Source organism: Pieris brassicae, chromosome 4 (assembly GCF_905147105.1).
Source record: "Pieris brassicae chromosome 4, ilPieBrab1.1, whole genome shotgun sequence".
Classification (NCBI taxonomy): Eukaryota; Metazoa; Arthropoda; class Insecta; order Lepidoptera; family Pieridae; genus Pieris; species Pieris brassicae.
The window spans coordinates 18,400,936-18,460,618 of NC_059668.1; the positions used below are offsets into that span (position 1 = coordinate 18,400,936).

At 33.7% G+C, this 59,683-nt stretch overlaps 3 protein-coding genes across 6 annotated transcripts; 2 read left to right on the forward strand and 1 right to left on the reverse strand.

Moving 5' to 3' along the window:
• The first annotated feature begins 290 nt into the window (after positions 1-290).
• LOC123709136 (protein Wnt-1) lies at positions 291-14,176 on the forward strand. Its single transcript, XM_045660280.1, has 4 exons — positions 291-518; positions 4,364-4,626; positions 12,213-12,511; positions 13,236-14,176. Exons 1-4 carry the CDS (start codon positions 427-429, stop codon positions 13,761-13,763), a joined length of 1,182 nt encoding a protein of 393 aa, XP_045516236.1. The 5' UTR covers positions 291-426; the 3' UTR covers positions 13,764-14,176.
• Positions 14,177-17,146: 2,970 nt separating this feature from the next.
• LOC123708789 lies at positions 17,147-20,050 on the forward strand. Of its 2 annotated transcripts, none has more exons than XM_045659676.1 (6): positions 17,147-17,308; positions 17,710-17,910; positions 18,379-18,577; positions 18,788-18,926; positions 19,147-19,280; positions 19,347-20,050. In XM_045659676.1, exons 3-6 carry the CDS (start codon positions 18,443-18,445, stop codon positions 19,974-19,976), a joined length of 1,038 nt encoding a protein of 345 aa, XP_045515632.1. In that variant the 5' UTR covers positions 17,147-17,308; positions 17,710-17,910; positions 18,379-18,442; the 3' UTR covers positions 19,977-20,050. The 2 variants fall into 2 exon arrangements, with proteins under 2 accessions (XP_045515632.1, XP_045515631.1); XM_045659675.1 differs by having other exon boundaries at positions 18,393-18,577; positions 19,347-20,049.
• Positions 20,024-52,664, reverse strand: LOC123708790 (protein Wnt-6). 3 transcript variants are annotated; one of them, XM_045659677.1, is made up of 6 exons: positions 52,460-52,664; positions 35,055-35,275; positions 22,335-22,441; positions 21,883-22,089; positions 21,559-21,699; positions 20,024-20,388 (listed from the first exon to the last, which is right to left on the reverse strand). In XM_045659677.1, exons 1-6 carry the CDS (start codon positions 52,519-52,521, stop codon positions 20,068-20,070), a joined length of 1,059 nt encoding a protein of 352 aa, XP_045515633.1. In that variant the 5' UTR covers positions 52,522-52,664; the 3' UTR covers positions 20,024-20,067. The 3 variants fall into 3 exon arrangements, with proteins under 3 accessions (XP_045515633.1, XP_045515636.1, XP_045515637.1); XM_045659680.1 differs by lacking the exon at positions 52,460-52,664 and adding an exon at positions 38,009-38,138; XM_045659681.1 differs by lacking the exon at positions 20,024-20,388 and having other exon boundaries at positions 21,564-21,699; positions 21,887-22,089.
• Positions 52,665-59,683: the final 7,019 nt, after the last annotated feature.

A 59,683-nucleotide genomic window follows, 5' to 3' on the forward strand; every position in this document is an offset into this window, starting at 1 on the left:
AAAAGATTTTATATAAATACGTTGATTTTAAAGTAAATATTAAACTCCATATACCATAGCTATAGAGAACAAAAATATTAAAAATACATCTAACTTCATTAACTAATTTACACCACAACATACGACTAACAAATTAAAAACTATAAAGTAGGTACCGCTTCACTTTAATCATTAGCAAATATTTTAATCTAATTAAGGTACCGACAACAATATTAAAACTCATTAGTAAATTGAATCCATTATCCATACCGATGTAACAATACATTATCTAACCTTGCATAACTCAATGACCCGTCAAAAAAATGTCGGGCGGTAATCCAGGTAAGTCCTCCCACCATAGCTCCGCCTTGGCTCTGCCGGACAGTCAACTCGTCAGATAGTTATGTTTCGAGCCGCAGCGCGCATGTGACCGGTCCGCCCATTACGATGAAGTGTTTGTGCCTGTTAGTGCTTTTTCTGTGTTTGCGGTGCGAATGTGCCGTCAGCAAGCCGCGCAGAGGACGCGGCAGCATGTGGTGGTAAGTGACGTTTGGCTTGACGTTGACATATGTAACGTTGTCAAGTATTGTTTTTATTCGAAATTCAAATGTAGGTCAAGATTCTATGAAATTAGGACATTAGCATATATTCTATTAATTTGAACTGTTGTGGACTTCATATGTTAAGAATAAGCTATCGGTCATTTAATAGGCATTTTAAAACCGTTTAAACTGAATTTCTATAAAATTAAAATTCCAACATTATCAAAACCAAGTAAGATAAATGCGCAGTAAACTTTACGTAGTTAATAGATTAACCAGTTATACAGATGCTAAATGATTGATACTAATCAATAAATTACATCTTTGTAAGCGTTGAAACTTTAATTGATTTTAATTACACCGCGAAAGTTGTAATATATGCTATTATAAATTTAATTTGATAGTTTCATACAAAGTAGTCGGTAGGATAAAAACAACAAGCTGTGCACAGCATTCTGCAGTATTTTGTTAGATTTGGCAGTCTAATTAATGAAAATTATAGTTGACTATAAAACATAAAGTATAAAACGTTATATATATATAACATTGTAATTACTATTTTACGGCTGTTTCATAGGAATAAAATTAGAACTAAAAATTAAAAGTGAAATTTGAGTGATGCGTGTCTCCGTGACAGACAAGAGTAGACAATTATTTGAATACACTATCACTTGGCTCCTGTTATGTAACAGTTAATCCTTTCCATAGACTAAAGAATTTACTGGAAAAGACTTGCACAATACTTCATTGTAATATTTGTTTTGTATAATTTATAGTAGGTAAAAATATAATTTAAATAAAGTAAACTAAAATATTAAGAAAATCGTCAGTAGATTATTACAAAATAATAATTTCTTAAATATTTCTATAACACATGTATATATTTGTAAAGTAAGTATATCAGTATATATTAAAATTATTATTGAAGACTAAATATTCTTGACTTTTCAAGTTATAAACGCTTTTATTACAATAAAATATATATCATAGTCAAAAGGACAATATTTTTTAACTTATATAGAATTAAAAACATGAATAATGATTGTTAATTTATTTAAATGGTTTTGTACTACTTACACTACCACAACAGCGCTTTCTAAAGCACTTTCAGTCGCGTACCATCTCTTTTCTTACAAGTACTGTAAATTTATCAAACATTCATCGATCAACAATTGTTCTATGTAAAAAATTCCGAATTATAATAAATATAGGATTAATTTAATAACACTAGATTTCTCAGCCGGCGGATTTCAATGTATTTAAATGAAAACAATTGCTAAAACATTAGTTTGATGAAGCCGACGCAGCGCAGGCGTCGGTAAGTAGATAACGTCAACCGACGGTATTTCTTTGTAAGAATTAACTAATCTGCTAAAGTAGGGATTAATTACGCGGTAATTATAATTTCATTTATTGTAACATTATGTAACTATACTTATTAAAATATTCATAGTTTATGGATGACTTCATTACTAACGCTTGTTAGTTAAGCTGTAAGTATAAACTGGACATCTTTAGATTGATATTCATCTAAAAACTATTGTTCCAAGTTTCTCGTTTAATACGTAACAAATCCATATAGTTAATGAATAGTTTTTTACTGAGTTGTAAGTTCTATAACATTTTTAATTCTGTGTTAAACTTATCATTTATCACTATGTCACTATTAACAAACAGTGGCTCGTGTTCGTTGTGCAAACAAACAAACATAATTATTTTTATAGTATCTCAGAAATTCTTAAGTTAAGTGTAACAGTTTAAAACAGTTATTAATCAAATATATTCTTTGTGTAATTTTTTTTTACAGAGAGAAATTTTTCTTACAGTTATAAATATCTTGAATATAGAAATATAAAACATGGATTATAAAACATCACACGTACGTAATATTATATTACAATAAAAATTCGCGTCGTCATAATTATTTTAATAGCAGCCATTTAAAGAGGACCTCTTTTATAGGAAGCAGTTTTGATATTCATGAATTATAGGAGTCTGGTGACAGGTCATTATAAATTGGACGGCTCATATTTTGACGCCTAACATGGTAACAAATTACATAATGAAATCTTAATTTGTATTCAAACAGCGTGTCTCGATTTGCCAACAGCCATTTTAGAGGCAGTCTATACACTTATGATTTTTATACAAAATTAGCTTTTCGCATGACTTTGTCAGAGTTAAACAGCTCATCACTTAACCTTCGCTATAACCGCATTGAAATCCATTGAGTAGTTTATAAGATAAACCTATAGACGGTGAGAAGCGAGTTTTAGTTTTTATTTGAGTTTGAATGGTAAATTAAATGTGCTATAAACAAACTCATAAAATAAATTATATTAATATAATATAAATTTAAAAAAAAATCTATGATCTGACTATACCGCCAAAAGTTATACAATTACACTAATAATACTACCAGTAACAAAATTTCATTAACTTAGTAACCATACACTATTTATCTTATTTCTCATATTATAAATATATATGACATTCTACAATTTAGCAAAATGTAAGCAGTGTTACCAATTACAAGTACACCCACATTCATCAATTAATTTGTCTAATAAATAACCTCTTTAACGTGTATTTAAGTAGAAAGCTAAAAAACTAGTTAATCAAATTCGGTCAGTTCACCGTTCAAATTGAATCATATCGAAGTAATTAACAGCTAAAGCAGCGAAATTCAAGAGAAACTTTAATTATCCAAACGACCAGAACACAAGTAAATATTTGTTATTTTGACACATTCACACAGTCTTTATCTCTGTCCAAACATTGAGTTTGCTCGTGAAAGGTATTCACGATTTTTTCTTGAGGATCTCATCTGTTTTATTTGATTTCCTACCAAAGTGACAAGTGTAAAGGACTTTACGCACGGGCAGACAAATATACTTTGTTTTTAGTTATGTCAATAACCCAGAGCGTTCTCATAGTTTCGGTTTTGAGGTCAAACTTGTATTGGTTTAATTTTCAGTTTGTCAGTTGAGAATTTAAAGTCGATTTTGTTATAACTAGACAAGTAAAATATTCACTAACATTAACTTGTCTTACAACGGAGATGCTTCTAGATCCACCATTGAACATATTCTATAATCATCGAGTAAATTATTAGTTCAATAAGTACATTGTACACCGAACAGTCAAGCCATCGTTAACCAAACCGTCCGTCAATAAATTGTCAAACGAAATAGTCCAAAAACCCGTCCATATTTACGCAACACTCGACTACAAAGAAAAGTAAATAATGGAGCATAGTGATATCCGAGTTCACTTGTTTTTCTGAGATAAACCTTATGTAATATTTAATACATACAGACCTAGATATGTAACGGGTAATGTGTATAACGTGTATAGTTTAAGAGGTTGAGCGTGGGTGGCGGGTTCGATTCTGTTTGAAATGTTTCGCGTGTATACATATGAAGTGAGTCGGGGCAATGCAGAGTCAACACGTTGAGCTGATGTGCTCGAGATGTGGATGTGTTTGCCCCGGCCCTTGAAGATTAATGCGCGACGCAAATATTTGTCTAAACGTCTGCAGATTGACAGTTCGGTCGTCAATTGTTTGTTGTCTTCGAAAACGAGCATTTCATTCTGTGCACCCATTGCCTTAAGTGGCGTTTTGTTAGGTTTTTTTTAACAATCTCTCACGTGATAACGGGCGATCTACTGTTTAACTACCTGTTACTTTCACAGGTTATACGTGAAATTACAAAGGTTTCAAAAATAGTTTTTTATAAAACAGCGCTGGCTGTATATCATGTCTTCTACAAGATAGGTCTAACTATTAATATAACATATCGTTACACCTTAGAAGTTAATGAGGTTTTATTTTGTTCTAGGGGTATAGCGAAAGCAGGGGAACCAAATAATCTATCACCACTATCGCCTGGAGTTCTGTATATGGACCCAGCAGTACATGCGACGCTGAGGCGGAAGCAAAGAAGATTAGCAAGAGAAAATCCTGGGGTTCTAGCAGCAGTTGCTAAAGGAGCAAACATGGCGGTAACAGAATGCCAACACCAGTTTAAGTACAGAAGGTGGAACTGCTCCACCAGAAATTTCTTGAGAGGGAAGAACCTATTCGGCAAAATTGTAGATAGAGGTAAGGATTTATATTATTTTTAATACACTCATTTTGAAAATTGTGCCTTACGACGTAAATAGCTATAGATACACCGCTCGGTATATTGATGGAACGCAATCAACAAAACATAGGCAAGTTTTCCACGAGTAATCTCAGAATTATAAAATTTATTCATCATTCACAAGAGTCAAAATCAATATTTTAAAGTTTTTATAATTAATTAAGCCAAAGTCTAATTCATAAAACACTTTTTAAACGGATGGAAGCTATGTGTTATTATTATAAACTAATAATTATTTAAATTTAAAATTATGTAAATAATTATAAGTTTATAATAATAACACATAGCTTCAATCCGTTTAAAGAGTATTTTATTAATGTGTAAAAGCCATGTTAACAAAAGACAATACAAAGTCTAGTTCGTAAAGTTAAATCAATTTCTGAATAAAGTTAAAATTATGATAAAAGAAAAGGTTTTAACACATTATTTACTTGATATCACGTCGATATTAAATCATTTAAAATGTAATTATAAAATTCAACAATATTCTTCACGATTATAAAGTCTCCAAAACCCCTTTGCCTACCTACTGCAGTGCGGACTGCTTTAATAAACATAAAATTTTTGTTACATAAATTGTTTATTATGGACTTAATTAGTTATAAATTCTGATAAAGACTGACAAGTTAATGTTCGGACCTCGATTATCCTTTGCCAATATTAAATAAAAACTGAACAAAGAAACATAAATAGCGAATATAAGAACACGCGTAATACGTTTGTCTCAACAAAAGAAACAAAACACTCAAATAATGTAAGACGATAAATGTCTACAAAGCTTCAAGTGAAATCCTTAAAAAACATGACCAAATCTTTTAATGCAGAATTTGTTAAAAAAACCTTTACAAAAAGACTCTAATCCCGGTTACAACGAGTGGATACAAATTAAGTGATATCTTCACTTGGCAACCCTTTTTAAAAGATTTTATCGCCATTCACCGTGAGGGTAGCCCATCGGTGGCAGATATAAAAGACTCATCAAGATAAAACATCCTGTATCAATTACATGACCATGTGACATCCCAAATCCCGTTCGAAGCCCCTTTTCATTATACCCTCTAATTTATTTTGAGACTGCCAATTCCCTAGTCTGTATTTATATAACTGTACCTAACTATTCGTATAATTTAATAGTGTTTAGACGAGATTGAGATTTGATTTTTATCGATAGATTCAAATCAGCAAATATCCATTACCATAAAAATACCGGTTGTGCTACTAAATTCATTGGTCACTCACTAAATCACAGACTCCATAATTTACAAGTAAATGTATGTATGTCTTATTTTGTATATGAATAATGTTGTAATGAGCACGTAATAATAAAAAAGGCGAGATTAAATTCATAAAAGGTGCACTTACGAAAATTAAAATGTTATCAAGGTAAACTTGTTTTGTCAAAGTTGGAAAGTAAAAACTTTATTCGTATTGGAATAAGGTCTAAAGTGCTCGTCATGTTTAAAGTGAAACGCAAGAGTTATTTTGTAGCTTGAATCAGAACTGCCCTATCTCCGGTGTCCGATTTCGATGCTTTGTACGCGATACGCCTTATTATAAGCCTGCGAACTGCGAACATCTGGTCTGTACAAGCATTATTGGCTTATAGCAAAAAATCTGCGAGTATTGTAAATCCAATCTGATTCTTAGTTTTTTATCCGAATCTAATGTTATTTAAAACCAAAACAAACAAAAGTTGAATGAACGTAACGTTTTAGAAATGGATCGGAAATGCATTTAACAAAAAACCGTTTCTCAGATAGATTCGAGTTCAGGCCGCATTAAGGGGGTTATCTACAAAATTAAGAGCTTTCGCTCCCGTATCTCGGTCTAATTCGATCTCATTTTCAATTCGGGACGATATCGGGATTGGTCTAAGAAATCTGGGAGAGCTACGGTTATTGACCCTTTTACTTCTGTTAATTAAATACGCAAACGCTCTCTGTATGATATTGTTTCTATTAACTTGCACTTTGAAAACGGTCCAGCGGTCGAGACAGGTCATCTTTGGCTACGCTAAAAGCTTTCTGGAAACAGAGATAAAGTATATTGTTGCCGATACTAAACAGATGATGCCTTTTGGAACTAAATAAATTATTCATTTAATCCCGTATAGACAAATAAGACAGTGACCATCGAAAATATAATTAGTTACAAATAACTAGATTTATATGTTTACATAACATTAATATTATATTGATTGAAAAAAAAACTAGTCGAGTCGATAGCCGGAGGCCAGAATATACCTGTTAGTGCGTGAATGTTCAGGTAAATCAAAAAGAATAATTTTGGTCTCAAAGTGATTAGCTCCATCTTATTTATGTAAGTAGAATAATGTAAATTGCTGAGACAGAACCAATTAAGGCGATAAAATTCATTAATACGAGACCAGCAATTACTCACTGAGATAGTCTTTTTTTTATTAGCCCAAGCGACGGATACCAGAATTGAATACTTCTGTCAATCATAAATCGGAATCTAGAATTTTATCATATCGAACGTAGACTTTAATATTAAAACATACTTCAAATAAAAGATAGGAATATTTTTTCTAAATTAAAACAAGATAAAGCAGAGTACGGACCACCGCCGTCATGATAATTTAATTCTATAAAAAGAGCAAGAGCTGGAACAAAATTTATGTTATATGCGTGTGCATTTAGAGCATATTACTTTATTAAAAGCAGCCAGGGCGGGCGCCGAGTGATCACGTGGATCAGGTATTATGCGCAGCCGCAAATATCTCGCGATAAACTTTTAAATACATTGCAATTACATTCATTTAAGAAATATCCATAAAAACACAGCTGATAGCGGCGGGAGCACACAACGTTAGTCATAAAACAATCGTAAATATGCGTTTTTGAATCGCTACAACTCGATTTCTGAATAGGATCTCCCTGTTATAATTACAGTTGGGTCGGACAAAGGCCCCCCAGATAGAACACGAATTACTAATATACATGTCGACACGCCATTGATGAGTTGACGCGACATCTTCATCTCTTTGTGGCATAAACCTCAAGGATCGTATTAACACAAATGATGACAACGGTACAATAGTCGGGCTTTTATACGACGGGTCATTGTTGACCCGAGAATAGAAAAATATATAGGTCCGGGACCCCGTGGCGTGGCCTCCTGTGGAGTAGTTTAGCGATGCGACTATAATCGTACACGCTCTACGGAAGCCACGATTACACCTATCGCTGCTCCTAATAGCAGGTAACTCGGCCAATAAAACGACCTTTCCAAATATTTCCTGTTTTGAAGGTTTCATATGTATGCCTCGAGTCGAAGATTCCATCGCCGTGGGCGGATAAAACGTATAAAACCATCTTAACCGAAAATAAAACGGATATAAAATTCCCGACGAAATATTTAATGCTCAATTAGATAAGCGTTTTGGGTTTTGTGTTTTGTATTGTTTTCAATATTACGATCGGCTTAATGTCGGGCTCATGTATGCGCTCAATCCAAAGAAGTTTATTTAAAATTATTGCAATGCTTGTAAATCTTGATCTCTCATTATGAATAGTTTTAAATCAAATTATTTACGGTACTTTTTATATACTTTCAAAACAAACGTCTTTGTTCGTCGTGTGAATGGCCAGGAGTGGACTGGTAGCGAGTGGTAGCGTTTACTGCTTTGTGCCACTCACAATGAGTGATATATTACCGGCTTCGAGTTCTGAATTGTCGCCGAGATGCCTCCGGTGAGCTGTTGTCAAGAAATAATCACCCTTAGATAGCAGAACGAAAATGAATTATTGCTCTTTATTACCCCATTGAACCTATTCCTCAAATTGCAGCCAAAATTCACGCCATTTAAGTTGAAAACGATTTTGTGTACAAAAGAACAAGTATCGAAGATAATTTGAGCTCCTTAAAACACAAACCTCATAATATAGTAGCTTATAATGCAATAAAATAGTGGCATAATGTGGTCGTAAAAGAAAAAGACACAAATGAATGACTTCATTGCCCTTCTCTGATAGAATGATTTCTAAACCGGCAAAACATCGTATTATAAAACGCAGTGATTTATGGTTGTTTTGAGTAATTACGGCTCATCAAATTTGAATAATGCCACTCGCAATAAATAATAACGTACCAGAGGTGCGACGCGCGAACCGTCATAAGTCAATCCTTCAAATTAATCTTTTCAAGAAACACTTCATCGTGATGGCTTAATGCGACGGAATATATTTAATTAGTACATTAATTTCGAATTATTTAATGGTCTGTTTTGTTAGGCCAGGTGTTCATCAAGATGTCAACAGTGATTAAGTTTTATTTAGCGCTCTCGCTCAGGTGGATTTACGATTTTTTGACTTTTATAAATCCTGAACGACTCGCATTAACTGTCAATCCCGGGGACGCATTATCGTCCGATGTAAACCGCCATCAGGACCATTTATTATCCGCGCAGATAATCAACAGACAGCACTTTATTATCAGTTATAATAATAATTTACTTTTATAGATTCCCATTACTCGTCTGTTGTTGTTTGATCGTGCTCGATGTGGCTAGAATGTCTTAGTGAATGCGAGCTTGACATTTGAAGTGCCCGAATCGTTTATACAACTTGACTAATCTGTATTTGTATTAGCAGTTACGGTGTCGGATTATTGTTGTTTGGGCAGTTAATTAAGACTTTAGAATGAATTTACATTTATTTAATGCCGTGACAAATGTGTTCCCTCGAACAGAGCCTTAATACATCTGTCATAATTTTTCTACGTCGCGATTTATTTGCAATGCGACAATCCGCTTTATTCTCCTGAGATATCGATGGTATGCCAGCGATATAAATTGAATTATTTATAGTTTAATAAATAATTCGCGTGTAGACAAAGATTCGAGTTGTCAAACGAGGTAGTGAATCATTTAAGGTATAATTAGAATATTCCGGTTCCTGTTTTCCGTTATGTCTAAGTAAGAGTAGCGAATAAAAATCTCAGCGGGTGGACAGCTGTGGCAGATGTGTTGGAGACAAGTACCACGTGGTGGCCCACCTGGTGGAGGCGCCCCGTCGACGGACCTCCGACACTGACTCATACGAATATCCGTGTGTTTATCGCTTTTATATTCGACTATCGATTTGGCCTAGCATCTTGTCACTGTCAAATTCTATTTCTGATTTTATACAAAATTAAAAACAGAAGAATTAGTTCACTCTCCAACTGCAAAGCTTTGAATCATATTTTCGGGTTTTGGTTGTTTACGGCTTACTTTAATAACATTAATAAACTTTATTACATAGAAATTTCCTAGTTTCAATTTCTTTATAAATCTAAAGTTTTGAATTGCATTTATTTGAAGGAAATCCTCCTTCAAAGCATTGACGTTGAGTGATGGCGAAATTGACATTAAAATTCCAGCTCCAACATCCCAAGTAATTGCTGAATAAAAATTGATAAAATGCGTTTCTGTTTCGTTTTTAACAAGAACAAAAAGATACCTCCGTTGCGTCCAGGCCGTAATTTATATCCATGTACGATGACAACTCAATAAAAAAATGATTCCATTTGCTTATTAGGTCCTTAATAACGATGCCTCGTTCCACATAATAATAACGAGATACGTCTTTTATAGCAGTGATTTTATTTGCCACGAACGCCTGACCACTAAATAAATGGCTTGCATAAAATCGCGCTTAGCGATGTTGCTATAGTAAAATCGAGGTTGAGACCGTAAGGGTATCAGCCAGTTGGCAGGAAGCCCACCCAGAGAAGCTATCAATTTAGCATCAGAAATATTAATGTGGCATAGATATCGCTTGATTATCAAGTATTTTAATCGCTTCATCAACGAATGTTTATTATTATTGTATAATTATTAAGAATTCTACAACTTTGGTAAGAATAGTTTTAGCAGTCACACTATTATGGTAATGTGTATGTATAAATAAGTGTTTTTCACGTCTTCGCCTGTTAATTACAGATATGTAAAAAGCACAGTCGTACCTAGAGTCATTAAATTAAGATTGCTAATTAAGCCATTTAGTAAATATGTAAATAAGTTTACCATACTTCGAATGGGAAATGCGAATAAACATGAATTTTAACTATGCTTGCTTAAATCAGTTAAACTAATCGGGCATTACGTTCATAGCTAAATTTCACAAATTACTTATCTATTATTAGATATAATTACAAGGATTATTATAGATTTATTCTCTTTTCTAATTTAAAAGTAAAGTCACGGGCAATGATCAGTTCATTTGAGCTCCAAACACGATAAGAATCTTATTGATTAAAAGGAATGCAATTGGTTTTTAATAGACATCCTTCAACAATAAAAACGGTGAAATATTATTTCGACGCTTGCGCAGTTGGAGGTTTAATTCACTAACAGTTTACTGCCTTTTAAAATCATCTTAATGCAATCTTGATTGCGAATAAATTCAGGAATTCTTAAGTAAATATTTTAACGTACGCATTAATTTATAATTATAATTAAGTAAACTAAAATACAAGAATTTATGTGGTTTTTTGGCAGATCTTAATTTTTGTTTAAATGTTACTTTCATGAATTTATTTTAATTATTTTAATTCGTTAATCTTTACATAATCCAAATAATTTATGCAAACGTCACTATGTACATTAAAATCTTGCGTTAAAGCGATTCGATTAAAATGTTTTGTCTATAATCGATTAAGTAGTATCGATGTTCGAGATTCGATACGCGCCATTCGATTGTAATGATCAAATTTATAATCCGGCGGGTAGGTACGGCCTTTTATTTTCGATCGACGATACTCTTTCTTTAATTGTATTTTATGAGTATTTGATTCTAATGCTAAGCCATTAATTATTTATAGTTCGATTTGAGATATCGATTTATGAGATGAATGTATCGGATTGTATTATAATGTCATAATTATTTATTGATCGCGGCTTTAACAGTTTTTTTTATAAATTTGTACTGTCTTTACTAAAAGATATTCCAGCTAACAAACAAATTATTATCAATCAAAAAATGCCTTCTAGATTTCTATACACTGACGCGCAAATATCTAATTATTTGAGTGTCGACATTACATACAAACTTATAGCATGTTAAAATTACTATACTAAGAGTTAGTACTATACTAATGGTCTTAATGTAGAAAATTATTATTTTACGTAATGCCAATTAAGTGATTTTTGGGGTCTGATGCCCTACCCACTGCAATTTGATTACGCATCCAAATATTTTCATTTAATACCAAACATATTAATGTGATGAAGATTTTTTGTTCCTTCACCTCGAGCGATAATAAAATTTGATTAAAATATGGGACCCTCCGTTGTGGGATGAATTAATTATAAAAATACCAAACATGTCTATGTGAAATATTATAAAATGTTTATTCAAAAATAATATCACTACAAAAAGTCGCTACCTGCCTTCGCTGGATTTTAGCAATTTGTTATTTTGGCTACTTAAGAATTAAAAGTAAACATTTTTATATATTCACAATTCTATCTGTGACAGAAAATGCGTCTTACGTGTCGTCTAACACATTAAAAAAAATTATAATATAATTTTTTTTGCAGGGTGTCGAGAAACAGCCTTTATTTACGGGATCACCAGCGCGGGTGTAACACATGCAGTATCACGAGCATGCGCCGAAGGTTCCATAGAATCTTGCACGTGTGATTATTCACACGTTGACCGCGCCCCCCACCGCTCAAGAGCTGCTGCTGCCGCCAACGTTCGCGTCTGGAAATGGGGGGGATGCAGTGATAACATTGGCTATGGTTTCAAGTTCAGCAGGGAATTTGTTGACACTGGCGAGAGAGGCAAAACTTTAAGAGAGAAAATGAATCTACATAACAACGAGGCTGGGAGAATGGTGAGTAATCCCGTCATTTCGCACTTGATATAAACACTCGTAGACTTCTCAAGTGGTTGAGCTATCGTACAATCATTCGTCAGCCACTTGACAAACTTATGTCATCACGTAGGATGTAATTATGCGTCGGCCAGCCAGTCCATCGCGCGGCGAATGCGCAAGGCACCCATTCGTTGCGCTTGGGCTGCCCCCTCCCACATTACACTTACATTTGCATATCCACTATTCATTCCTGCCTAAGACATCAAGGGACAAGCGCCTCGAGCTACCCAAAGAATCATTAACATCTAATTCCCGTCACAATGGACGCGCTGGGTGTCCGCCTGATGAATATTTACCACATTCCTTCAAATATTTAACACTTATATGTATATGTTATATTTATCTACATGTGAAAGAAACAAAGAGCTCAGGCCATGTTCCGGAGCGTGCGCTATGAGATAGGAAAATATTTGCTGTCTCCATCCTCGCGTCATTTATCTACATTCTAAGAATGATGAATGTCCCTAGAATATGATTTATGATCTGTCCACACGTTGTGACGATCGGCCCACCTTCTTTCGATTTGTAACAATTTGCTCGATCGTATGATTCGATCGATGAAGTGAGCTTTTAGGATCATCGATCACCATTGCCGCTTATCGAACGGATTGATGATATTCGAATAGACCTTTTTTTGTTTGTAATGATGTATTTTGACATTAACATTATTGTTTTCCCACAGCACGTGCAAACGGAGATGCGGCAGGAATGCAAATGCCACGGAATGTCAGGCTCGTGCACGGTTAAGACCTGTTGGATGCGGCTGCCAAGTTTCCGTTCAGTCGGCGACTCATTGAAAGACCGCTTCGACGGGGCATCGCGAGTGATGGTATCTAACACGGACCTTGAAACAACCGTGCAACGAAACGACGCAGCCCCACACAGAGTTCCTCGCAGGGATCGATACAGATTCCAACTGCGACCGCACAATCCCGATCACAAATCACCGGGAGTCAAAGACCTCGTCTACTTGGAATCGTCGCCTGGTTTCTGCGAAAAGAATCCTCGCCTGGGTATACCCGGCACCCACGGGCGTACTTGCAACGACACTAGTATCGGAGTGGACGGCTGCGACCTCATGTGCTGCGGCCGCGGTTACCGGACTGACACCATGTTCGTAGTGGAACGGTGTAATTGTACATTCCATTGGTGTTGTGAAGTGAAATGCAAATTGTGTCGCACGGAAAAAGTGGTACACACATGTTTATAGGTACGTTAATCACGAGTCACGTGTAAATGAACACTTAGTGCCTCCAGCCAGTGACTCTAAAAAAACTTACGTACAGAGACTGATCGTTTGACTTATGTAAATAACTGTTTGTAACGGAATAATTTCAATTTATACGGTATGAAATTTAAATATCCGAGAAAATTTCTCAACAAATAATGTGATCTAGTATTTTTACACTGACGTTCAGAGACTAATGAGACCAGTTTAGTGCGATTTATATATTTAAATTTTGTCATCTATTTACAATGTTCGGACTGGACTTATTGGTGTCCTAACATGGTGAGCGCTTTACTTGAGTAACTGTTAATCGAATTGATAACTTTAAGACTACTTTAAATGGTATTTATTAATATCATTTTAAAGTTTTTAATTTATTCCTAATGTTATGTTATACTTTAGTACAACATGAATAATAATTTCGAACCATATTTTCGTTCAATTTATAATTTAGTGTCGAGTATATCGCGTTAACCGTTTTAAGACAGGAGCGAAATTATCTTGTAATTATAATTTTATATTAATTGTGGATTTACTTACGTGAGATTGCGACTTAAGTGCATTAACATAAAGTGGCTTCTTGGGTGTTCAGAGGTGAAGCCGCCCTTATCAGTGAATAAGTAGCACCATCGTAAAAGTGTCCCATAATACGAGATAAACGCTCCCGAGAATTTTAATTAAATATTAAAAGAATTAAATAATCAGTATTATAATATTGTGTGCGTGCAGCGTCCATACAAAGATAAAGTACGGAGCCGGACAGTTAAATCTTAAACAGTTAATTTATTAAAGCATGTATATGAACTTACACTTTCTGAAAGGTTTCCATTCTAAAAGTGCATGTCAGGTACGTATCAGCCTGTCAAAATGTGACACACCAAATGACGGCATTTTATTGGTCATTAGTGTTTAGATATTCCAAAAGTGACATTTGGCAGACTGTCATTCAGTTAACAAACTGTTGATTAGGAAAAGGCGCAAAGCTTTTAACACGACTATGGACTACCTTCGATAAAATATTCATAATTTATATGACTTAATAGGTAAACTGGTTTTTGATCTGTCAACAGTTTGTTGCTAATTTATAATCGTGAATGATACGATGTGATAATTATATTGTATTATTAGGTTAATAAATTTAGCTGAAATTCAATTTTTTAAGTATTTATTACATTTTAATAAGTGTTTCCATCAGATATGAATTATGTCAAAAGACTGAACTCATTTTAGCAGCATTCGTTCGTTATTTTTAATCTTAGTTTTAAACAGAATGTGATAACTATATTTTAAAATTAGAATTTCGAATCTACAAATCATTCTCGGCTTATGATTGGTCGATATTTGACAGACCAATGACAGCTAACAGGTTTTATTTTAGGTGCATGTAAATAATATTTTACCTTATTATTAAGTTATTTATGTGAATGTAGCATTTTAATTGTAATTATTAGTGTATTAAAATCAGCTGAACTTAACTGAATCTCAGGTCTTTATGATGAATTTAAAATTGATACGTGAACGAATTGACCCATTTAATTATGTTAATAACTATTTATGATTATAATTTTCATTAGTCGTTATTGAAAATACAAAATTGATCTAAGAAATGGTTTTTTAATTTAATTTCTGTTAAATATGATATGTTTCTTAAATAATAAGAAATATCAGTTGTATTTTTTATAAAACAGGGGGCAATGATGATGCCGCTGCCCATGGACACTCACATTGTTAGAAGGGCCGAGAAGTTGTTGTTGTTGTGGGCCGACATAGCGCTCGTTCTATACAGCCTAACTATCAGTTGGGCACGGGGTACACATATTCATATCTAGATCGATTATATTACGTGACTAGTATTGGCAAAGCGAGATTGACTGACATTATCTGAAGTTATTGGTTATTGTAAAATGCACCTAAGTGTTAGGCAATAGAAGCGCTAGAACAATTCAACCCAACACTTTATTTATACATTGCAAATAATAAACATATAATCTAATATCTTTCACTGGATTGGACCCAATTAAAATGTTACAGTTAAAATAAATATAGCTTCAATATTACTGACATGAAGATATTGTGGTCATGAAATGTGAAAGGCGCAAAACAAGTATATTTGCAATGATCTTTAAATCTGGTATTTAAATGTATCATAAGATATCGCTTTAGTAGCCCAACGGACCATTTAGGTTACCTTTAACTAATCTTTGATAAAAACAGTTCAGATTAGAAGATACAGACATTTATATGAAAAATAGCGATGCAGAGATGTGTCGGCTAAACATAGGGTAATAAATAATAAGCGCTATATAAAAATAAAGAAGGTAACAAAAATGTTAGTATGAAAGTATTATCTTCAAAAATTTTACAATCCATTATGCGATTTCGCTTCAAAACTACATTCATTATATTATATTACATTATATCAAAAATGATACATTCACCTGTCATAATTCATAACAACAATTTCATTTTATTGCAAACGCAAACATAGGGCATTTGATAGCATGCAATTTTCTGAAACGGCTTTATTTCAAATAGAGCATTTATCTGCGGCGCGATTATGAACTAGATTACAACAAATTAAAGTCGTTTTTTCAATGCGGGTGTTATGTCGAAAGTGAAAACTGTGTGTTGGTGGTCGGTTGTGCCTCAAGCGTATTCTCACGAGTATCGAGCTCAGGAAAATTTATGTTTATGAACTAAGAAATCTGTCATAAGTGATACGGATGGCTTCGCTGAATCTGAAAGAGCGTGAATAATTTTTCACGCAAAAGGACTTTAGGTTTAAAATATGTAACGCTTAAGTAGTTGTTAAAATAAATGATTTTCCTAATAGGTATCTTAAAGTGTCCTTTGTGAGGTATTTTTTGGTTATTATTTGGTTTGAAAACCGAATCAGTGGTTCCGTATAACCAGATACTAATTAAGTTGAGCTGGTATGTTTTTTTAGTTCACTTTAAAGCGTGACTGAATAGCAATTAGAAAAAAAAATCCTAAGCGAAATGTTCAATCACAAAATCACAAAAAATCATACAACGTAACCAAATCAAAACAGATAATAAAAACAACGTTTAAAAGGCCGACAACGCACCCGTGAGCCCTCTGGCATTGAGAGTGTCTATGGGCGCGCCTCCTGCCCGTTTTCCCCCGTTTAAAATTTTTTTTAAGGATACCAAGAATTGTAACTCGCTATCTTAAGAATTATAACTTATTTATTTTATCTTTGTCTATGGCATATATGAAGAAGTTCAAGGCTCCTAGGGCTCCGGTATAATCACACAACATTGTGTAACCTCACTTACAAGTGTAATAGGCAATATCTGGCAAAAACATAAGACTTTATTGCAACATCAATTTCGATTTTATTTCATTTTTGCATTAAAACTCAACTTCGATATGCGTTTATGTATTTATTTAATAATAAAATTGCAATAAAAGGTTTACAATACTTTGAGATGCGCGTGTTGTTAGAATGCGCTACACACTTTTAAGATTAGTACTGTTTGGATTGTACATCGGATTTTTAAAGGGTATGTAAAATTCGCACAGAATAAGCATACTGAGGGATTTTGCAACACTTATTTCCATTACATAATTTTAAAATATATTTTATAACGTATTGTTAAATGAACCTAAAACTAAAAACCTTAAAAAATATAATATAATAACTAAACTATATTACTAATAGGATTCCCATTAGATATACATTGAGAAACTGTACTTACACATTTGTATGTTACGAAGTTTTTTTATTAATATTCATAGTTTGGAAAAATATCATACCGTATTTGAAATACGAGCGATTAGCGATCTCGATGTTGTAAAATCTTAGTCTTTTTCATTGACGATTTTCTGTATTGTGTCTGATTATAATTTCGCTAGAAATCTAAACTAGCCCCTTTTCACACGCCATTATCAAGTCACTTTTTAGAAACGTCAGTAAATGGAGCTATAAAATTCCTAAGTAATTTAAGAAGAGAAAACGCTGTTACTGATCATAAACAAAGTGTAGAAGAAACTCCTCTTGATGACAAAGAGGAACCAGGCTTCAATTTGGACGAGCGGGAAATCAAAAAGTTTCATATTTGGCCGAAAGGGATAATACCATATTACATAGACGATTTTTCATTCGGTTTGGCCTGATTTTTAATTTATAAATATTATATTAAGATTATATGAAATAATGCTCCAAAAAAAGAAAAGGTAAAAGCATTAACAAACGTTTACGTGATGTAAATGTCTGAGAGCGGGTTTCGCTTAACTTAAGATGACACTCAGTTTGTCTAAAATATATAAATAATATATGTTTGGCGTGAGAAAGTTTCTCATCCAAAATAACTATGATTTTCTGTGGAGGCTACCTACTACTACTAGCCTACCTTAGACTACTTTGCCTACTTTAGAGAGGTTATATATGTTGTCGTGTGGATTCAGTTTCCGCACTTAGACAACTATTTGGCCCATTGTGCGTATACCTTTGTTATATAATATGTTTCTTGCTTAGTGTTGCTATTGCAGATATATGATCAAATAGTAATTCACATTCCGAAACAATGTGCGTATGTGTAGATTGTTCTAATTAGTTTAACCTATTTTAAAGATACCTTCTCACAGATAAAGTTTTAAGAGATACAATTCGGGCTTTCCTTGAGCATACCAGTCGTATGACTGGCCTTCAGTTCCTGGAGCTGCCAAGTCCACCTAAAGATGACAGCAGATGGGTCTTCTTCATAAACCGACAGGGCGTGCTTGAATGTATTAATCAATCTTTTCATAGCTTTACCAATGATGGAGTTCAGGTAATTATTGGAATGTAGGATTACTCTAATTGAAAGAAGGATAAAATAATTGAATCTGATTTTCATTCAATTTAATTCAATTCCTGTGTATGTTTTAAAAATAACAACGAGAGACACGTTTTCATATTGTCTTTTTTATTCCTTATAAATTAATATTAACGAGAAACATTTAAATGAAATAGGCCAGAAAATAGTATTAGATGTTTACAGAAAGTCCTTCTTGGTTACGACTGTATAATCAACTATGGAATGATGGAGGTATTATTGATGCTTGTTGGTGTTCCACCACAACACAATTCCCCTGATCGTGATGATTTTATTGAGACTAAAATGAATAATGTAATCCCTAGTAAGTACATACAAGTACATTTAACAAAACACGATCATAACCAAATGACATCAAGAAAACTAGTTGTCATTGGGTATGTGCATCTGTAAAGCATAATAATTATTAAACTTTTTATTTTTATTCGTTTTATTACACTGGGAGTAATCTTACATTGTATTCTAAACAAATGTAACGCCATTAAAAGATTAAAGGTCGCATTTTACATAAAAAATACTTTCAGACAAGAAATATTTATTTAAAAAATTTAAAGATGATGAATGGTTGTTTCATGACCTGGAGTATGACTTTAAAAGCGCTGGACATTACGATTCTCATAAATTCACTGTTAACGGTAGAGCAACTCTTATACCAAAGGTAAATTATATCTGACTTCTCAATTTTATGTCATTATTATTGACTAAGTTTATTTTATTTTCACAGGATGACAGCAAATCAAACTTAGAGATTGGATTTAAAAAAGATTTTAGTTCTATTGATATAAAAAAAATTAAAATGGTATACAACTTTATTTCTAAAAAGACAGCCAGAGCTCATCTCCCTCAATGTAGTAAAATGTTTAATCCGGGATCTAACTTCAGTAATTACCGCGAAAATAGACTAACTGAAGGTAAACCAAGGAATAAACCTAATAAATATTTAGGACTACCAAAAGAAGCTCCCGAGGGCGACGATGTTAATAGCCACGTTGATGAAGATAATAGTCAAACAAATAAAAATATAACAACATCAGAAACTGTTATGGATAATAATGACAATGATGAAGAAGAAGAAATAGAAGAACCTGAAAATAAAGAAACAGAAGAGGTTGGAAAGGATGCAGAAGAGGAAATAGAAGAACCTGAAAATAAAGAAACAGAAGACTTTGGAAAGGATGCAGAAGAGGAAATAGAAGAAAGTGTTGACGACGTTTTAAAGGAAGACAGTCAAAAAACTGAAGAGCGATTAGAAGCTAACGAAACTGTAGATAACACAGCATTAAAAGGAAAGAAAAATGAAAAACGTCAAACCTTCTTGGACTTATCCGATTTTGGTACTGAAGAGAACACTTAATGTCCCGAAAATGTTTTATTTGTAGAGATTGAAATAAAATAAACTTCTACAAATTAAAATTATTTATTTAATACATTAATTATCTATCACATTATAAGCATGTTTGTATGTCACGTTTTACGTAACACGTTTCACATATAACTTCGCAACACCATTTAAATTGACAGTTACAATTTTCAGTCTCTCTAATCGTGCTTTCAACATATCCTCGTCTGCAACAGAGCTGGTCACAACTGTCTGTACCCGCTGAACTTATATTACATTGTCGTCCATGGGTCCCAAGAGATCCAGTCTTCATGTTTGGCGAACAAAAATCTGGTGATTCTTCAGCATATATTAAATCTTTTTTACCAGGTTTCTTTATGTTTGAGCTCTCTGGCATGAAGCTTTCACCATCGTTGCTGCCTATCACCTGTTAAACAGATATGCGTTTTATTTTTATATTGTTATGATCATTTATACATACATATATGGTCATAATTTCCTAATTTCTTAATAATAATAATAATTTATGTGCAAGTATATGATACAAAAATGTTATTATGGTCCAATATAATATTAGCATATTCTGCCAGACATAATGACGTATTGGTCTTAAAACGTAGAATTTTAAATAGAAGTTATGATTACATTTGAGTCGTATCATTATGTCAATTTTTACATATTATTGCGTTTCAAATTAATATTTATTATAATGTTTCATAATTATTAATAGAATATTTTTTTTCTATTGTAGTGCACTAAGTCAATTTTTAAAAAGTTAGGGAGATCTTTGAATGGTTTTGGTAAAATTTTGTATATAAGCAAAGGTATACAGACTCCAGTAATTGCTCTAATACATTTTCCCGAGCCTTAAATACCCTATTTACTTCGATTAAACATCCCCAAATTCTATTACCATATCTAAGTATAGATGATACATCATGAATGATGAATTATGGTGAACAGTTTCCCTTAGTCCTACATAAGTACACATAAACGAAGCTGTGTATTTTGTTCTGTAATTTTTCAATATGTCGTTTCCAATTACAAAATGTATCCAGTGTTATATCCAAAACTACGCACTCGTTCATTATGTCTAGTATATTGTTATTATATTGTAAATCTATTTGCATTTTTTAAGTTATGTCTGAAAAAAATTATGATAGTTTTGGTAATCAAATAAATTTCAAACAATTGATGGCGTCGACGAGAAATTTAATAAAGATATTTTTTAAATCTTGTTCGTTTTTAATTTTTATAGTAGTTTAGTTTCAGTGTCGTTTCATCAGCAAAGAGTATGCTGTTCTGGTGTAAAGCATCTGGGAGGTAATTTACGTATATTAAAAAAACTAGTTGGGCCAAAATACGGCCTTGAGATGTTTCGTACTAATTTTTCTTAATGGTGTATCTAAAGGTTTTTGTTCCAGTTTACAAATCTTTGTTATTCCCACATATTGCATTCTATTTTAATGTAACCAAAAGATTATGCTTAACTCGGTTTTTACCCAGGTCTCTTATCCCGTAGCATATTTCATGACATATTTCCCTTTTCTATTGGTTTGTGTAAAGAACGATTGTAAAAAAAGCCTCAGAAATTTACCTTTGCAGCTCCTTCAAATTTATCCCTAAGTCGATCGCCAATTTCTCTGAAAGTGGGCATCCTCCACCAGCAGGTCCTTAGTGTACAGGAACCGGAAAGACCATGACACTTACATTCCACTCTCATGTTGGACTTGATTGCCTGGACATAGAAATAAAAGCAAATGGCTTTGGCTATAAGAGGAAATGTTTAGACTATTTTTTTCAATGTAAATAAAATTGTGAGTCGGATTTTAATGCTGACTTAAACCGGTGAAGACCCTTTAGAATTCTGGATAAGAAAAAAAATACACACACATTAAAAGTTAATTAAATGCTTACTAACCAACCTCCCAGCGTTGTGATTATGTAGTTTGATCAGAGTTTTTATGTCGCTTTTTTTCCTATATCGACTATCCATAAATTCTCTAGACTTCTGCAACCCAAAGCGTACATTGTCGCTGCAGCCTCCCCATTGCCACCTATCTGTCTGCGCGGGCGCAGGGGGAAGGGGTATAGCTGGTACGCGACCACGGCGGGGCTTTGGTACTTCCTACAAACACAAACAGAGTAGCAGACTTAAAATTATTTTATGTCCATGTATTATAATCAAAATTATGATAAAGTGTTTATGTAGCAGAAAACGGACAGAAAAAAGCCTAAATTAATTGAGGATTACGTTTTCTAAACCTCAGATCTACGGTTATACATGATAATTAATCAGCGTAAATCGTGTTACGGAGAAATATTCCAAGTGTACATACAACAACATAATTATTTCATTTGGTCTCTTCATACCTTTTCGCATGAACATTCGAGCAATGAGCCCGCTGTGCACGCCCGAGTAATGGCATATGTCACTCCCGCTGCGGTGATTGCATTTACGAACCCTGTCTCTCTCGTATCTGGAACAATAATTGTCAATTTCAAGTGTAATAAAGTGGTCATTAACAGTATAATTCTATTAAATTACAATTGTATTCAATCTTAGTAAGTTACGTCTTAATTTTTAACATGACATTACAAGATAATATTTCATACACCATTCCTAGAATAGTCGTTAATTTAACACAATAACTGTCACGCATATAAGCGACATTTGTGAATTAGATATGGAGTCAACTGAATGTTAACATAAAATAAATTACAACGTGAAGTTGTTGACCCAAAAATCAATATTCACACGCTCGTTGTGACTGCGTCGCTCGCAGATGAGTTTCACGAATTAAAGAGTTCGATCCATAAATATCGTAAGATTTACACGGTACATTAGTTCCGCTGGCAATCGACTATTTTATCTTCAATTTATTTTAAGATTTCCGTTCAAGTATAAAAGTATCAGAAGTTAAAAAGAAATGAGTTTGACAAGTGAGTAAGTATCATTCAATAAATCTCATATATCTACCGGATACGGCAGGACACCACTGGAGTATCGCAGGGTCACATGCAAGGAGCGGGTGTGTTCCACCTAATATATATATAAAAGGCTATCATATGAATTGATTGACAAAAATTGTTTAGGCATTTTATGTTTACAGCCTTATCTGGGATTTTAATACAAGCTCTCGTGATCTGCATTCCAAAATCCTAATAAACTAATGAGGTATTAATTAAAATATATTAATTGCATTTGTATTTTATCTATCAAACCTTATTTGGGTTTATATCTCTTTTATTCTCCTACTCCAATACTAACCGGTTGTCCGTCAAAACGTTAATTAACAGAAAAGTCCATTAAAAGAAATGCTAAATTAACCTTTAAATATTTAAGAGAGCTAATATAAAAACCAAAATCGTATCCACGACTGTATAATCACTGTGACTAACATTAAAAATCTTGTTTGCAATTCTCAATAGCAGTATACGTGGCCATAACAATTAATGGCGGGTCATCTGACTTCGAATGAATATTCAAGTTGCATGAATAATGTGTAAATTGTAATGTACTGAATATGTAGTTGTCATTAAAGTACGAACTTAAATCAACGAGAAAAAGTATCGACCAAAATAGTCGTCCATTACCGCGAGAATTGTGAATTTATAACTGTACGAATATAAGCATATTGATAATATAAGTGAAGCTGCAAAGCTTAGAATAGAAGTTGATTATGCCGCGATAATGAGCTTGTACACGCTTGTAGGATAAACATTACAAAAAAAAATTGTTCATTTAGTACAGGAAATTTCTTATGGTTCCACAAAAATACTTAATTTATTTCAGGTCTATGTAGGTAATTTATGTCAGGTATTTAGGATCTATCTTAATAGGCCGGAAACGCACTTGCAAGCGTGAGTGTTTATGGGCGGCGGTATCATTTATCATAAGATGAGCCTCCTGCCCGTTTGCCCCCTGTTTCAAAATTCTGACATTATTTACATCAACTTTTTCTTTTGTTTAAAAAAATGTCTTTTAATATTATTACTCACTAGTATAAAACTTATTAAACGTAACAATTGTGCAATGATATGAACAATAGAAAAAAAAATCTTCGATTCACTTCGAAAAGTATCTAGGGGTCCAATCGTTTCATTAAATCCAGATTAGATACGGGGTTAGCTGACAGCATCGCGCCTATCGATGCCATGCTAATTGGGCCTCTCGAGGACCAGGGTGCATTCCGCCCGGCTGCCACCCGTCCACAGATACAGAGAAATTTATTGCACAAACAATTTATATAATTGACGTGCGACAAAAAAGCGAGAGTGCACACCCACCTGACGCAGAATTCTACCTGTAATTACACCGCTTACGCTGCGATATTTCATGGTATTTTTATCTTTGATTTTTCGCTGAACCCCAAGGATACGGCCGTAGGAGTTATGAACGGAATGTCAATTTCCGAATATCTTGCTAGACGCGACGGAAAAACTGGTCTCGACTGACGACAACGGATTCCAGCTGGAGAATTTCATAGGATTGAAAAGATTTTGCCTAAAGCTGCATTTTCAATTAACAAGGATTATTTCATGTAGAAAAACAAATTTTAAAAAACAAAATCTTCCTTTCAATAATAATCATGTAACTAATTAGGATTTAAATAATTGCGTCTATAATTCATATAGAGATTTTGTATTGAATTATAAATTATATTAACGTATAATAGTTAAACAATTGAGGATATGATTTCACTATGACATTACTTTTAGAAGTATCTCTTAGCTTTTTAAAACACATTTAAGTAATCAGGTTTTTCAGGCGAATGCGATTCGTTGTCAATAGAACAGCAGGGAAACGACACTCAGCCGTCATTATAAATCTCCGGCGGTGAGCTCTGAGCGAAGCATTCCCTGCGATCCGTCCGCGTTATGCGCTGTAATTATCGCAAAACTCGACCTCGACTCACAAATATGTCGTTGGGAACGAGGGACATGACATTCTCATCACCAACCGTTCAGTTTTTCTAGCGTCTCCGCTCCCGAAGTATGCACTCCAATGGGGGACACTCCCACGACGCCCAGCCGTAATATTTGGGAGTACGACAAACCTTTTTGTTCGGCACACGAGCGTCCGGAATGTCGCTATTCGTGTCTTCTTGAATTATTCAGCGAATCTTTAAATCGATCAATAATCGATGGTTCGAAATTCGAATTGATTCACACTTGCTGGTACACGGCTTCCATAATATCAGCTGTTTTTGTAGCGTCAAAATACTTCAAGTCTTTCCAGCGGTGACATGTAGTTAATCAAGGCACGTGCGCCACAGTTTTTGTAGATATTGTAAAATTATACTTTAATTTAATCAATAAATATCTGTACTGTTTAGGGCGAGAACAGGATTCCAGACATTGTCGATACAAAGGCTTGACTGTAATTTTTGGCTTCCATCTTAATTTAAATCTTTATTTAGTACAACAACACTTTTATATATATAAAAAATGATGTTTTGAACGGCTTATTTGAAATTAACTTGATTTCTTATTACTTGACATTTCATTTTAATATATCAGCCGTTAAGTTAACAACCTAACCGATTAACTAAACGGCGCCATTAAACTAACGGCCTGAAAGATGTTCAGCCGTAGCGTTTGTTACAACATTTGATAAACTGGCTGGCTAACGCTTAGGCCATTCGTACGATACACTCATTATTTGGTCTGCCAAATAATGAGTGTATCGTACGAATGTAACGAAGTAAAAAAGATGAAACATTTGACATAAAATATATTTCTTTTAAAATTAAATTGCTTAAGACAAATTCACATATTCACTACACTCTTGCTTTGTATATGCCAGTTCACACGGAAAACATAGTTTTCCTTATTCTAGTTAGGTTGAGCATTAATTGCGCACATAAAACGAGAGATCCATTGATACACGTGGGGTTCGACCTTTCTCAACACTGAGAATAGCACGCAATGATAGTAGCACAAACATGAACGATAAAAAACCTCTTTGGTGTTCGTAAAATCGAGTAAAATCACAAGGCAACGACATGAATTCTTCTGTCATTTGTATACTAAAAGTATTGGATGAAATACAATTGTAAATAAACATATATCATCAACAATATCCGGAATATTGTATATGTAATTCCTTGAAATATGTAAAAAACATGGATCCGTTGATGCTGTTTCACTATTTTACCTTTGGGATTGTTGTTTATATGTCTGTCTTTGAAGATTCAGCATCAGCCCAATCTCTGAAATACTATAAAGACGACGATGAAGACTAATGTTTTGAGTTTATTGAAATGGTCAATTAAAATGTGGTAAATGTTTTTTGTGCCTTTTCTTTTACTGTAGGTGTATATACATTTATATATTGAGACTGGTCTAATTGTTTGACAAACTTTGTTAGGAAATTTCCTACCTTTATGAAGTACGGGAAATATGTAAAGTATTTTTATATTATTCATATATTCAGTTGTGTAACTGTTTGCAAACCTGAGAATTTTAAAGTTAAAGGAATCTCGACGTTTTTTTGAAATTGTATACTTTATGCCTTTTTACAAAGAAGGCCGCTACATAATTTTATAAAACTTTAAACTTTAACTTTACAATATTCTAGACACAGGATCGCGAATATAAATCGATCATTTACAAATGTATAATGTAATGCATAAAATCTTTGTGTATATAACCTTATCAATGTGACTCGTTTAAAATTTATTCAATCAAAACTCAACTTGTTTGCTGCTGAATACCAACAAATTTGTCGATTGCATGCAACAAAGCGATAATAATTAGTGGCTAATTAACATTAACGATCCCACAATTCAAGTGACAAAAACAAAGATTTAGGTCCCGCACCAGTTTCCTCTCAGATAAAATTTGATTTGTCCGCCAATTGACGACGAGGGCAACTTTGTGGCCGCCGACACATCCACCAGTATGAATCACATATAATTACACTTAATAACTCGTTACAACTTTCAGGGCTTTAATGATCGTATTTTAAAAGGGCCAATTACAACATTAATCAATTCCAATAGCGACATAAATTATATTGATATAAGCGGAGTGCGAATACCTCAGTGTACGTCAAATTGAGTAGATAAGACTCGGAGCGGCCAAGATGATCTTGCAGGCCATAAGTGAAATTGCTTGGATTTTGCAATTTTAATTTCGTTTAAGAGTGCGCTCCAAAGTATTGTACTGGGCGATTTTCATAACGTTTTTATTGCACTCCTAGCGAGGTTCTGACAACACATTACCGAAACAATTCTTAAATCAAATGTAAATAGCATAAAAACCAATTCAGTTTATAATTTGGATTAATAAATTTGTCTGCTTGTAGCAAAAAAAATATATTAAATAACAAACTATGTACTTTTAAATGGCAAATGACTTGAAAACCAATCTACACCATTTAAGTGTTTCGCTTGCTATTATTTCAAGTCAGTTCAGTCACTTGTGACTTTAAATGTTCATAAAACAGTAAAATACTTTCACAAGCTGCTTTGTAGCTTGATTTACAAAACAGACTATGTCACAAAACTAGTATATAGCAAGCAGAAGTAGTATTTAGACCACCAGTCCGTCTTTCTCGCTTCCTTTTCAATCCTTGTACCAAACATTTTCTGCTAGATAGTGATAACTGAAACCCGCTTTTGATAACGATCGCTCGTCTGTGGCGACTTTAAATTGAGCGTTCACACCCCCTCCAGGAATCTCAGATTTGATATAACATCAAGCGACACTTGTCTGCCCTTTGCTGTTAACTCTTGTATTTATTTATTGTAATTCCCTGAGATAAAGTATCTCTCCTGCATTCCAGGCAATTATTAACTTTTATGGAAGTTGTGATTATATTCTAGTTTCTATGTGAATAGTTTCATCAAAGATTTTGTTTATGCACGGGTACCGAATCGTAAGCGTTGTAGCGTAATTATTTATATATTGTACGAAATAATATATCAAAGGTATTTCTATTCTCGCTTATATGGAAATTCCTGCACGTAATAACAAGTTCATATGTTATGTAGAGTAAAACATGGGACTTGGTTTTTCCTAGACCTGCCAAGATGCAGGGTATCGGGTGTCGGGCAAAACCACTGTCATAAACATGTATGCTGAACTACCTACGCGATTGTGGCGCGGTGCCTTCATAAAGCGTTCGTTCGTACATTTTTACCAGCTAAATGATATATTATAGTTCTGAATGTACGTTTACATAGCTTCCTATGTGAATTATAATAAGGGTCAAACATAATACATAGGTAACTTACATCGCTATAAAAAAGTATAATATTATTGCGTTGTCATAGGGTAAAATAATATTGACAGTACCTTCTTTGTGTACACGGATAAGCGATTCTAAAAACGATAGTTAACCTAGTTTTATATGAAAGATTCATGTAAAACTAGGTTTATCCCGAGCTAAAACCTTAACTTAACAAGCGTTTATATGCTCTAAGGAAACAATACTTCGTTTATTTTCAACCCTAAAAATTGAATTAAGGTTACATTTTTATGACACACGGTTAAGCTTATTTATGCCACATAAATCGTCAAATATAACGACTTAAATAATCCAAGCGTAGCTCTATAAAAAGAGAACAGATGACTTCTTCAAAGAGGATCAGTTTAATACCAGGACAATACATCGAGTTGTCACAGCGACCGCATCGGAATGTTTGAACGAACACGAGCATTTTATCTCATCTGATTAATTCAAATATTTAGCGCAATAAATACAGGTCTGGGGTGAGCGGGGGGTAAGCGTTTCGACTGTCGTGTGACATGGTAGATGGGGGACTCCAGGCAATTGCGTCAGTGTCAGCTTGTCAGCGCGCAGCCATTGTGGCCTCTTCTGCCCGATATACGAGCGTTGAGCGGTCACATCGTGCACCTGATTTATCGACGTCCTATACAGGCACTGCAACGGGCCCGCTGTCGCCGAATAAAGCGAATTCTCACGCTACCGAACGCACGCGAACGCTCCCGTCGCGTCTACCTGTATTTAAATTGAACGATCGTTTCTCATTCCTTTCCCCCAGATATTTTACGTCGAGTAATACGATACAACACTGTCCGGCTCTTTCTGCTGTTTTCGCGTTCCTTTTTCCTCTCAGCCCGCTATTGTTCACTTGTCAATTTCTTTAGCTAATGCGAGTAAACGTCTCATTATGCGGTGCCGTGCGTCTGCGACGCGCATTGCGTGTTGTGACAGCAACCACCCACCGGAAGGGGCACCGTCATTCAGCCGCACAAAAACGCGAATTTATTCAAGGGACGTCCAATGGCTAATTTGAATGAATTGTGCCCGTTTAATAGGAATAATTAGTGCTCAATGCATCTAGAGACGACGCGACTTCGCTTAGTGGTTTGTCCAGTTAACTTCCCTTTACTAGTTAAGTCATGTAAAGGACAGGCGCGTTGCGTTAGTGGACATTAAATTATGATTATGGATATGCAGCTACACGTCTTATTTAATACGTATAATTAATGTTATAGCTCTTAAATAATAAGCGTGTTTTAAAGACACATAAACTTCAACACTATTATGATCGTGAGGGACATTCAAATTAGTTTTTGTTATGAAATATTCTATGTGCTATTGGTAAACTTTTTTTCTATTTGATTTAGAGAATTTCAAGAAAATTGAAGACCACGATTTTGCTAAATTGGAAGTCGTAAGTAATTTGTCTATTTGTTCTAAAATATAAGGAAATTCGGTTATTACAGTTGTAATATTGCTTTAGTATTATTACGTCACACACTCAACGAACGTTGAATAAGTTGAACATTTTATTAATATCCATATTCGTTAGGTCTTAATAAAACGAAGTATCAAGTTGCATTCCACCCATTCGGTTATAATTAACATTCAAAAACATATTGAACCATCGAATCGAAAGTCGAATTAGTAATCAATATAAAATTAAGAGCAGTATCTACAAGAGGCTGCATGGGAGCAACCATATGAGTGAACAGATTAGATATAAGAAAAACTCCGGATATTACACTATAATTAAGAACATTTACGTGTTTGGGGCGCCAAATTTATCGCCGAGTTTTTTGTCGATATGAAGCCATTCCTGGGTATTTATGGCCCGAGGTGGGTACGTGTGAGGTCCGGTACCAGTAGTAGGGTTATCGGCTGGTATCTTTATGTGATCCCGTGGTACTTTCGACCTGTCGACACTTAATGGTCCGCCGAGATTAGTACGTGATCCTAATATTTTGGGAGTCCGTGTTTGTGGGTTTGTTTATTGCTTAATTAGACTGTTTTGTATAAGTGGAAATTGGTCGCAGCGTCTAGGAAGATAAGGCGGCAATTTACGATTTGATTTACTCCTGGCGTGTACCACGGAATTTGGTGTACTCGTTTTTTTTTTTATGATCTCGGATTCTTGACAAACTAGTAACCTCAGTGGGTTTGGGTCTGTGTTTATTTACTACTTGATTATCGGTGTATGTGAAGGTTTTAGTAGTCTTGCCCGGATGTCACCACATGAACCATTGATTAGTTTAAGGGATTTCATCAGAAAATAAAGCTTCATAGTATGTCATTGGAAGTTCGAGACTGGCCTATTTAATTGTAAATTTATTACCGTCATACCGTTAAATAGTATAAGTTAATGTTTATTAAAGCCTAAGCTTAACAATCAAATATATATCTAAAATATATAGAAATAATAAAAATAATTTAAAAAGGAAATTAAAGCAAATTTGAAAAGGTTGGCGTCTGTGGAACCTTTAACGCGGGAAGCATTTCCTCGCTGTGTTAAAATACTTAATAAGTATAAGTATAATACTATTATAAACTACAGTAAAAAATATTAAGTAAAATAAAAAATAAACTCAAAATAATTTCACGGGAGTCCATAGAGTTAAAATAATTGTCTAGTGACTTAAGTGTTTATTTTACCGTAAAGTAATGTGTGCGCTAAATCACTTAAATATCACCATGCAGTATTATTCATAGAAAGTACACATGCCTTGAAATATTATATAAAATAATTTTAATTTAAATACGTTCTTCGAGATGATAATAGTAAAATGTACTCTGGTAATAGTATTAACGTTTTAATTGTATTGTAGTTTTATAATACTCTTTGAGAAAATTTGGGCTATAATTCTGTATATTATAATTAATATAATAATAATAACTACTATATCTTCAAAATTCTTGAAACATTCCAGTGCCGTCATTTTTTCTAAGTAGGCTGTGCCTTTTAAAATTTTATTCAAAAAACCCAACACTTCGCAAATATTCTTTACAGCCAGAGAAGTGTTCAAACATGTTATGATATCCGAACTTATTTTAATTTATAAATCTTCTTAAACTGACCGATCTCTTGTTTGTCCAAGAGGATGATTTAGATTTATAATTGGATGTATTTTTATTTAAGACGCGTGTTCAACTTATGTCGGGTCTTCTAGTAATTTATAAATATCTCATTACATATTCTACATTTCAGTCAAAGCGATAATGAGGTGATAAGTATTTTATATCGAGTATTAAAATCAAATATTATAATTAAGTATACGCCTCGTGTTCACTCGACAGTAAGAATACAAAGATAAATTTATTTAAGTAAAAATTAAATCCTTATTCATTGATAACATTTTGACACAGAAAAAAGGACAAAGTGAGGAATGCACCAAGTTACTAATGAAAGGAACCAATTAACGACTCGTCGCCTATATAGGGTGTTTTATTTGATTACAAGAACGGCTATACAATGCGCAGAGGTGATTAGAACTTAAAGAAACTGGTTGTGGTTGGTAACACAGAAGGCAAAATATCACGTGGTCGTTCACTGACCAGATGGACCGATCAAGTAAAGACTCGTCGTCCTCAAAACTGTACACTGTCATAAGAGAGGCGCTGGATAGTATCTGGTGAAAACAGATAGTCCGCTCCATATACTTTATTACTGACAACGACGCTCAGACATGAGCTGCAGATCAAAGTGAGACAACTATATAGGATATAACGAAAAATTATAGTTCCCTGACACACGCCGACATTTGCATCTTGCATCGTTATCAGTTGTATTGCATACATGGAAACGCCTCACCTTAACACAATATAAAGACTTGCATTAACTAGCATATCATCCTATGCACACATACACATAAATAAAGTGGCTTTTAGAAGATATCAGACATTGAGTCGGATAAATTTACGTTTAAACCAGGCCGATGTGATACAGATGGTGGAATGCTGACAAGGCTACGCTGTTACTGTCCTGCATAGGGCGATTGCTGGTGGGGTTTTAGAAGTCCCACATAACCCTCCACCACGAGGCAGTCGCATCCCAGTAGGGTATGCGAACATATTTCCCCACAAATAGGATAAAATTTCATTCGGCTTCGCCCGTTGGAAGAAATCGAAATCATTTTTTTTTATGTAATAGCAGGCAAACGGGCAAGAGGCTCACCTGATGTGAAGTGATACCGCCGACCATGGACACTCACATTGCCAGAAGGCTCGCAAGTGCGTTGCCGGCCTTTCAAGAATTCGTACGCTCTTTTCTTGAAGGACCCTAAGTCGAATTGGTTCGGAAATACTTTAGTGGGCAGCTGGTTCCACATAGTGGTGGTGGTGCTGCCTTAGAAAACGCTCAGTTGTGGAACGACGGACGTCGAGGTGATACGGATGGTATTTTGTATTTTGCCTTGACGTCCGATATTGAAACTCAGCTGCGGGTATTAGACCGAATTACTCTTCTGAACACTCCCCATGGTAAATGCGGTAGAAGATGCAGAGGGACCCAACATCTCTTCGCAACGCCAAGGGATCAAGCCACACGGAAAGTGATTGGTCGTCGACGATTCGAACCGCTCTTCGTTGAATACGGTCAAGTGGAAGGAGCTGGTACTGGGGAGCTCCCGCCCAGAGGTGAGAACAGTATTCCATGTGGGGCCGAATTTGCGCTTTATAGAGTTGCAAGCGGTGGCCTGGAGTGAAGTACCGTCTCGCCTTGCTGAGCACACCAAGCTTTTTGGAGGCTAATTTAGCCTTCCCTTCCAAATGACCACGAAACTGGACGTTATTCGATATGTCAACGCCCAATATTCCGAAGTTAGCTGAGGCTTTAAGGAGAGTGCCTTCAAAGAGGGGAGTAGCGACAAAGGGAGTTTTTTTAGCGGAAAATGCGCATACTTGTGTCTTCTTGGGGTTAAATTGGACTAGATTTAGTCTACCCCAGTCCGAGACTCCACGTAAAAGAGTTTCGACTTCAGACACAAGTTTGTTCCGGCACTCATCAACAACAGCCCGAGAAATACCTGCCCGGCCCGTGTAAAAAGCATCCCCAGTGCTTGCAATGCAAAGTATTACATAAAAGCAAACACGACCAAAGGTCATTCATAAATTGCTTAATTTAATATTTCTCGAATCAAGAACACCCTGTACCAGGTTTCATGTCAGCGTGTGATAAAAAACCGGGACTAATTCAACTCAGTATCCTGCAGCCACCCAGAGCTCCTCGCATCAATTTATAGGCTTTTAACCTAATTTGTTCACTGTCTACAAGCAAATTACTAAAAAACAAATGTGTAGTACTGAGTATTTGGGGACATTTCAGATCTTTCCATACTTAGGCATCACAACGCCTGGTTTGAGAAAAAAAAGAACAAATCCAGCTAAAGTTTAATATATATTTTCCAACCTAAACCAGGATCATAGAGCCATACCAACCACTTAGCATCGGTAATTAGTCCTACTGTAAACTTGTACGCATAATCGTTTATATTTAAATTATTAAATCCATTTAAAATAAAAGTCTCTTAATACACAATATCAATCATTTTATAATTGCTAAAAAGAATTAAAAAACAGAACAGTAACCAAATTCTTGTTTTGCCTAAATGTCCAAAAAGGATGAATAAAAAAGGATTAAGCTATCGTTTCGAACAATAAAACACTTAATTAATGTATTTTACATTAGCAAATGTTTGATAGCAAAACGTGATGACATTTCGAACGACTCGTCGCACAATATATTTGGATTATATCGAAAAAGGTTAAAAAATAATAATTTATACAGTTGCATATATTCGTTCACGTTTTGACAAATACCACTTAATTTGCACTAATGAATTAAGAAAGCACTCAATCCTAATATTTTAAATATATTGTATAGGAGACGTCAGGGCCAAACTCAGGAACTATGAGCTCGCCTTAATATTGTTCTGGAATTGAGACGGTCACGCGGGTGAATACTGTATAAAAGTGTTTGAAACTTATGTATGTGTCTTTTCTGTATGCGTAAAATTCTAACAATCACTCGATAAAAATATCAACGAAATTCATCAAAAATAAATACAAAAAAATTAAAAGGATTATAACATTAAAATAGTGATTCATATCTAGAATCTAATTAGAAGGAATAAAGTGTATAATTTGTTATATCGGAATATCATCTTATCAATAACATTTATTGCAATACGATAAAAAAATTCCAATAGATTTATCGTCCCGATGAGTTCATCACCATTTAAGATATTGTTAAATTTGCCGAAGCATCGCTACCTGCCGATTTTATTAACACGGACAAAGGAATGCGAATTGTGTTAAAACGAATAACTATCTCTAATTCGATTAGTCCTAAAGAGTTGATTCTCGCATAATTTATCGATTTTTAGTCATGAATGCCAAAATCGATTTTCTGCTAATGTTCTCGCTTAATTGTCGAGTTAGTTAACAATTTTTTAGTTGAAATTTATTGACGAAATAGTGGTTCTATTATTAGTCACCATTAGACCGTGAATTCATTAAATTTACAGTGAATGTTAAGCAGGAAAATAATAATAAATGGCTTAGAAGATTGCAGCTTGCGTTAAGCGTTAGGGCTCAACCCCGAAATCGTGGGTTTGTTCGTTAAAGTCTTTCTATGTACACAAACACACTATAAATACTTGCTCTTCTTTAAGATTCCTTCGACGGAAATCAAACCCACAAAGCCAGTAAGGCAGTAAATTCGCGCCCCACGATACTGTCAACATTATCAAGTTTCTAACTATAAATCTGTTTCGTTCTATTTACACATATATTGTGGTTCGATTCCTATAAAAAGCATTATCGACTAAAGGCAAAGAATATTTATTTTAGTTCTTCGTTACCTCTCATCAATATTTTCCTCATGCTGCGCCTCTGGGTCGTACAATTCCACCTTCGATTCCTGAACTGGTGCGCGCACTCGCTGGCCCCAAGGGACACACCTCGGGTGATCTCCTTAAGTAGACCAGTCTCGTTGCGACAGATCTGCGCCAACCGGCCTCTAGGACGTCGGTTCTTCTTGCAGACCATGCGAGGGTCCAGGATCACTGCGCTGCCAGACGCCCTGAAGAGATTTAGTTCTTGTTTAGATTACGTATAATAATACAATTATAAAAGTAGAAAAATATTCAATTTGTTAATTTATTTTGTTTTAATTATTTATAACAAGCTGAGTTATAAAATCATTTAAACTTCTGTATATATATTATATTTTGACTAATTATAAATTTAAATATGAAATCTGAAACTAATCGTTATATGCTGTCCTTTATTGTTTTATAATAAAGACAAGTATTTATTTATTTTATTTAATAACACTTCGTTACATTACAATATAAAAAAAATGAACATAATTAAATCAAAAGGAGGGCAGCTGGCGGCCTTATCGCTTTCGAGCGATCTCTTCCACTGTGAGTAAAGAAAAAAAATGTATTAAATTACATAAGATAGGCAAGAAGTGCAAAAATACATGTTATACACAGTTATTAAGACAAAACTAAACAGGAACAAAAAACAAACTAAACTAAAAAGATTACACATACATAACATGACATTAACAATAAAAAGTAAATAAACAATAATAATAAAAACAAAAGCAAGTATTAAGCCTTTTTCTTATGATATTATATCTTACACAAGCTACTACACTATATCCTTATAGTACAATCAAATTATTATATTGATCTAAATATAAATTAGTTATTTTAATTGTATTCCTAATATCAATTCTGCGCACCAATTCATCGATCCTGACCCAACTCCGCATACGAACTCGCTTGTCTACCTACAGCTTATTGCAATTGGCAAATAGCAATTGTATCTTATTTCGGTCAAACAATGCGCATAGTCGATGAGAACTTGGAGAAACTAATCGTGGTATATATATATATATATACATAGAAGGTAAAAGATCACATGGCCGCCAACCAGGTTGACCGATCAAGTAAAAGACTCATCGTCATCAAAACTGCGCCAGCGCCTCTCTTATGACAGTGTATCTCATAAGAGAGGCGCTGGAAAGAAACCGGTGTGAACAGATTGTTCGCTCCAGATGCTTCCTTGCTGACTACAACGCTCAGACATGAGCTGCCGATTAAAGAGAGAGAATATCAACACTGACAATCCTTCACTTGTAGTTGTCTGGTTGATAAAGGCGCAAATTTGGTTTTCAAGCATATATAATATCAGTAACGGAAAGGCATCCTAAACTATCAGCTAAATAGTCTAAGTTCCTCAAAACGTCCCGTAATACGTTTAATATAGGAACGGCATGATTTCGCACGCAGGTGCTATCATCAGTGTTTGTTACTCAATCACTTAGGTATCGTTGTGAATGAAGTTTATTTTAGTTTGTTTATATCACGTCGTCTCCGGCCGATGAGTTGCAGGCGATTTAGAACTATCGGAACCAAATATTTTCCAGCACAATATTATTAGACTTTTATCGTCTAAATAGTACAGTATTTACATATTAAAATGTACCTAAAATGCGTAATGCAACAATGTATTTGATAAAGTTACACAATTTTTCATTTCCCTTTGCTGGTTTATGCTTTTCGAAATATACATATATGGCTATTCAGAATCGGTATAACGGTGTAATTCAGGGCTAAGCCTAAAATTGTATTGCATTCAGAAACAATGTTCTTGTCAAAGTATACTAACGTCTTCTATTATTTTTGGTATGAAGTTGTTTTTCTAATCTGTGATGCCAGTTTTAATGTTATTAAAATTTGCAAAACGATGTAAATAATGACAGAATTAGCAAAATTTATAATGTTTCAGAGTTTAGAACTGTAAGGAGAAAATAATTTCAAGTTCAAGTAGTTAATAGATTTTTAACCAGTAAAAGATATGTTTATTTCAAACTTGTAAACGAATAAATACTAATTTATTTAGAACAGTATTTTAGTTTTATTTGTTGTATCGTTACATTATGAATAATTGTCTGTATTTTTAATTACACGAGTTTCCGATTGGTGGAGCCAGAATCCCAATTCTCTGAAGTTACCGATTTTTATAACTTAGCATAGACTAAGCACTACGCCCAAGATCAGACTTCGAGCGTCTTGTAATACAAAACATACGGACATATAGTTCACGCTAGGTCTTTTTCCTGAATCCCTTTTGTATAATCAAGATGATTTTAAACATAAATAAAAAAATCTTAAGTGGAATTACGGTACTATATTTTTAATTGTTTTTCGTAATGACTTTAAAAAACATAACTTCAAGTGCTATCGAATGTAAAGCATGACCAAACAAATTTCAGTGATCAATTTCAAATACGTACCTAATTACAGACAGTCGTAAAAGTCGACTTTTACTACAACTAGTGATGTTCTCTAACCGGTAAATATCGATTTACGATCCGCCACGGCGATCGGTGAGAGACGACTGCCAGGTTGTGTTGAACGATCAATTGTTTACTCGATAGGAGTTCATTGTCAGTGAAGCAGAGTGCGAAGCTAGTTCGAATAAATTTAGACACGTCTAAAGAATTACCGGGAACCCGCTCTTGATCGATTGTTTTACATTCGTTTAATAAGTAGTGATGTGATGTTTGGTTATTTATCGATTTTGGTTTATGTATTTAAATTAAATATGTAAGAAACACACATTCAAAACTGATAATGATCTTCCTATTAGAATTTTTAAAACTTAATATCTTTTGTAAAGATTTTTTTCTATTAATGAATTGAGTGAAACATGTTATCGTAATCATATATGTGTGTAGTGATAAAATAACATAAAAATTGACTATGATTATATGATTAACTTCTATGTAAAATCATACCTTTTTTATGTAAAACAAATTTGCACGCTCTGTGGCAGAATTTGCGAACTTTAGATTGTACCACCATAATATTTTTGTACCATATTCTTGCAAATAAATAAATAACTATTATTACACAATTTTTGCAAAAGTTTGACGTTTAAAATACTTTTCACTTATGTATTATGCTGTGTTTGTATGTTGTACAATCAGTTTTTATTGATATTTTTGTGTTCATTTCAAGCTTTTATTGTTATTAAATAAAAACATAAATGCACTACCGGTATAAAACTATGTAGGTATAAAAACTACCAATCATAGTTAAATAATCAAAATTTCTATAAAGTTTTTAAAAAGAGAATTTTCTAGGGCGTACTTCACATTATTTTTAAATTGATTTCTTTATAACTTATTTCTTTATTTACACTTCTTTACCATAGTATACATATAAAAAACAACAAAAAAGTGGGTTACATAAGTTATTAGGCAACGGGCGGGAACAATAAAAAAAGAAACTACACCTACTACTTAATAGAATCCTTATAGCTGTATTCCATTAATAATTCCTAATTCGTAATATTGTGCTTTAAAAAATTAAAAGAAAGATTTTATCGACAAATTAATTGTTAATAAGTGTGCTAACGTAATCAGTACGAAAGTTTGATAAATGCGATTTGCGCGGGCGGACGGAATTTTTAATCAATTGGAAATTAAAACTATTTCTTGAGTCTATGGAATATGTTTTATAAGTAAACCTTTTCTGATATTTTTTAGCAATAACTTGCTAAAACTTAAAAGTAGTTTATACTGGTCTTTATTTTTATTTTAATCAAAATTTGTTTGTCGGGGAACCGATCCTTATCTTTTAATATAGCTTTATCGGCTTAGGTAACGTTTTAAAAACAATTATATTTTTTAACAAATTTGTCGATTCAATGTGCACTGCCACAGAGATCAAACTTAATATTTATTTTCGTTATATTTATCAACTTTTATTTATTATTATTTTACATGTGTTGTGCAAAATTCTAATTTACGTAATTTGGTATCGCTTTAGTAACTCATATGAGAGTTTCCATTCCTCTAAGGAACTAGACATCAATTCCGACGTAACAACAAGTATTTCGGATTAAAAGACACAGAGCGCCTTAAAGCTAAAAATCAGTTCCGTTTCGTCATCGTTTGATGTCTACATATACATAACAGATACAGAACTGTGTCTGCTACATTCCCTAAAATAAATTCCAGATCTAATGTTACATACATTTAAAAACACTAAAATTTTTGTTTACCTAAACAAAGTCGTAAAAGTATTCTGAAAACGCCTACATTGACTCATGAAGTTTACAGGAAAGAGATTTCAATCAAGAATTTCATTAATATAAACATCTAGTTTAAACCTCGTTTACTACAACAGTAAAAGTCAAGAAGCGGCTGAGTTACGAGTCTGATGCGGGCCCAAGGCCCAAATGATTTAATCCATACTGTTTACGTATACTATCAGTGGAATCCGCTTATATATGCCAAAATCTTCAGGTAAATTCAGCGACTTAGTCACATCAAAAAATAGATTTATGTACTAAATTTTGTATGCCAATGGCGCGACTTTCCGAGTCTCTTTCTTATGTGTCTGTGGCAAATGTTTGATAAGTGTTCTGTTTGCATGTGAATGGCTAGCTAGTTTTGATCTTACATATCGCTTTCTATAAGCAATAAAGCGAGGATACGCTATACGGACGGAGATACGGATAGGAGTTAGCATGTTTGAGACAGACCGAGCGCAGTTGGGATTAGAACACCTCAGAGAAGAATAACTTATAGGGCATATATATGCCCTGTATAATTAAAAAAATATTGTTCAATCAAATCGCTAAAGTTCCGTCAGACAAGTGAGTGAACGAAACGTTTAACGAGTTTCCTAAACGTTCCTAGGCAACAAGACTAACCTAACCTAACCATTTACAATAAAACAAAACACGGAATTTCCAAGCTCTCAGTTCTTCACGATCACACCGAAATAACAATAACAAATGAAATAATCATGGCGGAGTCTTGTTTTACATTGTTAATCAACATGCTGGCCGAAAGTCAGACAGATAGTTAAACGTTTTCGACGCTTTATTTAAATCAAAATGCTAGCGACTTGATTGAATATGGACATTTAAATAACTGTCTAGAGATTCAATTAACTCTCTGATTCAACTACTTTACTGCGACATATACATCGCAACGGTGCCATTACAATTTCCCACATAGTGACAGCGTGTCATACATACAATTTATAGTTTGCCAAATTACAATGATAGTGCAAAAAAAGCTTAATATTCTTTACTACAGAAAACCTTTTTTTTTTGGTATCAATACTGACTTGAAAATTTATAAACGACTGATTCAAATGAAATTTGACTTCCCATTGACAATAAAAAAACACTCGTAGTAATGTACTTAACATGGTACGTAGGCCTCAGTGCAAATACTTTACGTTAAAGTGTGTCATTCCACTGTGCCCATAAATCTGAGTTTGAATAAAAGATAAAGCAAATTAAGTCGCTCGAAATCATTACCGATGCTTATATTAACGAAATCAATGGATTGGCGTTTGAATAGGCCCCACGTGACACGTACGATGGATTAGTGTACCAACAATTTTCGTGACTTTCGGGGTGTATTTGAGAATTCTCAATATGGTTATAGCAAGATCTTCAACCTTTCACCTATGTCTACGATAAAGTTCCGTTGAATAAAAATTGAGTTCCAAAGATTGTAGTTCCAAACGGCATTTAGAATAAGATAGTATTATATTAGTATTTTACACAAACACATAAACATACCCCTGTTGCTTCCTTAATATAATTATTTTGTTAATATCCCAAACTCTGACGCATATAATTATTTATTGAGCATAAATGTACACTACATTTTAAGACGATCTGGCGATAAGAAGTTGTGGCGGTCTGATAACATAACACAACCCAGGCATCAAACACATCTCACAAAAACATGAATTTCCTTCTGAAGAAGAAAATTATTTATTATAATAAATAACGTTTGCTTTATTTTGTGTTCTGTGTATGAAGTTTTTATCAGAAAATAAAAACTAAAAATTAATTGATCTATAACAATATAATACACTGTTTTTGTTTTGTTTTTTTATTCCTATACGTAAACAAGTATACTTATGAACGTCAGAAAAGAAGTTAAATTAATTGTAAATTTACATTTACTACCAGTTCGCAAGTCAAGGTCGTAGAGCGAGCAAGAAGAACTGGCAAAAAACTTTCCGCCACTCTTTTAATCGCTAAGTTTTGAGCCATACAAATTGTTGGAACTGGAGCAAATGAATCCCAAGGATTAGGATCATTTAAATATTCGTCAACTACTTTTATCCTAGTTTTAAGTGAGAGTTGCATACAAATTTAACACACTAATAACATATGTGAAAGCATCCTAAATCTATGAAATACATTAACATTTCAATAAAGATTTAACAAAGAAAATGCTTAGGCGGGTGTGACATCAATAAATTTTATTTGGAATATATTTTAGCACATTTGCCATAAATGACTCACTAACAAATTTTAGCTAGAATATTAACAAATATCGACGCAAGTGTACAGTTACGAAATACGTCACTATTTTCGGTTTATTTTGGCTTCAATTTAAGTGTATCTTAGTGACAGGAGCGTTTCACTGTACTAAGAAAATGTAATCAGATCATTGCTGATGTAAATCGAACTTTAATTCGATTAAATATGGTTCATTTTTCATTGGTATAAAATCGAATGGGGAGCTGCCAACTCAGTGACAAACCTGTGTCTATCCAGACGAATAAATTAACTGTGATAAGTTGTATGTCAATTAATTATTCTTCAAAGCACCATCTGGTGTGAAAGTCGGCTAACCGGCAGAGGAAGTGTAATGACGGACGGGAGAACTTAAAGCAGATTACACGCTCTATATAAAGCTTTACACTTTTAATAAGCAATTGCAAAACCACTTTCATAGGATTTTCTAATTACTACGATAGTCGAAAATACCTAACAATAGTGTTTATTTATTGGGCATTGTTTATTTATTGTTATACAGCAGTGTTGGCCTAGTGGCTTCAGCGTACGACTCTCACCCCTGAGGTCGTAGGTTCGATCCCCGGCTGTGCACCAATGGATTTTCTTTCTATGTGCGCATTTAACATTAGCTCGAACGGTGAAGGAAAACATCGTGAGGAAACCGGCTTCTTTTGTTCCAAGTGAATTATGGGATTCAGAAAGATTTAAGAAACTAGACTTAGCATTTTAGGGTGACGTTAAACGACGAAAAGTACATCCACATATAATAATTGTTTACGTTAGCTATCAGTTTTTTTACATGGGGTCGTCGTAACCAGGAGCACGGCACTGAAGTAACGTATATTAGTCCGTTATAGTTAAAAAACATGTAACAGGCATGACGCTGAGGCATTGTAATAAATTTGTATGTAAATAAGCGTGACCATTGTGACGACCTAGGGTAACAAAAAGATAGTTTGGCATTCGCTTGGCACAATTCGGTTGATCGTTACGAATGTATTTACAGTCACTAATTATCCGCAATTTATGTACTACGTATTAAATCAGGACACGCTCTTTATAAATAGAAACAATTGTTTTTCAAACATCACTTTACATTACATTAATTTAATACATATATTTGTTTTCATGAATACAACAAAAGAGCGACCTGCCTATTTAGGCAAGGAAGTAATTTGATAGCATTTGATTTTTGTTACACAAAATTTAAAAGTGAAACAGAACAAATAAATATTAATAACAGGTTTCATAACTAATTACTAATAGTAACGTGTAGAATTGTATAAATTAAATAAGATAAATGAATGGCGCTACAACCTTTTTAGGTATGGGCCTCAGATTTCTGTATCTGTTTCATGATCATATGTTAATCGAATAGGCAAGTAGGTAATCAGCCTTCTGTGCCTGACGCACGCCGTCGACTTTTTGGATCGAAGGCAAGCCGGTTTCCTCACGATGTTTTCCTTCGCCGTTGGAGCAAATGTTAAATGCGCATATAGAAAGGAATCCATTGGTGCACAGCCGGGGATCGACCTACGACCTAAGGGATGAGAGTCGCACGCTGAAGCCACTAGGCCAACACTAGTGTAGAATTGTATAACATTCAAAAAAAAATCTAATCTTGTTAGTTTCATTCATAGTACATATTACAAGTTGATATCACCTGTTACAAAAATTAAGAAATCACCGTAATCAGTTTAATTATCGACACAAAACTTTTTATCTTATGCTTTTGCTTTATCGAAGAAGTTCTCAAGAAACATTTTTAGATTTACTTTAAAATGCACTATTTCTATTAAAACTGTCCCACAAAACCTTCAATGAGAAACTAGTCCATTTAGCACCGTCAGTGCGATGCCCTGTCGCACACAGCGCGGGCCGCCCGCGCATATTTGAACGCCGCTTAGCGGCCGCACGCTAAACGCTGTCGTTGTGATACGGAGCATCATAGATTAACCAATGCAATACCTTTCATAGTAGGTTTCATAGTAGTTCAAGTATTTCATAAACACTAAAGGATCTTAATACTGATGAAGAAACAAAATAATTAATTAATAAAAAGTGAAAACGAACTTAATTCAAACAATCTTTTACAAAGTAGTTTTTAATCTAAAAAAATTAAGAGTATATTTAAGCTACAACTTGCATGACGCGTGTGTTCCACTGAAAGGTACGAAGAGATAGTGAAACAAGGATCTCTACTTGATACGGTTCTGACATACCTCTCTCGCTACATCCACTTTCATGACATTCACCATGCATGCATGATCACCTGGATTTGGTCCAGTTATGAATGACAAGTTCTACCCAACCCGATTTTATCAGCCACGGTTGCTTTGTAGATCTTATTTGTTAAAACGCTTCCCATCCGTTCTGCATGACCATGCTGCCTTATACCCTATGGTTGTAGAAATCCTTTCAAAAGCCCAATCTATGTTATTTTTTATATTAATATATATATTAATATATCTTGCCAATACATCAAAAAGATTTCTGTTTATAGGTTCATACCAGAAGATGAGGCTAACACGAGCCTCGGTATGGAGTATCTGTATAATCTTTGACTTTACAAATTCAACATACAGAGAACTTCATTGTGCGTAGCTTCACCAATTATCGAAAGGCAGTATTGGGACGACCTCGGCGCTACAAATATTTAGATATCCTTTTTTGTCGCATAAAAATATATGCTTTACGTTAGTAGACGAGAACAAATCTAATAGAGCTAGTAAAATACTTAAAATTTACTTGCTTGATTTCATTAACGGCGTCTAAAAGACTTCAATTGCCTGTACTTCAAAACAATCAAGAGGAGTTTAATATATGTTATATATTCACTTGATTTTGAAAGAAATAATAAATATCCTACCTTTTTTAAGCTTTTAACGTATTTAAAGTTCTAAAACTTAAGACAAACTCAGTCCACAAAAGTGACATATCTTGAGTGAAACTATTTCACAAGCAACAACACGCGAGCGAGCGACCGATTTTAAATGATTTAACAAACAATATGAACGTGTATGATATGAGTTCTAAAAACTTGTGACAACATAACTCATCGTCACCTAAACTTTTAAAAGCGTTTACTTACCACAATGTGACAGAAGACAACGTTCACAGCGGATTTTAAGCTTTTTGTATTCGTGATAGAGGTTAAAACTGTGTTCGAAAGCTTATATATTTGTATTACAGTAATGGTAATGATGTTTACAGTTAAGTCGTCATGTGGTCGCTAATCATGGAGACTCGCGGGTTAGCGCCTATCCTGGTGTCCACAAACATGTCATTCATTGTCACCGGCTGAATGAAGAGCAATCTGCCTTGGTAAGTGGATGCTAAAATTCCTCACGACTTTTCTGAAGAGTAATGTAGATAGGATGCATTGACGATAGCCGATAGAAATAGGATGCATTAGCGGATTATCTAGCTTTAATAATTGGTGTTATCAAAGATAATTGAATTGCTTATTTTCATTATCGCACTAGTCCAAAAAGCTCTTTTTAAAGGGGACATACAAAATTCAAAATTTGGAACGTGTGCTATTTGGTAACTATACGTGGAGACGTGTCGATTAGAAACTTAAGTACTTTCTATACTTAAGTATCTAATCGGATTCGGATTCTAATTCTAAGGAATAAATAAAATACAAATTTAAGCTTGTAGATGCATTTTTATTCATCTGCTTCGTCACAGTTTCCTTTGGTCGTAGGCAATTGAATAATTGGTTATAAAACAGAAGATGTTTATGAAGAATGAATCGTCTCAAGCGTGATATATCTATCTTTTTCTAGATCTCATACTTTCGTAATAAAAAAAATGAAAATGGACATTGACATAATGAATAATAATCGATTTGTGAGATGTGTTATTGACCAGTAATAATGTTACTAATAGATCTAACTCGAATACGAATACGATTTTTATATATAAAGTATTAAATAAAAAATTCTGATAAAGCGAGTTACTGTGCATGGATTCCATCCACCCTCGCCTACAACAGTAAGAAGTAAACATGCATAAACTTATATTAATTTAGTTCACCGTGAATTAGAAAGATTAAACAAATTTAAGAAATAATTCAACTCTTTCACCTTACTAACAAAGGAACTATTGGGAACACTTTGCACGTTAAAAATCTACATTTGTCAGAAATTTATATACATTTAAAGAAAAATTTTTAAGAAATTTATATATATATACATATTTGTTGTCCTATAAAAGAGCATTGCGACATCAAAAGTTATTAAAATTTCCCAATATGTTTAATACAGTCAATTAAGATAAAGTCGTACAGAAACAGAAATAATCGATCAGTAGTTTTATTGGATAATTACACAATGTCTTGACTTGATAGACCGCTAAACATACAGTAATCGCGCCGTAAACTCCTAAAGGCCACATTTCAATCCCACAAATGTTAATAAACACAATTCACCGATTTTATTGCCACACTAATATTAAAAGACTTAGTAATTGAAATGTTTTAGTACCTGTTTATAGGCCACAGGCGGAGATAATGCTTAATTGGATAGATTGTTTTTTATGGTTTAGAGTATACATAATATTGAGCAATAAATAATATATATTACACATTCTGTATTTAAACATATCAGTAAAAATACAAGTATTTTGCCCTAACATTTCGACATGAGTAGTAACTATATTAAATAATAAGGTTATCTTAATTTATTGCATGTATAATGTTTTACTTTTTGTATTTTTAATAAACACACTACAGGAATGTTAAAAATAGACTATAGCAAGTGCGTAAGAGGTACGAAAATTAATCAAATATTGCTAATACAGAAACAAATTGATGTGTCATGTCTGTAAAAGCGAATACAAAAAATATTCACGAAAGTAATCTTACTATCTAGATAATAATGATCTGTATAATTATTGAGTCGATTCTTAACTTTAAGAACACCAAATTAAAAAAAAAATCGTTAAATAAACATCAGTTTTCAATTTTGATTAATTAAAAACATATATTAAAAAACGTACCCCGTCACAAACGGTGACAAAACATTTCAGACTTTTAGATCTTTATGGAATCGTAAAACGCTTTGCTATCTCTGTCCAAGTTAATGTATTAAGAATATAAAGTCATTTAATTTAAGTTCAACAATATCTTAATAGCCCATCTGATATTACAGGTAGACGTATTAAAATAAAAATATAATTAATTCGATAATCGATATTAACTTTAGCAGTAGAGTGGGCGATATGGTCGATTCAACCTTTTCGTATAGCGGATAATTATAATTATGCTGTTATTGGAAATATGCTACAGTATAACATAACTAAGTTGTAATTTTTAATTTTATTTCAAAAACGTTTATTGGGGATCTGATTAATGTAATTGATTCAAAATGATCTACCTCACTTCACCATTTTATAATCAAGTATAACAATTTAAGTAATCAAATTTTGAGATAAACTTGGAACGAAAACTAAAAGTAGAAGTAGGAACTATGAACTTCAATGAGTGTTTTGAAGTCTAAAATAGCACAATTACATAATGAAGATAGTATGATAGTCTCCGAAGCATAACATCTCTATCGGAACCGGTTCAATAAATATGATGTATAAAGTAATATGAGGCGTGAGACCTGTTTATCACACATCTTATAACCATTAGATGTAGACAACATTAAATGTATTGCACGTACGTTTTAGCCGGATGTTGAAATGTCAAAGTAAAAGTTTAGCGTTAAATCACCAGATTATTTTGCTATGCAGGATGTGTTTGTATGGGTTGTAATTTTAACCACTTTAATGGAAACATCTACGAATAATATAGTATAAATTTGTTAATCTAATAGGCAATTCAATTCAATTCCTGACGATGTTTTCATTCTCCGTTCGAGCGAATGTTAAATGCGCACATAGAATGTCTATTGGTGCAGGGCCGGGGATCTCACCTACGATGAGAGTCGCACGCTGAAGCCACTAGGCGACACTGCTCTTTTTCTTCAAGTCTCCAATATACTAAACAAATATTTATCAATCCACCCAAGAATCCTGACTGCAGGTAGAGCTTGGATGGGTAGTTCAGGATAGCAACATACGAGGACATACCACACATACCACAATAATCATATAAACTGTCAAACTAGATGGTATTTTTTATAGGAAAGGGGGCAAACAAGCCTACGGGAAGTTCATAAAGCACAGTCAGTTTTAGTGGGTGCGTCGCTGGCCTTTGAGGGAGAAGTATACTCCTTTTTTAAGCTATTGGAGGTTGTATCTTTCAGGGAACACCCCCACCAAGAGGCGTTTCCACAGTTTGATAATTCGCAAAAGAAAATGTCTTGTGAAGCGGATCGTGAAAGACTTTCAGCTATCAATGTGATGCGGTTGCAATTTTGAGTTAATACGGCTTGTACGGTGATGGGACGAGGATCAACCAAAACAACTCTTCAGAACATTCTCCATAGTAGAATCCTTTGTATCTTTGATCTCCTTTGTAGAATATGCATAGAGACGAAATGTCTCTGAGAAGAAAGGGAGAATCAAACCGATCAATCAGTAATACGTTGGAGGTTGAAAATTCTACAACCCCTTCGCTAAATTTGGCTAAGAAAGAAGCTGGTTTTTGGAAGCACCGGCCGAGAGATGAGACATATATTCCATATGAGGTCGTACTTGAGCCCTGTAGCTGCATGTTGCTTATTGGATATTCGTCAGTATAGCCAAAAATTGTACAAGTAAATTTACTAATTTCAAAAATCATTTAGACACACATAAACAATTTCTCACACATGAACATTTCTGAACCATAAATAAGTGTAAATAATTTTAATAACTTTCCTGCCCTAAGCCTCAATTTTTAATCGCTGGAATCGGCTAATTTGTACTCGTTGTGATTAATTGCAAATTAAAACCTTCATGGTGGTTCGATATGACTTTATATTCAATAAAGTGATTTATGCGATGTATTACAGATTTATCGATTGAAAAGGTTAAAAATAATCTTTACTCTCTGCTTGCTACGGTAATTATTACCTTAGCCGTAAGCATTGTGTTATATTTTTTTTATTATAAGATAAAAAAACCTATAGACATATTTTTGACATCATTAGAAAGAGAGCGAGGGCCCTATGTTTGTCTCCCGTTATATAAAAAAAAAAAACATTGTTCTTCATAGAACAATAACGAACCGGAATATTCTGTGATATGTTTTATTGTTATTTTACTTTTTATTTAATTCTTATATTAAAATTCGTTGAGGAATTACAAAAAATAAATTTTAGTGAAATTTAATGTGTGTTCTAGTGAATCCAGATATTTTGTGTTACAGTGTACATGACAACGTCTGTGGGGCCGATGGGATACCATAAGCTTATTCGCTTTTTTACACGATTAGAATCATAGACTTAAGCATTACCTTTACTAGGCTTTTATCTTACCATACAAGAGTAGGCATCAAAATTGCCTACGTCTAACTTAGAAATTATGAGTAAAATATATCCTACTCTATTAACAGCTGATAAAGTTCATTTTCCGTTACAATATTAAAAAGGGTATCATAAAATGATTTTACGATGATATAAATCAGATCGTTGATATAATTTATTAAATGCAGCCAATCCTGTGTTGACTTGAAATATTAAATCAAACAATAAAAGACAATGTTACTTCGAATCGAAATAGCGGTATTTTCTTCTACTGATCGTAAAATATGGGAACCGCCTGCGAGCGATTTGAGGTTTCACTTCAATATTTTTTCGAGTTTGATGTAACATCTAAATATTCTTTATTGACTAATATTTTAGATTTCTATACGAGCCTTCGTGGCGTATGTAATGTGAAAATATCCGCTTTGATTAAAATCCCGGAAGTTCAATTTGAAAAGAAAAACCATCGTCTCCAGACATAATCAAGCAATTCATATTTTATTTTCCTGATTCAATGTTGAAACAATTATTTTTCGTTAATATACACAGAAAACAGTTGCACTACTTACCTTACAATTAACGACTAAACATAATCATTTCTAAAGGTCTGTATTTTTATATGGTATTTCTAAAAAAAAATATTTAAGAATTAGGGACTTCATAAAACACTTAGGACATAGAGTGCATACGGCACACGCTGCTTAAGGTCTTAGCTGCAATTATTATTTAATGTAATTAATTAATCTTTAATTATACATATGTTGAAGGTTTTAATAGTAACTAAATATATATTTCCAACCGTTATAATATTACAAGACCATAAACAATTACAATTAATTGTGACACACAAACCTACATTACGTCCACTGATTGTTACATTAACTCCTGACATTTAAGCTTTAAATAAATCCGTACATTAAAATAACATTATTAACATGTATCATTTACAAAGCAATCACTTCAGACGTACCAAGATACATTGAATGGTAATAATATTACTAATATGCCGTAAGAGGGAAAACCCTTTATGGACTTCTGTTCCGGTGTTATGCAGGTTGTGCTAGAACATAAAACTTTTGGATGCCGCGGGAAAAGCTTTTTCTCAAACCTGCCCGTAGACAAACGTTATTTTATTTCTCTGAATTTACTATGCATGGTATTGCAATACGTGGGCAAAGTAAAAAAAAGTGACTGCTTAAAAACAATATATTATTATTAATGTATACCAAACATGTTTTTATAATTTACGTCTTAATAGGTAATAATTTGCCTTCTGTTTGGCATAATTTCAGTATCTCAAATGCTAGAAAGGCCTTATTGAAGCAACTGCATTTATGGTTGGAATATGGTAACTAGAAGAAAACATTTTTAATAGAGGCTCAGACCTTACTAACGTGGCCGTATAGTTTAATTAAATTTTTTTTTTAATTTGAAATGAAAACCATGAAAAAGTTATCTTGCCTTATTAGTATACGCGATCTATGTACGCTTAAAAGCTGCACGTACAGTCCATATAAACTGTATTAAACGTCCCGTAGGCGACTCAACTACACCCAAATATTATAATTTTGAGCGTAATTTTTAAATTTGTATGTAGCATAGTCGGAAGAGTGAAGGAAAGCTGACTAAAGTATAAATATTCAGGTTTTAGAAGAATACTCCTTGGCACTTTTGTGTAAAGTGCCCACAAACCTCTAAAATATGTATTTTAAAGAACGAAATAGCCTATTATTAATAAACTCATACAAAATATTACACAATCTACATCATCTTGTGGTACTTACTTTTATAAAGTAAATGTAACTAAAGTACTTTTAGTTCTCTTGTGCTGCGTAAATACAATTTACAGGAAGAATACTTTATTTAAAAGAATCCATAAGAATGGTTAAGGTTTTATGAATCGTGAGACACTGTCAATTTAAAACTATATATCCCATTTCTTATGAGAGTTAATTTATAATCGAAATCATCTTTTGGTACTTGCTTTTAACAGTTACTTATAACTAAAGTACCTATGTACTAAGTACCTAAGTACATTAGTTAAAAAAATGTATTAGAATGATTAAGGTTTTATGAATCGTGGGACACTGTCAATTCAAAACTATACATCCCATTTGTTATGCGAGTTAATTTATAATCAAAATAATCTTTTGGTACTTGCTTTTAACAGTTACTTATAACTAAAGTACCTATGTACTAATTACCTAAATACATTAGTTAAAAGAATGTATTAGAATGATTAAGGTTTTATGAATCGTGAGACACTGTCAATTCAAAACTATGTATCCCATTTGTTATGAGAGTTAATTTATAATCGAAATCATCTTTTGGTACTTGCTTTTAACAGTTACTTATAACTAAAGTACCTATGTACTAATTACCTAAGTACATTAGTTAAAATAATGTATTAGAATGATTAAGGTGTTATAAATCATGGGGCACTGTAAATTTTAAGCTATAGCTCCCATTAACGATGAAAGTAAATTCATAATCCAAAACATATTTAACTAAAGTACTTTTTTGTCTCTTTTCAGAACAGCGCGAATACAATTTTACAGAAAAAGATGAAAGAGTAGTTTAATTAAAAAGATGCATTTAGCATAAGGTTTTATGAATCGTTGGGGACTGTACCAATATAACCTATTTATTATGAATTACAGAATATTCTTTGATATATGCGAATGTGAAGTACAAGAATGACGTCATTTATCAAATCCCACGCTAACTGTCAAATCCAACTCTATGATTTTCCCCGTCTAACCATTATACATACTTTTAACATTTTACGCGCTCATTATTCTCAAGATAACTCATGCTTTCGGCTTCAGAATTTCCGGTGGCATGTAAACTTAAGGTTTTCCCATGTGAGTCACTAACTTTTACTTAACTATGATGCAATTTTTCACTTTAATTGGAAATAACGAAGCCTTGAAGATTTTTATTATTTTTGATAGAACTTTAAAAAGAAGTTATTAAAAAAATTATTCACTGTAAAATTTTATAACAAATCATTGACTAATATATTTCCATCACAATTGTGAATAGGCTTTTGAGACATCGTCAAATCTAACATAATACGTATGTTTTATAACCAACAAATAATACTTTTGATCGTTAGCAATAAGCGGTGGAAGCGTTTCCCATCAAGCTTTTTAATATATATTAAATTTAAGATTAATAATATTAAACATGGGTAGCTAGTTATATTTATTAAATTCAATTCAATCCCCACACAGTCAAGGAGCCGTGAAAGCTTTTAAAATGGTCGAAATAAACTAAATCGTAAATGTACTTTACAATGTCAATATGAGAATACCAAATAAATAAATACTAAAACTGCTTCCTATTTATCTTTGTACACATTAACTACCTATTTTCAAAGTCTTATCAAGTTTCATTAAATAAGATTTAACCATATCTAACCTAAAAGAAGCGTACATGAATAACTGAAAATATTTATTACAATTTTATTAAAGCGTTTATCGTATTTATTATGAACTACTTACCACCAAGAGTCGGTGATGGGCGCAAGCAGCAACAAGCAGGTGGCGACAACGACGGGCCGCATTGCCGCGACATCACTGCCCTCCCCTAGCCCTAATCATCACGGATTACACATCCATTTGACAAATCGACGAGCGTGCAAATCAATTTTTCGATATTTCGTCCAGTACCAAAAATCACGCTGTAACGTGCCCTGTCGACGGGAGAGCGAACACCGACTGACGTTCTCTTAACTCAACGCGAGCGCACGCGCACAAAACAATTTTCGCGCTATTTTGGCTAATATTTAGCGAATTAGGCTCCGCATGATTAGAAAAGAGGGGATGTGTGGGCGATAAATTAAAGCTTAGCTCAATTAATTCGGTTTTGGATTAATTAAATTCGTATTGATGTCATGTCCCTAAGATACTTTATGTTCGATTTTTGGTGATTTACGAAGATCTTAGAGTAACTTAAACAAAGGCGTTTTTATTTTGTGAGAAATTTTGTTAAAAAATGTGTATGTTATCTTTTAAATTAGACTTTTATAATTATTAGGAGTTAGATTAGTAAGAGCTTAATTAAGGATACGTTATTACGTATATTCTCTATTAAAATATAATTAAATAGATAACTTAAAAAAGCACTTCCAAGTCCTTTGTACCTAAAAATATTGTTTTGGTAATACAAAACCGTAACTACATATATTACGGAAAATAACCAATAAAATGTGTTGCCTATTTTCCGATTCACCCTACGTAGATTTACATATATTTTATATTATTTGAATAATACAGCAGTAGTTTAAGTGGTGTCTGACTGGATAATAAGATAAAGTAAGATGTTATAAATATATATAAAATAAATTTCAGTGGAAGTTTTTGATGAAAAGAAACTCATATATTTACCTAGTATGTACATTAATATGAAACAGATTCAGCGTGTGATGGACAGCGGAGCGAGCCCTCTATATATAGATCACAGGTGCGATACAGTAATTGTGTTAAACAAACACTTTGCGAACACTTCGGAGTGTTGATGTGTTGAATTGACAATTAATTAGGACTAATTTTAGACCTCATTACTAAGTATGGCTGTCTTATCTTTAGTGTCTAATCTTTTATAGTCTTGAATCATTGGATCATAGAAAAATGTAACTGTACCAAAGTATATCTACGGTATAGAACCAACAGACCGCTTTTTGTAAAATTTAATGAAATCAATTTCTGTTGTGTATAGCTATATTATTTTTCTTATCCAGAGATATGTATTTGTAATTATATGAAGCTTCATTCTTATAATATCTGTGATGTCCGACCCGTTAGCCTACGGTCATCACAGCCCAGCAGGACAGATGAGTATGATCTTTTTTTAAACAATTGGAGGACGTATCTCCCAGACCCCACTGGGGTCGATACAGATGCTAAAAGCCTCCTAAGTTCTGTTGTAATTGGAGCTTTTAAGTTCTTATTTGTTGGACGAGATATTCCGATGGGCGGGTAATCTCGCCTCGGTCAGGGATAGGTTAGATTTGTCTTATTAAATCAATGCAAAAGACGAGAGATCCACTCGTCACTTCAATGTTTTTTATTATGTTTAAAAAACGTTAATACATTTAATGATCAATACAAGACATAGTCGCTTAACAGGACTATTGGGGACAATCTTCAAATTACGCAGTTTAAATTGCATTTTAATACAACTATTGATCATGTCAGCAACCGTAAGATATTACTAGAAACAACCACAACTCTTTAGTTTATTTATTTGTATTTACCATCAACAAGTAAGCCGCATTATAATACTCGCTCAATAAATCTAACCAGTGTTTACAATAGCGAATGTTTTTGACATTAATGGTGTAATAAAAAGCATTAGTTAAACGCAATGTATTCAGCCACTTTAAATTCATGAAGCTGGAAAAGCTGCCTATGGAGTTGATACCAGTTTGTAAAGGCCCTAATAAGATATATTCGTATAGGATTTATAAAATGAACTTAAAAACACAACGTATGTTTTAAAATAATATAATTACAAAATGAAACCGAATCCAAAGTATGTGAAAAACTCGTATAATATTTATTTAAGTTTCGGTTAAGAGAATTAAATGTTTTAAATTATAGTTAAATTATTTGTCAATATTAATTTCGGGCTATAAATAATAATAATTCGGGATATAATATAAATAAACGGGCAGGGCGCTCATCTGATGTTAAATGATACCGCCCATGAACACACTCAATGCCAGAGGGTTCGCGAGTGCGTTGCTGGAATGTTAAGAATCGGTACGCTCTTTTCTTAAAGGACCCTGAGGAGCCTAATAGCCTGAAAACTACCAACTATGTACTGAGTTTCCGTGATTTTTACTTGTAATACGTAATTTTATTTGGCGTGGCACGTTAATTGGTGTATTTAAAGTAAAGAACAAATGCTAATTTCGAGGACCACGCACCGCATGGTTTTCGAGGACACAACGTCCTACAAAATCGTATATATCGTAATCGCTGCTAATTTTAATAAAATAAAGTAAACAAATCAATGGCGCTACAACTTTTTTAGGTATGGGCCTCAGATTTCTGTATCTGTTTCATGATCATTTGTTAATCGAATAGTCTAGTAGGTGATCAGCCTTCTGTGCCTGACGCACGCCGTCGACTTTTTGGGTCTAAGGCAAGCAGGTTTCCTCACGATGTTTTCTTTCACCGTTCGAACGAATGTTAAATGCGCATCGAACCTACGACTTCTGGAATGAGAGTCGCACGCTGAAGCCACTAGGCCAACACTGCAAATTTTAATATCAAACCTTAATCATTCAGATACAGGTACAAGCGGGATTTTATAGAAAAAAAATCTACTCCGATACACTCTTGACAGAGCGGTCGTGATCGCTATGTAGTATTTAGTAGTATAAGAAGGGGCAGAAGTGTTTATCGTTGTTTATGAGAGATCATCCTGCTGCACCTTGAGTGAACCTCCCACGGCAGAGTTGATCTGGTCCGTCCAACGCGCTGACCTTGTGCGGTCTAGAAAAAACGCAGTAAATATACAGTAATATAATAAGTAATAGTAGGAGTTACAACTCTAATCACTGTTCTCACACACTATTAATATTTTAAAGTAACATACAATGCTAGTAACTCTGTTTTTAAAAGTATTCAGCAATATTGTAATAATTACATTGTATAAACAATCCCCTTGCCCTTCTCGCTAGTTCGATCCTGGATTCGCCAGAGATCCACTGAACTCCAGAATCAACGATGGTCGCGAAGTGTAGATTGCAAACAGTCCAAAATGGCTCTGCCGACTGTGAACCCGTAACTCACTCAGCGACCTCTAAACCTGAACAGAACCAATCTCAAAACAATGATAGGGACAATCACGGGCCATTGTCTCCTTAATAAACATCTTTTCGTCCTAGGCGCGACAGACAGCCCCTTGTGCAGAGGCTGTTTCAGCGCAGAGGAATCAGTCACCCACGTAGTCCTGGAATGCGAGGCTGTGGCTAATTAACGCACAAAAATCCTCGGAACAGTGGGGTCGCTCCGCGAAGCCTGTGAAATGCCCGGGAGACTTCTGTGCTTCTGGAAGGAGTTAGGCTGGCTAAATTAGCCAGGAATTTACGCACAACGGACCAACTACGCGTCTAAGTGCGGAAATTGAGTCCACCCTACCTACCTACCTACCATTGTATAAACATTGTTGTAAATTGATGATTTGAAAAAGGATTCAGAACATCTAAAGGATGTTTTGTATCATAAAAGTATAGCTTCTGGCTAAATATTTTAAAGAAAGACCCGGTACAGTTTTATAACGCAGTGTTTTGTTTTTTTTCGGAAGTAAAAGACTATTGGCTTTCTTGATGGTTTTTTTGTTAACGAATATGATACCTACAATCTTGAGTTCCAGGGTTCGAACACGTATCGTATTGGTATACCTAGAAAGAAGGCTGACATTTTGAAATTCACTGCAATAAGACAGAATAAAATAAATATATACCGGATATACAAAAAATTATAACATATAAATCGCTTCCAATCGGTTAATAATATAAGAATTCCGGAATAGGAACGTATTTTTTCACTGTGTAACCAAAACAACCATTGCATAGACAAAGCAGATACATTTGTTTATTTTAATTTCAACTTAAAATGTAACATCAAAGAATTGAATTGTTTGAAAATTTCACTACAAAAGATGTAAAGATATTTCTAAAGTTTATTTAATGTTCTATAATGCTCTATGTATAATATAAATTATAGGCTATATTTAACGGTTTCATCCAGTCGTTTCTACAAGTACGTAGGTAACACTGAAAATATTTAGAAAATGAAAAAAGCTTAATGTAGAAAGTTGCCAATACTTTTATTGTATTATATATAGTCAAATATCCATGTCCATCACCAGTCCATACGAAGGTGTTTCTATTCGTCGGTTAAAGTATGGGGAATCCATCTGGTACAAAGCTTCCTGACGCCTAAATGTTCGTGTAATATTTTTTGAACTTGACTCATACCAATGCCTTTAAATAAATAAATAATCGAATCTGCTGATAGGTCACTCTTTTATATCCTGTTAAACCAATTGTGAATAGTGACACGAAATGAGGCTTCATTAAGAAATGCTAATCGCAGCCTATCTTTTTAGAAAATTTTCTCGCGTTAGGTTCATTTTCATGTGTAACAAGAGTTATAAATTTGCCGCCGATTCACAAAAACAAATGACAAATAAATGCAATATACTACATAACCTAATGTAGTATATTGCATTTAGATTGTAGTATACTCCAAAGAGTTTTAGAATTGAAATTCAAAAATGTTTTCATTAGCAATATTTCTAGCTGGCCAGTTCTAAACATTTTCAGTGTTACCAACGTATTAGCCAAACATATTTAATAGAAATTCTACCACTTTTGACTATTCCCTCGCTAATATCGGTTGGGTAAAATAGTAAAATCTATATTTTTATTCAATTCGCCTTCGACATTGAAAATAGCGGTCATACAAATTTTCGATACAATTTTTATTTTACGATTTGTCTTTAGCCGCAATAGGATTCAGTTTCGACGATTCCCTCTTCATTAGCGCAAAGTTTTTATCCAGCGAGCATTCTCTTGTGGTAAATTATAGGAATAAGTTGCTAGGAATCAAATCTGGATAATACGATGGATGCGGAAGCTATTCGAAGCCCAATTCTGGGAACTTTGTCATCGTTTTCATTGATTTGGGACACGGTGCATTGTTTGATGAAACAGCATTTTTGTCTTCTTCAAATGGTCTGTTGGTAAAAAGTATTAGTATAAAGATTTTTATCCCTATTTATAATGAAATTTATATCATACTATACAATTTAAATTGAACTATCCAACCTGTGGGATATTGGTTACAAGTTGGCGATGTTTTCGTTCATACTTGGACTGTTAATGCAATATTTGCTAATAAAATAATGAATATTTTAACGTAAATATCAGAAGATTAAATTAAATAGTGCCTGTCATAAGCTACTAAATAGATCACTTAAACTTAAGTCGTGCTCTTAGCAAACAAAACGAGTGAAGTATGCTTGAGCACTTGACTTAAAACCATTCTTATGTACAATCAAGTTTTTGCTCCTTGATATTATATTCGTTTTGTAGCTGACGTTATAGTTTATTTTAACTGGTCTTGGGTTCTTCTCTAAATCCTATTTAAATTAGATTATTATGGTATTTAAAAATGGTAAATAGAAGCCGATGTAATTTAATGATATTTCCCGAAGCGGTAGGACATGACATACCTTGGTCGCTTCATTCACTTTCATAACATTATCATGCATGCTCGGTACTTTTGAATTGTCCGTCTGTCCCTCTAGTACCTCCTGGCCTTGGTCCAGGTATGTACGACAAGGCCTACCGAACCCGACTTTGCCACCACCTATGTCTTGTATATGCGCTTCACGCTTCTCATTCATCCGGTGTACATGGGCAAACCTTGGCACTACGTCCTCTTTTAACCACACTACTCCCGTATTTTATATTATTGACAATTATTATTCATAACAAGAAATTTATTAGGTAGAAAATATGTAAAATTGTTGCTATAAACATATGTCGATATTTTTTTAATTAATTGAAATTAATCGATGAAACATCACTAGCGTTATCGCATCATCGATTAAAACATTTTGATTAGCTTTCAACTTACGTGCGTCACCTCGACTAAACGTCTTAACCACCGTATGAGTTTAAAACCTGATATTCCTGTTTAATAAATTAAATATAAATGTAGACGTAATGCCACCCTAGTCAAGTGACTGTGCATGATTGTATCGATAACATCTGAGATTCATCGATGTCTGTAATGGACACTCGACATCCCTATTCAAGAGTTATGACGAAAAATATAATGAATTGTGACTTTTAATGTTCTGAATAGATGATGCTCTAATGGAATATAGATAATCAAATTGTTTAAATGCTTTTAATTATTTCGATATTTGAGATGTCAGGAATGAATTGTAAGGTCTATCGTCTCTTTGATTGTGTATTCTTAATCTTTGAAAAGAGAAGGTATAGTTTCATGTGTAATTTTATTTAATTTGCTCTTCTGTGGACCGATCTTCCAAAAATTAGATGGAATATATATTAATTTCCGTTTAATACGTTTAAGTCTCTTGGTAATAAGACCAAACAATATAAATAAGGATGTTATGTTGTTAGATGTTTATATAACAAAGTAAAATATTTAAAAATTAAAGAGGTTTTGCTATGTGATGTAAAATAATAATAAAAAATCAATGGCGCTACAACCTTTTTAGGTCTGGGCCTCAGATTTCTGTATCTGTTTCATGATCATTTGTTTATTTAATAAGCAAGTAGGTGATCAGCCTTCTATGCCTGACGCACGCCGTCGACTTTTTGGGTCTAAGGCAAGCCGGTTTCCTCAAGATGTTTTCCTTCACCGTTCGAGCGAATGTTAAATGCGCACATAGAAAGAAAATAGATTCAGGAGTCACAAATGTCAAGATACAGTCTTAGATCATGTTGTGAAATCTCTCAGCCAAACACTTTTTAAAAATATACCGTGGACTTTCCAGCAGGATTCTGCTTCTGGTCGCAAGGTACGAAATACCTAAGCTCGTCTTGAAACCAACGTTTCGGACTTTATAAGAGCCGAAGACTGGCCCTCATTTAGCCCAGACCTTAACCCTTTAGACTACAAGTTATGGTCAGTTTTAAAGGACATGGCGGAGGCATGAGGAGGAGGTGAAAT

Bases quoted from the DNA above. Each gene is read 5' to 3' on its own strand.
- LOC123709136 (XM_045660280.1), top strand. From the start codon at position 427: ATGAAGTGTTTGTGCCTGTTAGTGCTTTTTCTGTGTTTGCGGTGCGAA. The intron at 519-4,363 runs GTAAGTGACGTT...ATTTTGTTCTAG, and splicing joins GGACGCGGCAGCATGTGGTG to GGGTATAGCGAAAGCAGGGG. The intron at 12,512-13,235 runs GTGAGTAATCCC...GTTTTCCCACAG, and splicing joins ACAACGAGGCTGGGAGAATG to CACGTGCAAACGGAGATGCG.
- LOC123708789 (XM_045659675.1), top strand. From the start codon at position 17,251: ATGCGCTACACACTTTTAAGATTAGTACTGTTTGGATTGTACATCGGA. The intron at 18,927-19,146 runs GTAAGTACATAC...AAATACTTTCAG, and splicing joins AATGAATAATGTAATCCCTA to ACAAGAAATATTTATTTAAA. The intron at 19,281-19,346 runs GTAAATTATATC...TTATTTTCACAG, and splicing joins GAGCAACTCTTATACCAAAG to GATGACAGCAAATCAAACTT.
- LOC123708790 (XM_045659677.1), bottom strand. From the start codon at position 52,521: ATGCGGCCCGTCGTTGTCGCCACCTGCTTGTTGCTGCTTGCGCCCATC. The intron at 35,276-52,459 runs GTAAGTAGTTCA...AAATCTCTTCAG, and splicing joins CCCATCACCGACTCTTGGTG to GGCGTCTGGCAGCGCAGTGA. The intron at 22,090-22,334 runs GTATGAAGAGAC...TTGTGTTTGTAG, and splicing joins TCGAATGTTCATGCGAAAAG to GAAGTACCAAAGCCCCGCCG.